This window comes from Haemaphysalis longicornis, unplaced genomic scaffold (assembly GCF_048455015.1).
Source record: "Haemaphysalis longicornis isolate Haplotype H1 unplaced genomic scaffold, Haemaphysalis longicornis Haplotype H1 scaffold_7, whole genome shotgun sequence".
Taxonomy (NCBI): domain Eukaryota; kingdom Metazoa; phylum Arthropoda; class Arachnida; order Ixodida; family Ixodidae; genus Haemaphysalis; species Haemaphysalis longicornis.
In genome coordinates, this window is record NW_027526422.1 from 135,363,125 (window position 1) to 135,435,213 (window position 72,089).

The 72,089-nt window shown below is 46.7% G+C and overlaps 2 protein-coding genes across 2 annotated transcripts in view; one reads left to right on the plus strand and one right to left on the minus strand.

Moving 5' to 3' along the window:
• The first annotated feature begins 2,225 nt into the window (after window positions 1-2,225).
• LOC144146549 (uncharacterized) lies at window positions 2,226-37,413 on the plus strand. The gene is made up of 5 exons (XM_077678493.1): window positions 2,226-2,317; window positions 3,466-4,155; window positions 33,612-33,653; window positions 35,799-36,501; window positions 37,284-37,413. Coding segments are annotated over exons 1-5 (1,440 nt in total). The 5' UTR covers window positions 2,226-2,314; the 3' UTR covers window positions 37,286-37,413.
• Window positions 37,414-72,057: 34,644 nt separating this feature from the next.
• LOC144147033 (uncharacterized) overlaps window positions 72,058-72,089 on the minus strand; it is a 3,204-nt gene continuing 3,172 nt past the window's right edge. Inside the window, exon 3 of the mRNA XM_077679061.1 lies at window positions 72,058-72,089. This exon is cut by the window's right edge and continues 104 nt beyond it. The gene's annotated coding sequence lies outside the window, so the exon portion shown is untranslated.

Sequence of the window (72,089 nt, forward strand, 5' to 3'; positions counted from 1 at the left end):
ACCCGCCTTAGTGGCTCGGTGGCTAAGGCGTTGTGCTGCTGAGTCCAAGGACGCGCGTTCGATTACTACTGCGATGGCTGCTTTTTTTCTGATGAAGGCGAAATGCCCTTGTCCGGAGGTGTAGCTTAGACTTGTTAAAATCCACAATCAATCAATCAATCAATCAATCAATCAATCAATCAATCAATCAATCAATCAATCAATCAATCAATCAATCAATCAATCAATCAATCAATCAATCAATCAATCAATCAAGTGTGGAGTGTGTGAAGGTGTTTCAAGACGATAGAGTGACAGACGCGAAAAGCAAAACCGCCCGTGTGTTCGAAATTTCGGCCGACGTTAAAGGTCCCCAGGTGGTCAAAATTAATCCGGAGCCATCCACCATGGTCTGCTGCATCAGCTGTGCAGCGTGGGCATGTAAGACCCCCCCATCATCATCAAACACGGCAGAACGATTTGCTTCTAAAGGCGATATAAAGAACGACGGTCATGGGCTACTTGAACGCGAAAATTCTGATCTACCCGCCTCGGTGGTTCAGTGGCTAAGGCGCTGTGGTGCCGAGCCCAAAAACCCGGGTTCTATCTCCGGCCGCGGCGGCCGCTTTTCCAGTAAAGAAGAAAAATGCCAGTGTGTTCAAGATTTCGACGTACGTTAAAAATCCCCTTGTGGTCAAAATAAAGCGGGAGCCGTCCACATTAGCATCGTTGCGTCATACCTTACAATTAATCGATCAACGAAATAAATAAAAATTCTGGTTTGTCGTTCTGTCTCTCCTTTCTGGATTCAGCCTCCGCGCAACAGTCAAAGCAATTTTTAAACGCGACGCTCATCTAAGGAAGACGTCTCAAAACTACAAAATATGGCAGCATACTTCGTAATTGTTAAAATTTAAAAGCAAAAAGAAAACATTGGACATATTTGAAGCAATACATAAATACATAATTAGTACTAGCTCTTTGATTTCAGTGGAAATAGGCGTGAGGGGATTTTTCCAATAAAAAACACAAAAAGACGTCCACAACATCATTTTAAACACAACATACAAAAAAAGAGTCAGGCTGAACCCTGAAGCTCATGGCTCAAGCACCAAGCCAAAAAGTTAACAATTTCCAACTGATGGAGCACCAGCAGTGGGCACTCGGAAAATTTTGAGTTCAATTCAGTAAATCTCTATTGCGTTTATTATGGCCCGACCGACACAGCAGGGGAAAAGCGTTAAGGGGGGCTTTAGATAGGAGATGCAGTTGTGTGGCAGGGGCTGCACAAACAACCTTCTTCTGTAGCCCCTGACCCCACCCCTGCTTTAGCCCCTATCGCTTGCTATACCCGCTAAATGTGCTATAGATGGCAGCATATACGGGCGAAATTTCGGTCTGGGTTACGTTTCCTCTAGCCAAGTACTAATTTGAGAGATCCAGAAGACGGCTAAATTATAAAACATTCACTACAGAACCAAAGAAGGATTCTTTTATGAACGTAATTATTATCTGTGTTTTTAAGGTGCTTTCACAAGATGATAACCAGAAAACTGTCGTCACAAGTGCGGACCCGTGTCACTACGATCTTTCAGAAACGCGGCATGGACACATTGTACTATTTTATTAAAGATCGTTGCCTCTCTCACTCTTTCAAATTTTGGCATGATATGTATCAAGAGGATAGAGAAACCCAAATAAAAGGAAATAGCAGTTTTGCAACATCTAGATAGTTAAGGGTATACCGGTGAGAGGATACACAGGTACAAATATATCTAAACCGGACCCGGCTCTTAACAAGTCACCCAAATTTGGAAAAAAGGCAGATAATACAACGGGAAGGAGTGTAACACTAGTAATCGTAGGTTTGACATTTTTCCCAGCTAAAGTACAACCAAGAAATGCTTGTGCCGACAACTGAAAATTGTTCCACCAGAACCCCGCACTACGACGTTTTTTGAAAATTTACAGCAGCCCCACGACAAAATGAATTCTCGTCAGGAACATCGGGCATCGCGAAGGATAATGGCACTCACGTTTACAGTGCCCAGGTTTGGATAGATCTCCTCTTCTTTCTTGCGCAACTGCTGAAGCCTTGCTTTCGGCAGTGTAGTTCCTTATTATCATGCAGAAGGCTAGCGGCAGTGCTCATAGGAACTTCAGATCTCGCCCCCCCCCCCCCTACATTTGCACATGATATAGTCTTCATCTTTCATCGGTCTCTCTAAATACATTACTCGTCTATCGCTTCATCGCGACGGACGTTTTTCTGGTATAAAAGAGGCCCAGAATTGCACGGGAATCAGCAGTTGGACTAACGACCACTGAGAAGACCATGGTAAGCAGCTTTTTTCGGCTCTCACAGAAGCTCTCCTCTTACCGCGTGTTTCGATAATATCTCATTTGGTAGTGCGCCCTCAGTGCCCCGTTTAACCCTGGGAGTATGGCATAGTTTGAAACTAGGTATAAAAACCGGAGGACAATTTTATGAACGTGCTTGCGTGCTTAGTAAAAGTATCGAATTTATTGCTAGGCACATCCCAAAGGATTTGAATTTGCAATGACTAGTTCAAAGCGAAGTGACCCGCTTAGGTATCGCAGCACGATAACATTATTCCTTGATATATAAGAGAAAGCCTAATGATCTGATTACATCATGGCAGTAATATACCTGGAAAAGTGTAATGTAAGCGATTTTATCCTTGTGGCCATCGCTCCCCTTACAGATTTGATGGTTCGGATCTACTTTTCTCGACTCTTTTGTGTAACATAAAGTAAATGTTTTTAACTAAATAAAAATTGACACGCATTCACCGAAATGCAAATTTCTCCCAGCGGATTTGGATGAAGTTCTTGTTCAAGCTAGTCTGAACTGCAGTGTGAAGAAGGAATGTTTCTAATGCGGCTCTCTGAAATGTTTTCTTGTAAAATTGCCTGGAATGTGGACTATCTTACTTCAAGAGCACTTTTCTTATTATTCTGAACAAAGCCAGCGTGCCTTAGGTTATCAAATATATTTAGGGGATATTCATGTAAAAAAAATGGAAGGTCCAGAGGCCATTCGGAAACCAATGAAACAAAAATAAGCCACGTAAAGTAGTCAGCTCATACCAGCCCCATGCACAGTGACAATATGACATTTATGATATGACAATGAAAATGATTCTGTTAGCGCAGAATATTGTATTACGTTCCAGTAAGCGTTCTTGCAAAATGGTCAAACAAACCATTTTGATGTATAGAACTGCCACACAAAACCATACTGCGTTAGTCACGAAAACGCATCGGACATCTCGAAGACTCCATTGCTACTGTTCCGGCTGCTCAATTGAGTTTTGTGGCAAAGACAAGAGTAGTGCTTGCCTCCTGCCGACAGAAAGCGCTAAAATATGCATAGTAGAGCTGTTCGAGACACATTAAGAATCATCAAGTGATTTGACAAAAAGGATGTACTCTCAAATCACCATTTGCTATATCGCTCTGCAGATCCGCGCCTGCATTGTCCTGGCTCTGGCCACCAGCGCTTTCGCTGGCTACACCGGCTTTGGTGGTTACGGCCTTGGCTACGGCCTCGGCTATGGCCTGGGCTACTCTGGCCTTGGATACAGTGGCTACGGTCTTTCCCACTACGGCCTTGCCCACGGCATCGGATACTCTGGCCTTGGCCTGGGCTACAGCTACGCCCCAGCTGTCGCCAAGACTGTCTCCACCTACCACGCTGCTCCAGCCGTGACCACCGTCCACCACGCCCCAGCTGTGGCCACCGTCGCTCACGCTGCCCCCGTCGCCACCTATGCCGTGGCCCCAGTTGCCACCTATGCTGCTGCTCCAGTTGCCACTTACCACGCAGCTCCCGCCGTGACCCGCGTTGCCACCTACCACGCCGCCCCAGTCGCCACCTACGCTGCCGTCCACGCTGCCCCAGCTGTCGCCACCACCACCGTCCACCACGCTCCAGCAGTGGCCACCGTTGCCCACGCTGCCCCAGTCGTCGCTTCCTATGGCGTCGCTCACGCTGCTCCAGTCTACGGCTACGGTGTCGGCACCCTCGGCTATGGTGTTGGCCACTACGGTTTCGGCTACGGTCTGGGATCCTACGGCCTGAACTACGGTTATGGTCTTGGCTCTCCCTTCGACTACACCACCCTCCTCCGCAAGAAGAAGTGTAAGTATTTGGCGAGATGATTCTTTATCAACTAGAAACACGATTTAAAGGAGTGGAATAGATGAGTATTTCAACGAGGTGTCAAAGAGCGGTTTTTGTGGGATATAGAATGGGAGGAAATAACTGCGCTGCATGATGAAGTGAGCTATTCCTATCTGCAGCGTGACATGATCAGCGGTCGGTTATTTTCACATTGGCCCAGTTCAATTCATTTGGAGGCTTTTTGGTGAAAAAGGAATATTTGGGTCACACAGGGTTTATTCATTCTTAGCGTCCCAAATTGAAATATTGCCTTTCTTTGCAGTATACAGTGATATCTGTCAACATCTATATTCATCACATTTGAAGTAGTAGGTGGTGTGTGCTGTTAACAACCGATGCACAGAGCTATTGCAATTTTTTGGGGGGTTGCGGCCTTTATTGCTTGTAACATTGTTCGAGTTCTCAACGTTTATTTTTTATCTTTCCAGAAATTCCTCCAAGAATTTCCGCTACATCCATCGTCGTAACCTAGTACATCTAACAAATTTAGGAAGAGCATCGTCTTCGGCGTTCTTTCCGGAACACGGGATTGATGCCACAATAAATTATGAAACGATTGCCCTTGTTCTGTGCTTGGTGATTTCACTTCCCGGAAGGGCACCACTAGAAAGACTTGAAAGAAATTGCCCTGCTGATTTGCGGTAATGCTGAATATTTACGTTTTGGTAATATAATATGGTATATAATGAGTGTGCTGGAGCGTTGTACTCCACTCATCCTTCAGTGAGAGCATGTGATCGCCGTTTTGTGGCCGTTCAACCAGAATAGTATGTGCAAAGTCTTTTGGTGTTCCCTGGTCTCGCGTGCAGGTGTTCGCACATGACCCAACCTCCGCACAAAAGGTGCACTTTTCGTGTGCCTTGCTGTATTAAGCGAATGTAGAGAAGATAAATTTAATTGTGACCATAAACTTTGCCTCAGGTGATGAGATGTCCACGTGAAGTCTTTTTAACGAGTTTTCTTTGATTCGATAGAATATCTTCTATTGTATTTTTTCGTCACTCCTCCATCATTTGCTTATTGGTTTGGGGTTATGAAAGTCTAGTCCTCATTGGCATGGCTGTCTATATAAAATAGACTAGCATTGTAGCTGGTGTAGCGGGCATGATATAGGCGATGTTACCCTACCCTTACCTACCCTTCCCGCATTGTTGCAGCAGTGTTAAGAAAACCTGCTACTAGGGAGCTCTGGAGGGATCCCGGGAAAGGGACTCTTCTAATGATCAGACCGATTGATGCGGTGGTTGTGCGCGAGCTGGGCGACCTAGGCAGAGACCAGTTTATGATGAGGAATGGGTTTATTTCACGCCCTCCTCCAGCAATTCTCCTAAATACACATCGCTCCTAGGCCCTCACCTCCACTCTAAACCCCTCCCCACTTCCTCTTGCCCCTTCCACCGTTGGCAGATTTGCATGCTGGGAAAGGTTGCCGTGACTGCACACACAGGAGGGATCGTTACAGGGGGTGTAGGAGAACTCGTCACAAGTGAACTCGTCACAGCCAACTCGTCCTAGGTGAACTCGTCATGAGCCATCTCGCACTAGGGAAACTCGTATCCTAGGGGAACTGTACACTTGCCCATCTCGTAGAAATTTCCGTTTTTCGTCAGTGATGTTCAAATGAAAAGAATACGGGAATTCATTTCTCTACGTGAGTGTAAACATTCTTACACCCTTTTTGACCTAACGTTTCCCTGATGGCCTTGAAGGCTTCGTTCAGGTAATTGCATCAGGACACTAGAAATATTAGATTTCGTTTGCTTTTTTCTGTTTTTTTAAATTCTATATTACTACTTCCAGGTAATCAGGTGACAGAGCTGTATTGCATAGACCATTGCAATTTGGTTCTGTATTATCGGTTTTTATTATTTTGATTTTTTTTGTGTCTTCACCAGACATGATTGTCAGGTTTTGCCAACAGAGGTAATTGGTAATTTCGTTTTCTGATTCCTGTTACATTGATGTATATACGCACCGATCCCACAGATTCCAGCATGCTTTGGTTGTGCGCGCGCCCTCCGAAACATGAAAACATCATTTCGTGTAGCTCCACTAACGAGTGGTTCGACAACAAAAGCACAGAAATTCAAGATAGGACAAAAAAGGCGACCCCTGACTCCTCACAACCCAAAAGAGTTTAGTGCGACAATTTCTTTAGCAGGAGAAGGGAAAATGAAAAAGATAAAGCAGAACTTCGGTTAAAACCAAAAAGCCAGTTTCAACCATCACCTGCAAACAAACGAACAGATAGGACAACCCACGAACTACGAATAGGTCAAGCTGGTACCAATTATCAGTGTTGAAGCCACTGACTCACCCCCCCCCTTCCCCCTTGCGCTTCTCCTCAGCATTCGCCAAAACAGGAACTGCGAGACGAAATTTCCGAGAGCGATAAGATAGGTGCTACCAGTTTCTCTAGTACGGGATCACCTAGACCCAGATGCCCGCTTTGACCTAGGACCGGTTTTCCTAGTACGAGTTGGCTGCGACGAGTGGGCCTGTTCCTCGTTATAGGACAAGGAATAGGGATACCTCAAGTACAGACGTAGCTGAATAGCTATAAATACATGAAAAGAAATTTTGCATACATAAATTGCAGCAGCGGGCCAATATTGCCCGTCTGCATTTAATGGTACAGGAGAAAGGCAGCATCGCCTCCCATGACGGAAACGTATACACATGATAAAGTTCACCATAAGCAGCTGTTTTTCTTCAAAATATGCGACTTTCATCCGCAGTGAGCATAGATAATGTTTTGGGAGAGATTGCCCTACGCCATTAGAAAATTTCCAAATGTACAACACTGCACCCCTAACACGCAAAAATTGAAAGACCGGTGCTGGGATAGGCGTGCTAGGGCCCTGTTGTGACTTGGATTGTCTAGTCCCACCGCTGCCATCAGTTGTTGGGACTCCAGCAATAGGCCATCGATCTTGGTAGCGTGACTGGTGACCGGACACGTTGATCAAGAGACTGATGTTTGCTGATGAAGGAGTATAACTTTATACACGTATATACATGTTGAGTGCATATTCAGATGCTGTGCTCAAACAGCAAGTGCAACTCTAACACCAACCCCAAGAGTAACCGGACAGCAACACTCGGTGGCTCACAACACCGCCTTTTTGTTAAAGCAAAAGTCCCTAGAGTTCTCCTAGGGAATTCAACTCCTAAATGTCTGGTCCAATCACAGACCCAAAATCTCACGCACCGCTGCACCGACGTCGCGCGAAGAAGCCGTTCTGGTTTTTTGCCCTCGCGACCACGAGGGAGAGGATGCGATGGCGCCACCGGTACGAGAAGACCCTGTTTTCCCAATACCAGGCGCGCCTTGGGGCTTGAACACGATGCTCACCGGTTACAGATTTCATGGTCCGCTCTTCCGAAGACGCCTCTGCTGTTTCACCAGACTCGCCCGGGCCGGGATGGCTCAGTAAGTCACGTGCCCGGACACACCTGCTCGTTTCCGCTAAACTCACTTATAGGTGAAGAGGAACGGTTCACGCAGGTCACAGGTAAACTGGTCAGGAATGCCAACTCGTCACAGGGCATTTCGTACAAGGAATTCTCGTATCACCGGAATATTCCGTCACATGGAAAACTCCCATTACCACCTTGTTTTGTAAAGTTAAAGCGATGTTTCCGCCTGCTATACGTCGCCCATTTAATATCGAATTTTTGGACTGGAAATTTTGGAATTTAATATCAAATGTTTGGACTGTAAAAAGGCTGAACACAATGTTCCCAAAAGTACGGCAACAGGACCGGATGAAATCCCAACAGAGATTATCAATCATTTGGGAGCAGCGGGAAAGGCGCATTTGTATACAGCCATCGAGCGCGCTTTAAAATCAGAGAGGATTCCCACGCCATGGCGCGAAAGCAGAATGAGTTTGATTTATAAAGGCAAGGGAGAGAAGGACATGGCGAGCTTATACAGGCCAATTACAGTCACGTCAGTGCTCTATAGATTAGCTATACATGCCATCAAAGCCGAGTTGTTTAAGTGGGTGGAAAGTAACGGTATTTGGAAAACCGCAAAATGTATTTCGGGAGCGTAGGCGCTTAAAAGACAATATTTTCGTATTAACCCAGACCATCGAAATTTCGGCACCACAGGGCAGGCCAACATGGCTGCGGTTTCTGGACACAAAGGGAGCCTATGACAACGTAGATAGGGGATTGCTGTGGCATAGACTGGAAGAAGGGGGGATTAGGTCAATTTGTAGGGCTGCTAAGGGCAATATATGAGGATAACAAGGTGCATATTACATGGAAAGGGCGTACAGGCACAGAGCCCGTGTACATTCGAAGAGGTTTAAAACAGGGGTACCCCTTTTCGCCATTGCTGTTCACACTTTACATTAGAGGAATGGAAAGATGATTGGAGGAGAGTGGATAAGGCTTTGACTTGTCGTACCGAAGCAATGGAGAGTTGGTGGAGCAAGGGATTTCGGGATTGATGTACTCGGACGATATAGTGTTGCTGGCAGATAACGCGGAAGACCTTCAAAAACCTGCCGACATTTGTGGTGAAGAGGCAACGTACCCAGGCCAACATTTTAACCCACAGAAATCTGGAGTCATGGTGTTTAACGAGGAAGCCCATACAACACCATTCAGGTTTCAACAGGAAGCCATACCTTTAGTAAATAAGTACAGATATTTGGGGATCTGGCTTAATGAAGGAAAAGGCTGCCTGAATGTCCATGAAGAGCACCTCAAACTGAAAAGGAGATGAAATGCAGCAGTAATGAAACATAGAGCACTTTGGGGATACAATAAGTACGAGGTAGTGCGAGGCATCTGGAAAGGGGTAATGGTGCCGGCGCTCACGTTCTCTAATGCCGTATTATGCTCAGTCAGATATCCTGTCGGGATTGGAGGTTAACCAAAAGGTAGTCGGCAGATTAGCACTGGGAGCTCACAGTAAGACTACAAATGAGGCGGTACAAGGCGATATGGGTTGGGCTTCATTTGAGGCGAGGGAAGCACAAAGTAACATACGTTTTGAGGACCGGCTTAGACATTTAGATGAGAAGAACTGGGCAGCCAGAGTGCACAGGTACCTGTACCTTAAAAGTGGGGACACCCAATGGCGGAAGCGGACGCGAAAGCTGGCGACACATATAACTGGACCGCGGCAAATAAACAATGAGGGGCAGTTAAAAAGCAAGTGAAAGAAATAGAGACGCTCATGTGTAAAGAGGGGATGGAGGAGAAGGGATCGCTGGGAATCTACAAAGCAAGCAAACAAGAGATCCGGGAAGAGAACTTTTATGACAACAATAAAGGTAGTGCGTTGCTCTTTGAGGCGCGGGCTGGCTGCTTGAGAACTCGAACTTACATGAGAAAATATTCGTCACCGGATGAGACATGTGTGGGATGTAGCAGGGATAAAGAAACAATCGACCACATAGTAATAGAATGCCAAAAGATTCAGCCGGATAGAACTGGGGGGAAAGTCTTACTTCCTGAGGCACTGTGCTTCGAAGTTGATGGAAGCATTAACTGGTCAGCAGTAGGTATTACTATACTCCGTTTCATACAACAGGTGCAACAATGTCAAAGTTAGCGCTCTTGTTTGCGCTCTGTGCTTCCGCGACCAAAAGTAGTGGGTTGCTTGCGGTGAGCCAGAAACAATACGTGCTACGTCGGCAACCTTAAAGCATAAATATTTATCATCAGCTTGACAAAAAACGCTCGCGTTGCCGGACAAACGATCGAAATATGCGAGTTTGTATTTTATGTTTGTCGCTTTCGTATCAGGTTTTCGCTCTCCGCGCAACCTTGAACGCCGTTTTTTGTTTACTCTTTGAGGCAGCGTTGAAAAAATGGCGTCAAGACCTCGGGCTTCGACCACGCCTCCTGTATGCATTTTTTCGAGGGTTTGCGCATCAAAGTTGACAAAGAACGCCAAGCGAGTAATTGCAAATGTGTACGCCCGTACCAGGATGCGTTTCCCGGCGAAATGTGTGCAGGAAGTAGTGAGTGTTGTGAGCGAGAACCCCGGAGTATCTCCCCGTACCGTGGCGAAATTGAAGGCGGAGTGTCTGCATGGGAATTTGGTGTCTCCAAAGAGAAGACCTCGCGACGTAACGATATCAAGCACGCGAACCGTCAAGCATGACAGCTTCACAGTCCCTGCCATCCGTCTGAAAGTGCAGAGCATGTACACCAAAATGGAGATCCCGACACTGGACAGTGTGCGAAAGGATGTCCACGAAGATGACGACTTGCCGAACTTGACGAAAACCACCTTGTGGAGGTTAATGAAGGACATGGGCTTCACATATGATAAGAGAATACGGAATCTTGGCATAATTGTCTGGCGCCGCAGGTACCTGCGGGCGATCAAGGAATTCCGAAGACAGGGCAGGGGGGAATCGTTGATGAACTTCCCAGGAATGTGTGACCTGTCAGTGGCGGCTGTCTTCACGAGAGTCAACTGGCAGAGCTGGAGCGAGGACACCTTTCTATGCAGCCTGCTAGCGCTGCTTCATGCTGAGCCGATTCCCCGAGAAGGTTTTGTTACCGCGACATAGCAAACTGTGTTTCCTCGTCGTGTGGTTTTGTTTGTGGGGTTTAACGTCATCAAGCGACCGGTGCTATGAAAGACACTACGTTGTAGTGCTGTCCTGTTCGGTCGTGAAGTGTATACAGCCGGAACAGTCATATAACTTTTGCAAAAACTGGGTGGAACGAAAGGAAGGAAGGAACGAAGTGCGAAAGGAACGAAACGAAGAAGTCGGAACCTACGAAGAAATCGACCAGATGTGCTCTCCTATAAATAAAGTTTGTTTTTTAAACCGCGAAAGTCAGCCTCCTCTTGCAATATTTGTGTATGACACACAATCCGTACTGCCCCTGTATGCATTTATGTATGGCAACAAATCTCCAACTCATGAGCTAGTACTGGTTTTGTCACAGCATTAACCTATGACATAGACGTGTCCTTAACACAGAAAAACAGGCCATATCAAGGTTCGGTAAGTAAAAACAATTGACCTATCCATGATTCTCTTGTGAATAAGGGCCTAGCTCAAAGAGCTCTCTTTTCAATCACAACAGAAAATATAACTCTCGTTTCCGGGGTGAAACATTGTAGTGAAGAAATAAATAAATCACGCACAAGAATTCTCAAAATTGTTGAATATATGTATTAGAACTGGAAAGGGGACAATAAATTTAAAATATGTATTATGCGTTTCTGTGCCAGAAATCAATATTCTAAGGTACAGAAATCTGTTTTCTGGTCTTTCCCATGAATACCAAATGGTACGTTATTCGCACCAAGTGCGTCGGGCTACTACACAGTGCAGTGCCAAAGTCGGTTCCAAATTGTCTCGGCAAAAACGGAACCCGTTGCTCTGCTGGCGGCCCGGTATAATCGCTGAGTGTTTTAAGAGAGGCACAGAAAGAAGTGGATCATCAGGGCAACGGCGAAAACGAAAGTTGAAAGTGAGCACCTGTTGGTAATTCACCCTTGTTGGAGCAGCTGTGTTGGAGCAGCAATGAATTAACGTATTTTTCTTACACAAACTTCTCGCTGGAATCAACGAGGTAAACTGACAATGCTGCAGAATCGCGACAAAATCGCCATTGCTGGTCAAACATCGGTGCAAGCTTGTTTCGGCCAGCACAAATGAGCACGGTATGCATCCAATGAACCCATACGTGCAGTTCATTTCCGCATGAGCGTAGTGTTTAAGTTACCGGGAATGAAATAAGATTTAGAATCGAACTCGCAGAAGATGCTACAGAAAATAAAAAAGAAACGTCGGAACGCGGTTTCGAACCCATGTACTTAAAGATTCAGCGTCTTTTCTACAGAGCGACACGTTAGACCACACGGCTACAAAACCGAGCGGAGCGATACACCTTCTTTCTTTGCGGACTACTTGTATAGCCTTCCCAGCGTTGCACTTAATGTATGAAACGGAGTATAAGCAGCAGCTAGAGTATTTGTGGAAAAAAAGCAGGGAAGTCGATAAAATGTCATCCCAGCCAGGGGCCGCGGCAGGACAAGATTAAAAAGAAATCCGAGTTGAGGGACCAAATTTAAATTCAAACTACTAAGATAGGCTAGACGGCGCACGCCGTCACCCCGATTCAAAGGGGAGGCCTTTAATCATCATCATCATCATCATCATCATCATCATGTAGGCGAGCGAGTGTGCTTTCAAAGTTTTTGACGTAGGAAGTTAGGTGAATATGCCGTCATACCGAGCTAATTATATTAAAGTGATTATTACATTCAACTTTGCATTAAATAGCACGCATAAAAAGTAAACTAAAGCTCAGTGGATATGACGTGGTGCTGTTGAGCCCAAGGAGGCGGGTTCGATTCCCGGCCATGGCGGCCGCTTTTCTGATGGAGGTGAAAAGCGAAAACGCCCGTGTGTACGAGATTTCGGCGCAGGCACATTAAAGATCCCCAAGAGGTCAAAATGAATTGGGTACCCTCGACTACGTCGCCTCATCACCTGTGGAGCGTGGGTGGGTTAAAGACCCACAATCAATCAAATCAACAAATAAACAATTTCAAACGTAATGCAATGCGCGATGGAGTGTCCTTTAGTGTCTGCATAGAAGGGTCTGCATAGGGTTCTGTCAGGAGTTTCGCACTGAAGAAACTTGACATACTGACAACCACCGCAATGAAATCTATCAGGCTCCAGGTTAAAAAAAGTAAAAACGTAGAGCTGGCAAGGACAGCAAGAATTAGCCGTGTCAAGGCCTCATGGATCAAAACTCGCCGAAAAATTTTGAGGCGGTGAATTTTGCGCAGATACACTGAAGATGACTCCCCCTTAAAGCAGCGACTCAAGAAGTCGGCATGGGAGTTTAATTTACCGCTTTTGTAACGCATAAAAGAGGTCGGGCAAGGCCCGCGTCAAGAAAGCTCACCTCTTCCATTCTCCTACTCAAAACATCAAACTCTGTCGTTTTATCCCAAAACCCTGCCCACAAAAGGGACTTCACCATTTGATAGTGAAGATCAAGGAGGTCCTTGGTGAGAATGGCCTATAGATTAACCAATACTATTAGCTACCTTGACCAACAAATTAGGCGGGCGCAAAATAGTCACGTGTCCCGTCTTTCCTACACTAATACGGAAACTCGAAGGTGACCCGCAAACACAAAGATAACACACCAAAATGAGCCAGCTAAATGCCAAGATACCGCAGGACATCGGCCCAGGGCGGCCCGTCTTTTGATCCCCTACACTACCTCCAGCCCCCGTCCGCTGCTGGAATTCTGACAGCGGTAATCTCGGTCGTCACGTGTCATTGTCTCCCCCTCTTCCGGATTCCCAAACGGGGTACAGGAAATCCTCCTTCAAAAGCTAACATAGCTGTTAGCTTTTCATAACAGCTATGTTATCTGTTAACCCGATTTCGTACAACTTCTTTCCGGGCCTGCTAGTGGGTTGAACGCAAAAGCGAGGTGTACAAACGAAAGCTTCCGCGGATTCTCCTCGCGCACAAGTAAGCCCGGCTGACGTGAAAACACACCACACAGGCAAACAGTATATACGGTGTCTGGAAAGTTTATCGAACGCCGTTTTATCGACGGACCTTTTATCGAAGCCGTTTTAGCGAAAGTGTTTTCCCGGCCTTTTCCTGTAACAAAATTTGCAGTACGTTTTTAGTTCCCTCTTCGCTATGTAATTTGCCAATCTTGTCTACACAGTGAGCCTATTTAACAGAATCTGTAGTAATTGCATTAGTTATCTTTTATATCCTGCGTGCTTTTTTGTGATTCGCGAAATTTGTCTCCAGAGTTTTTTTATTCTGTTTATTGCGCAGGTGGTACTGCCATAACGAGTCTCTTTGTGCTTCCAGTCCCCCCTCTGATCCGAAGTATATCACGGCATGGTGGCGTATAGACCAGAATTCCTCGTTATGCTTCGTACTTTTTTTGTATTTACCGCTTTTGTGTCGACACACAATCTAGGTATTTCACCGCGTGTGTTCTACATCAGAAAGACACTTGGCGCTTGTGGATACACTGTCAAAAACAAAACCGGAACGCTAGCAAAAATCCCTACCGATCTCTGAATTCGTAATTCTTAATGGGCACTGAGTTCAGGTGCTAAGAGGTTACCAAACCTTGTCCTACTGTTCTCGATGCCTTGTTCAGAACTAACGAGAAAAATGTTAGTTACAAAATTGGTCACCATACTACAGGCTGGTTGGTTTGCATCTCTTCCCTCCTCGTTGCACACCAGCATGTCTGGGGTTTTAGGCCATACTCTTCTTCCCTTTTATCGAAGGCATAAAAAAACTGTAAGACCAAAATAGTAATCACCAAAAAATAAAGAAATTGGTTGATTCTAGGTTTTAACGCGCCGACGCAACGCAGGCGATGAGGCGCGCCGTAGTGGAGGGCTCCGGATTAGTTATGACCACCTGGGGACCTTTAACGGGCTCCGAAATCTCGTACACACGGGCGTTTTTGCTTTTGCCTCCGTCAGAGAAGCGGCCGCCGCGGCCGGGAATCGAACCCGCGACCTCGTGCTCATTAGCCCAACGCTTTCGCCACTGAGAAAATAAATTGTGAAAGTCTATTCAATACAGCGCTGTCACCCGATTATCTGGAAATTGAAATTAATATTTAAAAAAATTGAGAACGAGCAATCAAAATCGAATATGGACCGTCAATTAGCTCAACAAAGCACAAAAAATCAACAAAATGCGCTGTCTCGTCTGGTGTCTTCCTCCAAGGCCACCAAGCAAATGTAAGGTTGATGAATCGAAGGAGGGGCGCAAGAGTGTTGACGCATTAGCAGAGAATATAATGAAATGCTGTATTTTTTAGTTCAACATGAATAACTAAAAAATAAATTGTGATTAGATGGGAAATTGTCCAGTTTTCTTAGGTTACGAGTTTAAATAGTGCGAGATGACCTATGACGACTTGTCCTACTTGACGAGTTCACGTATGAGGATTTGGCTGCGACGGGTTCTCTTGTGACGAGTTCTCCTAAACTCCACCACCTCTGTTAGGCCCTCACTTTCACTGTCGGAACCCCGCCTGTTCCATTCATGTAGCACTAATCTTTCCCAAGTTTTTGGTACGATATTTCTCCAGGTGCAAACAATGTGACCACATCGTCCAAGTAGGAGTCGCATGCAAACCACGTGGCTAGAAAAATTGGGGGAGAACAAGACTTTGGATCACGTAATGATGAAGCATGATGCAAGGGATATATTTGGCAACACCAACCTAAATACAGCGATACACATCTAAGGAATATTGCGCACGGGGTTAGCGTCGCTACTATAGTGGCAAATTCTGTGATATAAACAAGGGGGACGTATTCAGGCTCGAGTGCAATCAATGAAGACGAAAAAATAAGGAATTCTAATTAAACAAATGTGATCAAAAGCACGGAAAAAACGCGTCAATATGCACAGGCAGGTTTTTGTATGTAATGCACGACACAGACAATGTACAATTAAGCTATCTGCAGATTAGGTTAGTGCGATGGCCAATTCCACAAAATAAACCCAGAAAATTACAATGAAAGCCGCAAAACCAAACTTTCGAACAAACGAACGTAGGTGGTTCGATAAAACGGCATTCCATTAAACGGCGTTCAACAAGACGGGTTAATTTTTTTCAATTTCACATTTTTGTTTCCATGTCATCGTGTGACGACGCTGTATAGAGTAGACCATTACGATTTCTCTATTTTTGCTGTTTACTGTTTTGATCATACCGTTCTTGTTGCCTTATGATAAAAAGGAAAAAAAGTATGGGCTGAAAACCCAAGACATGATGGGGTGCAACGAGGGGGGCAGGGATGAAAACTAACCAACCCATAGTATGGTGACTATTTTCGTGCCTAACTTTTCTCGTTAGTTCTAAGCAAGGAATCAAGGACAGCATGACAAGGTTTGGTAACGTTTTAGCAACTAAACTTAGTGCCCATTAAGAATTAGGAATGCAGAAATCGGGCGAGGCTTTTTTTAGCATTCCAGTTAGGTTGCTGACGTTGGACGCACAAGCACCAAGAAGTTCCTTTCTTATGTAGAAAATACGCGGCGAAATAATTAGATTGTGTGTCGAAATAGAAGCGGTGTATACAAAAAAATGCGAAGCATATCGAGGCATTCTAGTCAATACGCCACAATGCCGTGATATGCTTCGGATCAGAGGGTGGACTAGAGACACAAGTAGATTCGTTATGGCAGTACCACCTGCGCAAGGAAGATTAAACAAAAATGTGGGGACAAATTTCGTGCATCACAAAGAAAAAAAGAACGCACGCGGGAAATGAAAGACAACGAGTACGAAGACTACAAATTATGTTAAATAAGATTTGCAAATTACATCGCGAGGAGGAAACTAAAAAAAACATACGGCAAATTTTGTTACGCAGAAAGGCCGGGAAAAACACTTTCGATAAAACCGCTTCAACGTAACACCCTTCGATAAAACGGCGTTCAGTAATACAGCGTTCGATAAGCTGTCCGGACACCCATAACGTGTAACATTCCCAAGCGTACTGTAATCTTAAAACGATAAAGAAAACATCAACAAACTTTAACAGCCTTCAAAAAGTCGAAAGGTTTCTGCAAACTGAAACACAAAGGCGACCTCGCTTTATAACTGCACACGTGAGTAACACTTCCTTTTGACACTGAAAGACTACCAGACCCACGACGGGTACAAACACTAATAAAGGCAACTGAAAGGATCCGCTCGGCGATCCTTTCGGCGCGCAATCGCATAGCGCTTGCCGCCCTTCCCAAATTTGAAAACTCTACTTTTTCCCCGATGTAAATTTTCTCCTAACGCTTCCTGCTATCCCCTCCTTTATATCCCCTCTCCTCCCCCCCACGGGCCTCATAAAGTTTCGGCACCCCACGCCAGACAGTTTCGGGTCCTTTAATTCCCCCTGTTCCTCCGAACCCCCCTAAAAATTTACACCATCTTCCCGCGAGGGGAACCATGGGTAGATGCGACGCATCGTGGGTTTCCGTTGCGTTTCCGTTATGTTAGCATGTCCATTGTTGTTATGGAGTTCAGGATCGGCAGCTCGGCGGTTACGGATGGCAGTCGCTTCACGTTGCCGGAGTTGGGGTTAGGCAGTTCGGCGTTGACGCTTTGCAGCCGCTTCATGTTGCCGGGGTTCGGGTTCGGCAGCTCGGCGTTGACGGATGGCAGTAGCTTCTCGTTCTCTACGTTCACGATCGGCAGCTCGGCGTTGCCGTTTACGTTCCGCATCGCGAGCTCTTCTCTTCGCAGCTTTGTCTTCGCTGAATTCGACGGCTTTGCTGATGATAGCATTTCTGGTATCGGGTTGGCCGGTGCTTGTTACGGTTGCGCCGACCATCGCGATAGCAGGCCAGCGGCGCGGTGGAACGGTGGCGGAACGACTGAAGGACTGAAGGGAGCGGCGCAGTTACCGCGTTTATATGTAGCGGAATGAGAGTGTTTAACCGAGCGTTAACGCGCGCTGACACACAGCTGGCACGGCGACGGGAGCGAGCGCCAGTGAGCGCTAAACGTAGATGGCGCTGCGATGAGAGAGCGGCGTTAGCGCGCAGCTGGCGTGGCGAGGAGAATGGGGGAGAGACGTGCGGACTACGCCGACAACGGCGGACAAGGCGAGTTAAAGAGATGCGTCGCATCTAAAAACCTCATCGTATCGCATCGCAAATGAAGTGATAATGTAAACTATACAGGCACGCCAGCGTGAACAGACCGGTGACCGGAGACGTTCACGTACGCCATGGCGGGGTCAAGGCTGGGAGAAGATTCCATGCAGCCCCCCGCTGACCCCGCTGACCCGCCCCCGAGACGACCTTTCTTTCCCGTCGAAGCGCACGAGACGGAATTAGTTTTTGACACATACTAAAGGTAGCTTAAATAAGTGACTGTGAGACGTTTTTGCAGGGCGCGGACTTACACAAGCAAGTGGAGTAGACTTACCAAAAACACCACAGAAGTGCCTCAAACGGCTGTGCAGAGGCATCCGCGTATCATGCCTATAAACGAGTCTACGCCACACACTCCCGCGTACCTGTCATGAAGCCACAGCAAAAAGCGCCGCAGAAGTCGCGAAGCACACCGCCGCCTTCCACACGGAGCGCCGTCTGGTAGCTGCATCTTTTCTTGAATTGAAAGTCCGTTTGTTTCGCGGCGTCGGCGGGTAACGCGCTTTCTTCGCTGCATTTCGATATTGACTTGAAGGGGCAAAGTCGTTGCTTTGGTCAAGCTGAAATTATGTTGCGCAAAAGAGACTCATTTTGAGCTGCGGTAAAGCTGAAATTCTTCTCTGAGGAGCGTGATGCACGGTCCGTAAAACTACAATTGGCACTGCGAGCGCATCCGCCATACCTTCAAGAGTTACCAAAAAGCTCCTGTTCTTTTCATAGTAACACTTAGCTGGCTAAACACAGCTAAGTGTTACTACGTTTCTTTCAGTAAAATTAAAAAAAAATTGTCGATTCTTCCTACCATATTGGTACTGAAACTCTAAAAAAAGTATCTGAAGTTAAATATCTTGGCGTCACACTCAGTGCGGATCTGACTTTCAATCATCACATTGATAACACCGTAAAGAAAGCAGTTAGTGTACTAAACTTACTCCATCGTAACCTTCGCAATGCTCCTTCATCTGTGAAAAAAGCCGCTTATTTTTCGCTGGTCAGACCCATCCTAGAATATGCGAGTGTCGCATGGGACCCTCACCAAGAGTATTTAATACAAAAACTTGAAGCAATACAGAATCGCGGAGCCAGGTTTATTCTCAGTAATTACACTTGGGGGGCAAGTGTCACAGAAATGAAATCATCAATAGGCCTAGAACCTCTCAGGGAGCGACGTAGAAAGCATAGATTAAAACTCCTCTATTGTATATATAACAATTTAACAGGAATAATGAAGGAAAAATATTTGCAAACCCCCCACTATGTATCCCAAAGACGTGACCACATTAACAAAATACGAGAGATAAAACGCAGGACCAATTATAAAAAGTTTTCTTTTTTCCCTTTCACTATATCTCAGTGGAATGAATTGGCAGCCGACATCGTTTCGAAAGTGTTGAGACGTTCACTCGCGTGCTTAGTGAATTGTGATTCTTCAGTTGTATAAATATTATGCTGTTTTGTGCTCTCTTTTAGGTATTGCACTGTTTACTCGCGTGCTTAGTGAAGTGCGATGCTGTCGTTGTATAAATATTATTTTAAGTGCGCATGCACTTCTTAAGCGAGCCTGAAGCGTCCGCCGCCGTCCGCATAGCAACAGCTGCGGGTGCGCGCGCTCCTCGTCTTCCTTGGCAACGGGGGGAGATGGGCGCGCGCTGCCTGGCCGCTGACATGGCACATACCCACGTGGGGGATTGGCCAGGAATCTCCTCGTCTTCTTTGGCAACGGGGGGAGATGGGCGCGCGCTGCCTGGCCGCTGACATGGCACATACCCACGTGGGGGATTGGCCAGGAATCTTCTCGTCTTCTTTGGCAACGGGGGGAGATGGGCGCGCGCTGCCTGGCCGCTGACATGGCACATACCCACGTGGGGGATTGGCCAGGAATCTCCTGGTCTTCCTTGGCAACGGGGGGAGATGGGCGCGCGCTGCCTGGCCGCTGACATGGCACATACCCACGTGGGGGATTGGCCAGGAATCGGGCGTGAGAAAGGCTAATGCACCCCGCGCTGCCTGGCCGCTGACATGGCACATACCCACGTGGGGGATTGGCCAGGAATCTTCTCGTCTTCTTTGGCAACGGGGGGAGATGGGCGCGCGCTGCCTGGCCGCTGACATGGCACATACCCACGTGGGGGATTGGCCAGGAATCTCCTGGTCTTCCTTGGCAACGGGGGGAGATGGGCGCGCGCTGCCTGGCCGCTGACATGGCACATACCCACGTGGGGGATTGGCCAGGAATCGGGCGTGAGAAAGGCTAATGCACCCCGCGCTGCCTGGCCGCTGACATGGCACATACCCACTTGGGGGATTGGCCAGGAATCTCCTCGTCTTTTTTGGCAACGGGGGGAGATGGGCGCGCGCTGCCTGGCCGCTGACATGGCACATACCCACGTGGGGGATTGGCCAGGAATCGGGCGTGAGAAGGGCTAATGCACCCGCTTAAAGTAGTACTGACACGAAATTTCAAAGCTGAGATCCGCTCTAGCAATCAAGTACAACGACAACACAAATAGGTGTCTGTGAATAAATGCATCTTTCTTTCTTTGTAGTTGTGTGTGTGTGTGTGATCTCTCTTTCGCGAACATTACCGAACCGCGCAAATTCAACTCATGCATTCGCACTTTCACATTCTTCCCCTCGGGGAAATGCGGGGAATTTTTTGTTGTGTGCTCCCTTTTAGTTATTATATATTGACAAACAGTGACTGTGCTAGTGACTTTATTGCCATCTGTACTATGAGACCCACTCCCCTGCTGTAATGCCTTGGCGCTGCAGGGTAATGTGTAAATAAATAAAATAAATAAAGACGATAGTCTTTCTTGGGCTACTTAAACACAGACATTTTGGTCTGCCTGTCTGTATGTATGGGTGTCTGTCTGTCCGTCTGTCTGTCTGTGACTCGATTCAGCCACCAGGCCAAAGCCAAACAATGCCTGCGCAATAGTCTTATATAGTCACAGCTAAATCTACCCGTCTATGTCCGGTGTAATGTTCATACTTGACAACATTGTTGAAGAAGAACAAGACATTACGCAAATATGAGACAACAAATCAATATAGAAGTTATATTTGCAGTATTCCTTTATAAAAAATGAAACATGATTGAATTTTGCGAAATTAAATACTTCATCAACTGCAGAAAAAGAATTCACTCCGCCGTCGCCTGCTGTCTCCCGCGCCACTATAGCCTCTGGTGCCATTTTAAGAAATCAACCGGCAACAGTTACGCAAGGTTCCACTAGATAGGTTTCACGTTCTGCTTGCAACGCACGTGGAGTAGGGAAACGCGGTTCTATAAACGTTGAAGTAGGGCGCCTAGATTAACGCTCGTCTTCGCCGTACGGCAGCATTCGCATCGAGACACCCGGTTTGGAGCAGTGGAACGCGGGAAATTTAAAATGATTTAGGCAAACATTTGGCGTCTTTACTTTGGGAGGAGCGCGACGCAAGAGGAAAAACATGAGAGGTGAGCGGGAAAGCGAAGGGAGGCATCTACTTCGCAAAAGCCGATAACGACTATCGTCTTTTGACGGCATTTGCAACGAAAGGAGCAGATACGCGGCAAATTTTTGTTGCTGCAGAGTTCGGTACTAGCGTTCTCTCGAAAGTTGTATCGCAGAAACGTACGTTCCTGAAAATCCTCTAAGAACCACGGGAATCTCGACGCCTATGGGAAGCACTCACCCTGGCGAACGCAGATAATCACACCATCAAAACACCAATTATTTTTTAATAATTACCGGCGCACCAATCTTGTAGGATTTCGTTGCCTGCTCTCGCCACAACAACCGGCCGTTTTATCAATGTCCCTGAATAATTAAAAAATGAACGAAAGAAACCGCAGGAACACGTAGGGAGCCTCTCCATCCTGACGTTTCGGATCCTAATTCTGAATTTTGTATTCGTAACTTTTTCCTCCTTTCCTGCTTTCCCTTTTTATGTTTTGTGGTCAGCCCCTCTTCCTGAAATTATGAAGTAGTTGTACTTCACTGACAGAGCAGAAAGCGCGTGAGTGTAGGGAACCTCCAATTATTTCAGGTTGTGTCATTTAGGCACACTGAGAAGTTATGCATGCATTATAACTTCGATTCAACTTTGCCGACCTTTCAAGCGGCCCTGCATCACGATTGTTAAAGGCACCTTGGCCAAATTTACTGTGAACGTGCAGTACGTACCACCAAATAAACTTGGACTTCACTAGTAGCCCCGCGAAATGCGTTGTTAATTAGAAACGTTTAAAACGGCTCCTCCAGCGGCGACGCCCAACCTGCCGGCGGATCCCTCAAAGAGCCATGAAGCGGAAGTGACATCGCGGCTGGCTCTGTGCTTTTTCCTACGGCTAGCCAAGAGAACCGGTGGAGCTCCGCAGGGCGCGTCCCTCTTAGGGCTGCGGCGAAGGCTAGGCGTTGCGCGCAGGTTCGTCCCCGCCTGTCGGCCGCGTGCGGCCGCTCGCTCGCCCGCTGCGCTGGCTGGTACGTCGCTACAGACAGGACGTCGCTACAGCCAGGCCCTAGAATTTGCACGGCGACGGCGCTGCCGTTCGCGGGGCGCACCCGTCTGCGTTGTAGTCGACACAGAAGAACCACAGCTGAATTTTTAAAGCACATTGCACACTTTGGGGAACTGTGTTTAACTTTTTCATTTTGACATTGCCGGCGAAAGAGACCATACTTTGGCTGTAGGTGGAACTCTTCAAAAAGAAAACTAGCACAGTGGAACCCCGATAATACGACTTTCAATGGACCGCCAGAAAGTGTCGTATGAGCGGTGTGCGGGTAAATGCCAGCCTCCCAGGCAGCATCGGACTGTTCGGGCTAACTCAAGCCGGTATACTTTGGACGGTGATTTTCTGTACGGCATTTTTCCGGCAGCCGTGTTTGGCCCGTGTCCAAATGTGCGCTTTTGGCCGTATACGGCCGTACTCCCATGGCTGTCCAACGGCCAGTGTATGTCGACCAGTCGACCGGCGTACGTTCGTACGGCCACATTCCAGCCGTTGGTCTCCGCCCATTCCAAAGCCACCCGTGCGCGGCCGAAGTACGGCCAGCGGAAGACAGCGGAGATGCGGTCGTCGGACTCAAGCCAGACTAAAGCTGCTGGAAGTTCGGCCATGCTACGGGCATTAAAGTTTAGCCACAGTACGTTAACTGTACTGAGGCCAGTGGATGACCACTGCATTCAGAGCAAGCAGATGACTCAGTCGCGCTGTGCAGCAGCACAAACTCACCATTTTGGGTCCACTGCACCCACATCAAATTGAGCCCGCGCTCCACAACCAGCCGTCCCGCCTTCAGCGCAGCCTTGCTTAATTATAAACGCCAGTTGACTACAAAATTTGTGTATTAAACAGTGCTCACAAATGGCTGTTCCTTTAATTGGTGTGCCTTTTTTCCTGTCGGATACAGAAAATATTTATTTCTCTGCAGAGCTAAAACAGATGCTCATATCCAGGTCCTCATATCTTCTATGGGACGGCTTACCTGTAATAAACGGGGATGGAGCGAAGGTGGGGGGAAGGGGGTGGGGGTAGGCGGAAGGCGCATAATTTAGAGGGTCGAATTTCCCAAAGATAAAAGTGCCACTTTTAGCCAATTTCTTTTAGGCGAGCCTTCCAGAACACTTTCATGATCTGACGAAATCAACTATTTTTGCAGCAGTTGCTTGACCAGTTTTGTGGTAAATAAAACCGGCGCGAATGCCTTTACGAAGCGTTTTGGTACTCCGCAAAACACTCAGGAGCATTCAATATAATTTCCTTCACACTAAAAGAATGTCCAGTTTTTGCCCATTTTTTTTTTAATAGAAATTTTCTACTCGATCAATTTTTCTGATGATCTTTCACAGGGGTGATCCAAGGAGAGATCGAACACGTTATTCCGTTTACAATTTATTTATCATGTTGTATTCATGAGTGACATGCACACCACTTAATAGTCCAAAAGAACTTAATTTTCCTCTCATGTCGTACTATGTTAAAAAAATTTCAGACGCGTTGCGAAGGACGTCCTGCTTCAGGTGGCTGCAGTTGTATCCCTCTGTGTTCAAGCAAGGAAACGTGTAAGGCTAGAGTTCTATAATTTGTTTCAAAGCAACAACATAGAAATGGTAGTATTCATACAGCAAGGCTTGACCACTGCAACGAATAAAACAATAAATATTTCATTGGCCGAGTTTGAATCCGTAAGGTTCTTAATCCGTCGGAGGCGAACTTGCAGCTCAAGTTAATTTGTTTATTTGTTTTATATTTATTTATATGATACCTGCTTCGCCTTGCCACACATTACAGCAGGGATATACATAACACAAAGCATCAAATTTTAGACTAAACAAAATAATTCTACAAAGCGCGGTGAAGATCGTCAACATGAATAGTGGACACAATCATACGTGGAAGATAATTACACTCTCGTATTGATCTAAGTTAAACGAATCGCGCAAGGCTTCACCTTTAAAGAAAAGTTATTAATTTGGTTGGTTCCACTTTGGGATATGTACAATGGCGCATAAGTATACTTCGACTCTTCTATTCCAGTTTCTGAATGATAGACATTACGAGAAAATTTCAACCTGAGCTTTCGTCTGTGATGTTTCAGGTTTTACCATTTAAGTTCACTTTTACGTTCTCTCATGCTATGTTGGCAGTGCCAATTACCTAATACGAATCGCAATGCTCTATTCTGTATGTTTTTCAGTAGCTCTTTGGTGTAGAGATCCCAGAAAACACATGCGTACTCCAAAACTGAGCGCACATCAGTGAAATACGGTGGTTCTTCTAAGTTTGGTTGAGATTGGCTGAAATTTTGTCTCAGAAAGACAAAAACACGTGCAGCAGTAACGGTTATGTTGTGAACGTTCCTATTTAACCTTTAAGCACTCGTTAAATAAACTTCTAGTTATTTGTATTTCTCGGCCGTTCTTTAAGCAGCGTAATTTACGGTATACGTACTCAATTGGAACGAATCTTTTCTTGTAAAAGTGACGTTAACACACTTTTTAACATTCAACGACTCTTCTAAATCAGCACAACAGGATGTTATTAAATTCGAATCATGTTGCAGGTATTTAGAATCACGTTCATTCGCCATAATCACATGTAAACTACACGGTCATTCGCAAATATTTTCAACAAAGATTTGCAGCTCAAGTTAATTTGTTTATTTGTTTTATTATTTATTTATATGATACCTGCTTCGCCTTGCCACACATTACAGCAGGGATATACATAACACAAAGCATCAAACTCAGCCTCATTTATATATAACGGAAACAACAGAGGGCCCGCAACCGAGCCTTGGGGAATTCCTGAGGTCAAGAGAACATATCCAGACGAACAACCATTGAGAGCGACCGACTGCTGTCTTAGAGAGACATACTGGGCCATCCATGCAATAACCGATTCATTAAGTTTATTGCCCGCAATGTACTAACAAGAAGGTGATACGGAACACCGTCAAATGCTTTTTTGCAGTCCAAGAAAATATAGTAAACTACTTTAAGCTTGTCTATTGCTAGATCCAAATCGTGCGTGAATTTACCAAGCTGCGTTCAGCAAAAAAAACCTGACAAAATCTGTGTTGGCTAGGATGCTGGCGATTGCGCTGAACCAACTGAGTCATATCCCAAGTGTAGCTAAGCTCGCCTTCAAACACAGCAACAAAATTAACATCCAGGCTTCGTCATTCACAAGGCTCTGTTGTCATCGCAGATATAAAATAACAATTTTTTCGAAATAGGCAATCATAAAATCCCATGAAGTAACATAGTGCAGGCCACGAAGTTGAGCCTACCAATGCACGAGCTCAGCCTCTTCTACGTTTATCAGCAACAAAATATTACAACATTGTTATTCGCAGTAATATTGTAAAAAGAATAGCCGCAAACTTGCGCTTTTGCGCCCCTTGCCTTTCTTACTGGGCAGTCCTTGACATGCTCCGGTTGAGCTTCTGCGTGGTGAACCACCGACATCTCGGGTCGGACATCTCTGCCGGGTCGATGCCACCAATGCTCTTCATTTCTTGGGGGAGCGAATATCCTCGAGCTTATGCGTCGAGAAAGCCGGCGGGTGAGGCGTGGTAGCGGCTATGACTGGCGAGGCTTAGCTCAACCGTCTGTGTGGCACATTCTTCTTGTGGCAATAAATGACATTCCGATGGCCTAAAAGGTTCCCTGGTAATGTCCAGTGAGTCCTTGCACCTTTCCCGTTCACCTAGAACACTCATTACAGTTTGACAAACAAAGTTCGTTCATTTAAAACGTAGAAACACTGAGCGGATGAAAAAAACGTGTCCGCGTTGTTCGGCTCCCTAACGGCTTTCTCTTCACCCTGGGAAAAAACGGTCCTATTTCGGTCGGTCTCCTTCCAACCAATAGTGCATGAGCGCCAACGCCCAGATCCATGCCGTTATGCGGCCGTACGGCGCTTACCGAACGAATGACGTATAACCTGAGACCTTACGTAGGCTGGTCTCCTCTTGAACACCGGTTGCCAAATATTCTTCGGTCTTTCGCTTTCCGTAACTCGGCCAAGGACCGCTAACCGAATAAAAAATGTACATTCTGGGGCCGTACGTCGGCGGGTCTCTTTTATAACACCGGTTGCCAAACGAAAACGAATATTCTGCCCCCGGACGCGTGCTTCACCGTTGAAAGAGTGAATTCGCGGCAGCCGCGCTCCGGCTGGTCTCCTTTCGAACACCGACTGCCACAAGAATACAAATATTCTGTGGCTGGTCGCTTGCCGTGCTTCGGCTGAACACTGCTTTCCGAAGGAAAAATGGATGCACTAAGGGCGCCGTACTTCAGCCGTTCTTTTTCTCAATATCGGCAGCCGAAAGTGAACTGAATATCTGGCAGCCGGTATCTGCCGTTGTGCGTCTAAACACGGGCGGCCGGAGAAATACCGAGGCGCTGCATGACGAATGTTGGCTGTTCAACGTATGATCAGTGGCTGCCAGAACCTGGATGCTGGCCGGACATGCCAGAAAGCGGCCATAGACGGGGCGGTCTTGTTACACACTTTCTGTGCCGCCTGGGCTAGTGACGATCTCACGCGACAGGTGGGGTATGAACTTAATTAAACTACTAAATTTGGCGCGTTCTCGCGTGATTTGCGAAACGTTAGCTGAAATCCCAAGTTGAAACGTAGCAACGCCTATGTTGCGCCCCCCTCCCCTCCATGCGCAGGCGCTAGCCCACCAGTGATGTGCCGCGCACTAAGCCACACCTGTGCCGCCTGGCGCTATTTTTAACCCACCAGACCTGCGCCTTGCGCGTGCGAGATAAGGCCGCCATGTCGAGCAAATTAAGAGGTGAACAGGGGAGTGTAAAACTGCCAAGGCCAAGTGAAACGAACAATAGCACAAGGCGGAGATGGAAAAAATGGCATTCGCGCAGAGGGTGGAGACACCCTTTGAAGGGCCCCGTGCGTGCTATTTTATTTCAAATTTCACATTTCGTTCGGACAAACGTTGCCTAGGATGAGAAGGCTAAAGGCAACAAGCTGCCTGACGAGGGCACTGACACCCAGTGTACATTGCACAGGAGCGATAAGCAGCGAAATGACCGGTTCACTGGCGAGAAAATTAACATAAGCATGATATTTCCAGCGGTACGAAGCAAGCTAGCAATTCATTATACAATAAATAGCGACAAATAACGAGGCAGTAAAACAATGACGCATGCAGATGTGTTTTGCATACAGTTTAGCAGATAATTATAACATTTCTACTAATGTTTTACACATAAGTCATACAAGTTTAACAACACACACACGCATTTATTAGAACAAAAAGAAAAGGTACAAGAGCACATAAGTGAACCATATATTTGTAACCGGAAAACGCTGCACGGTCCGCTTTTCTAAATTAATTTGGTCGAAGTGCTCAACACATATCAGTGTTCATTTCGTTGAAGACCCTTCAACGCGAAATAGATTATTCAAACTTTGCGAGTAAACCGTGTTGCGGCGAGAATTATAGCGCGGTCTTGCTACAGAGGCTGGCTGTGGCGGCCAGCGATTGACCCAAAACGGTGGTGCCAACGTATACGTTCCTCCGGCCTTGCGACGGACGCGCGTGAATTGGCACTGTACCAAAGGAGCGGAGTGACAGCGCGGCTCTGAAAGACACTGATAAGCAGACAGCAGAGATATAGAGAGAAATAGCGTCGTGAAAGGAAGAAGCTTACATCGAGTGGTAGGGGGGGGGGGGCACCGACTGTTCGGTCATCGCCGTGGGATTGGGTCCTATGTGTTTTCGCGTTCGTCGATGGCTCGATGGAAGCTTCAAATTCCCGGTCCGCCTGCCACCTGAACTCTGACTCTTCGCGGTTGGCGCGTTGGCGTACTGCTGCCGTTGGGGCCGTCAAAGGTTAACTCCCGCTCACGAGTTCTCGCCTGCTTGTTGCGTCTGTTCAGCAAGGAGTCGGGCCCGCATGCAGACCTTCGCTCATCAAGCAGCGTCAAACGGGGGTTAAGAATGAAGAATGTCGGCACGAGGCGGTGAAGCGGTGTAAAAAATGGGGAAAGTGCTGGTTAATCTGCTCCAGGATCCGTCGCTTTAAGCGGACCGTATGCACCCGGGCGTCATATCATCGGGGTTTTTAATGCATTGTTTCTATGGGGAGTTTGCCGGGACCGAAGTGATCCGTCGTAAGAAGCGGGTCGTCGTAAGTCCGAGGGACGTATCAGCGGGGATCCACTGTACAACTGAGTGAGATCGTGTTCATTGGGAAGATTTGCTTTTGCAAGCCGATGTGAGCAGTTAAGTGTTGTGCAGCAAGGATTCCCACAGAAGCAGCACACACATTGTACAGGCACAGTGAGCTATCTAAATTTTAAGTGAAGATCTTTGAAGCAGGGAAAGTGCATTTATGTTTCTTCGTTTTGCGGCGGAATCAATGGGGCGTGACTTCTAAGTGTCGCCTGTGATTTGCAGTGGTGGTCAAAAAACTCTCGCTATTGCACTTCAGCTAATGCTCTCGCCCCGAGGAAACGTGTGATCAGCGAGAACACAACATATTTTGAAGCACGCTGTATGATTGCAAAACTGCAGCCGTTACCGCGGAACTTGGACTTAGCACAAAATGGCCTGATGGCTTCCGGCGGGACATTGCTGGGCGAGACGGGTGCAAGGTACTGCTTTTATGTGAAGGCACATTGCCAATTAAATTTTGGCTTTTGAAATGAAGACGTTTTCTGCCGGTACTCAAACTTTTGTGTGCGGGTAAAGTTCAGCTTAAAGAAAAAACAACACAAATGTATATTTATTGCTTCACAGGGCGCAGTAGAAGCTTCCCAAGGGGCTTATTTCTTTGCAACTTTGAGGTTGAAGCAGGTATTAAAGAGACACTGAAGGGAATTTCATTCTACTTTTATTTGCGTTGCCTAGAATGGCTCAAATAAACACACGTTTCCTCGTTGATCCAGTCGATAAAGCGATAATTATTTTTAAAGCCTCAAAAAAGAAAAATACCGCGCGACATTCGCTGCACCTGGGACAACAAACAGCAGTGATACGTATTTCCCTTGCGATGTAGTAGGACGATGTCCAAGATTAACCAGTTTCGGGTTCTGCCCCGCGCAACAACAGGCTTGACATCCGACGTTATCGTTGGTTGGGAATTCGAGATACCTCAGAAGTCGGCACACCGCGCATCTACCATGTTGTCGACCATAGAATGGGTCAGATAATCCTGCCAGCACCGCTTAAAATCGTAGCGTTCAGTAGCCTAGGCATGCGCAGTGGCTGAAGGCCCTTCACGACACCGGAGACGTTCACCTGAGAGTCGCTTTGTCCCCACCTTTGGAGATTTCCTGGCTCGCCCCTGTGTCGTAAGAAGTGTGTTCGCACCAGGCCGACAGTCGGTTGATTCGGCACTGTGCCATCAAGCAGTCGGTGCTTATTCAACACAACACCAACAATTGAACTCACCAGCGCGTCAGTGACAGCCTGCACGCATTCTATTATTTCGCTCGTGGAGCAATGAAACTTGCAGCGCACAATGACGTATGCCGTATAGAAAACATTACCTAAGTACGAAAAAATGAACCAAGAAATGTCCCATCAAGGATTAGAACTTAATATTTGCGACACACTGCAACTAGGTCGCGGGTTCGATTCCCGGCCGCGGCGGCTGCTTTTCTGATGGAGGCGAAAAGCAAAAACGCCCGTGTGTACGAGATTTCGGCACACGTTAAAGATCCCCAGGTGGTCAAAATTAATCCGGAGCCCTCCACTACGGCGCGCCTCATCGCCTGCGTTGCGTCGGCGCGTTAAACCCTACAATCACTCAATCAAAATCAATCACACTGCACCTAGTGCTTGCGACCACTAGCTCAGCCATATCCATAGCCTCACTGTAGGAGACGGAAACATAAAGAATATATCATAGTCTGTTTATCTTTGCTTTCAGCATTCCATCAGCTTAGATGACAATTTCTTTCCTCAGGCTTGTGCAGTGAGAGTTGCCCAAATTTCCATTGATAGATTATCGCGAGTGACTTCGTTCCTTAGGCACAAAAAGCGATTGCAATGTGTGGACCTGCTGCTGGCCGCTGCGCTAGTTCACCCTGCCGAAAAAGTGCTTCCCGTACCTCGCTTTTACGCTTTACAATAGAAGTTTCGGTTGATTTTAATTCTTTGTGACGTACATTATCTTCACTTACTCTTCTCCCGCCTTTGATTCACATAGAGGTTTTACTAGGGTACAAGTTGCACAGACATATGCAGCTTAGCGCTATCGCGAAGCGAATACAGCGAGGCGTCGCATGTGTGCTTGTGTGAAGCTACTTTGACTTCATCGACTTTACTAATCTTTATGCAGTCTACAAACTAAAAAAACCAGAGCCACATTCTTATGGTCACATTATATTGTAGGGGCGTCGACAGAGTCAGTAGGCCGTCCGCTGGCGGCCAGCCAATTGAATCTGGTTCTGTTCTCGACTTCATAAATTTACCGTGAATTCGCCATTTTTTTCTGCGTAAGCAAAACGTAAGCAATCTGTGACGTGTGCACAGATATAACGACATTAGCTCTAGTTTACCGGTTATCTTAAAAAGATAACAATTAAGCCTATAGATATTGCGCATACAAAATATGAAAACACTTGGAATGTATTATAAAAATTAGGAAAGCAGCCGAGGCTCGCAAGAGAAACACATTTCTTGAGGTTAGAATTGGAGTCAACCCTACAAGGCCATCAGGCAACGTTCATCCAAAAGCGAGCGAAAGGCGTATGTTATGCTAAAGAGCACCACACAATGTTTTTTGCCGTACTTATTCATTTCTTTCAATCGGTTTTAGTAACATAGTAGAGCTTCCTGCTTTGATGCAAGCATATTGTTGCGTTATCACCTACCAAGCTGTCCCCACCGCCAAGAGATCGTCTGCTCAATGTTGCAAATTTATGGCGTCTTTACAGATAGAAAGACGGCGGTGACCATTCGTTGTATGACACGGTAAGGACAGGGGAACGCTTCACTTGGTAACGGCGGAGCGTAGTCATGCCACCGGTTCACTCATTCGTCAAGCTCGAACTCAATCAGCCCAGTACTGAATAAAACAGTTAAATTTCTTCGTTATTTTTACCTTGAATCCGATCAAGTGACCCTCAGCTTACTAAGAGGAGTGTAAACAAATGCCATGCGTTTGGTTCTTTGTAATGGAGAGGCTTGTACTGGCCTGTTCTGTTGGTGTTACGCCAAACAAATAATGGCTATTATACTGACAAACATAAAAACAAGACTGGACGTTATTTGTATGGTCCGTTATCTCTGACTCGGAAACAGTCAGAACCATTATTTCTTTCGCTACAAAACAGTTCGTGCGAACCTGCGCCTGGTGGAAATTTACGGGACTTCCCGGCGCCTAATGTTGGCGAATTTTTTTTGCCCTCTTTGACGGCGACGGCACGCGCCATTTGCAAGCTGTTCTGTAACATCCCGTGACTTTCACGCACGCTGAAGTTGCCAATGTGTAGCGTAAGCATTCCCGCCAACTGTTTATATGCGGTCACGTCTTTTCAGCCGGTTACCAGGAAGGCGTGGCCTACAATCCATATTGTTGCTGAATAGCAATGGCTGGCCTACGTTGTCATGTCTGCTGCTTTTCCTCTCGATTTTCATTACAGGTCAGGCATTTTGCGCTCTCAGTAAGAAGAAATAAGGTGTACATAAAAACTGGGGCTTGTAAATGTCATGAAACGTCACAATGACGAAGGTACTCACACCCGATTAGTCAGGCAAAGCACGGGACCAAAACTGAAAGCCAATCAGACAAGGCGTCTGGAGAATCCACAGTTCACGGAAAATTCCTGGAATCAGTAATAGGACCCTCTGTTTCGGGATAGGTGTGCCGCACAGTTTGCGCAGCCAAGCCAAGCATGCAAGAGTAGGCGTCATACAAAACGTTATAGGAAATCGGCGACGAAAATGCAAAGAGGAAAACAAGCCCTTTTAAATGAATTTTTCCGCTAAATAAAATAGCATAACAATGCACCCAGACAGGTCAAAGCGTGGCCTATGTACTACAGATTTCAATTGGCGCAATTATTCTCACAATGTTTACAAATAACTTCTGTGTCCCTTTAAAGAAACACAAGGAGTCTTGACAAATAAGCCGCGTGACAAGTAAATGCAAGGAAGCGGCCGTGCCAAGGTCAACGCGCACGCACAAGAGAAAATGAAAGGCTGCCAACGCCCCTGGCTACAAGGCGAGGTTACACGCCTCGCCTCCTGATGGAACTGTTTATATCCCGTTAAAAATAAATGTAGAATACGTGTTGGTGCAGCCGTGTATTCTTGACCAGAGGGTATCTGTGTAGTCGATGGTTGTACGGAATGATGTCTAGTCGGCAAATGATAAAAATGACGAAACACACGTCATTGACCGAGCCAAAAATAAAAATAACCATGGCGTTTCGGTAACGCTGCATGCGGCTTTCGCGCAATTCCGTTGCGAACAAGGAAACAGTTGCGCTTCCGCAACGTCATTTTTTTGTTTTTGACTTGGGCAGCGTCCTGTTTTCCATATTTTCTATAAGGGTGGCATTCTAATGACGCCGCCGATTACTCATGATACGAGGGTTAACCATCGGCTAATTCTGGCTGCCGACTGGCGGAGTGAAATGCCACCATTTCAGACATATATGTATGCTGTCCACACTTGCATCAGGAAAACGGGGTGTGCTTTCAGCGAGTCGTTGAAATCACTGCACACGTTCTTTATCTTTTCGCTGGAGTTTCACAACACACTAGGTACCGAAAAAAAAAAATCAAAACTGAACAAAGCGTCGGTACGTGAGCCTACGACCGATATATTTCATACTTTCTCCCAACCCAACTCGCACAAATCAATATTCCCTCTGCAGACACAAAAGTGTGGCCCAAAGAACGCACACTCTTAAAAGCTCGTTAATTCTTAAAGCAGCCTCTGGGAACAATAAATTCTTTTCAAGACTGCCGTGTCTCACGAGTGATGATGGCATTCACGTATAGAGTGCACAGTGCCAAGGTGAGGTAGACCTGTATGTGTCCTTGCTCAACCGAAACATTCATATCTGCGGGGTGTATTGCCCTGTTTTACCATGCGGGAAGCTTTCGACAGCGCGCAACTGAATTTCTAATTGTTCCCCTCAATGATCGAAAACCACCTAATTCTTCTCTCATCGCTCTCTCTCCCTTTCGAGGCGTTCTTCTCCTATCGTTTCATTTCAATGGGCCTTTTTCGTATAAAAAGAGGGCGGACTGGTCCGGCAGTCACCAGTTGGACCACCGGCAGTTGGACCACCGAAGACGATGGTAAGCGTCTCTCATGTGGCCTCGGCCAGAGCCTTCGATGTTATGGTGCCTGCTCAAGATACCGTAATTGGGGTTGCCGACATCGGCGTGTTGTAAATTGCTGTATCTATTAGATAGAACTAAATTATGTAGAGCAACACAACGAAAATGTTCGTAAATGGGCTCTGAGCTTTTTCTAGGCCTATTCAAATTGATTGAAGTGAGTTTAGAGCAATTTAGAGACATGTGGTCCGGTTCCATCTTGTCGTAACATAACAATTTTTGTGCCTATAACAGCCAAAAAAATATAATCGCAATCCTCATTTGAGACTCTATAGAGGGCATAGCGCGATTTTATGAGTCCAACCAGCCGTCCTGTCGCCGATGCATTGCAGCGATTATATATAGTGGAAGCTCAACTAGCAGTTATTCTCGGTGAGATTAATTTGCAAGCTAGTTTCAAAATGGCCGGCAAAAAGTAGTTCTACACATGGGCTGGCTTCATACGGTTTAAATAAAAAAAAAGCTATTGCCAGCTACCTCACCGTAATATAGTAGTTTCGATATTGTAAACAAATCCAGAATGTTTTCAAACATACTCAAAAATTCAAAGCAATCTCCAAGTGATAACACTTCATCAAACAAAAATTTCGTAAGTGATTACGAGATGGTATTTTGGCGACTACAGAAACTCATTACTCGCCGACGCAATGTTCCAGATTTGTATCTAGGTTATGATGGCACAAATTAATTGGCTAACCGTGAAAGCCGGGCTAACTTTTCGTGATTACACTTAAATATTTTCGTAGCAGGGAAACTTGCTGCAGTTCTCTGCGATCATCATAACATGTTCCAAGTCGAGTGCGCTTACCCTCTCGCGAAGCCTCCACTAATAGCGCTTCTGTGTTGAAATGGCGCCAAATTAAGAGGACTTCCAGCAGCAGTCGTGCACAGAGCTGTCAGCGACATCTCTTCAATCATCCAATAAGTGAAAATTGTAGTGTAGCTTGGAAACGGAATAGCGACCCACAAGTTAATTTTTTACTATGCACCTGTCTCCCGCTCATCCGCTATAGATGGTATTCACAACAGTTTAGGGGGCAATTCCTTCTGTTGGCAACACTGAAAACTGTCATGACAGTGCCCACCATGTCTGCGCATACTTCCGCCTCTCACAAAAAAAAAGTCCTAGAATTCGTCGTCGGCACTGTTCTCCCCCATCCACGGCCGTGACATTGTGTGGTGATTCTCTACTTAATTGCCCTAGAGAGCTGCGCATCACCACCGGACAATGGGGCAGCGGTTGCCAGAAGAAACACGATGAGCGAAATGCCTACGCTGCAGCGCAGGTGACGGCGAATGCAGATATTAGAGTGTTTTAGCTAACTGTTTTCGACGGTCCGCTCCGGTATCGGCGGCACGCTCAGCGCAACCGGAGCCAATGCCGTTCGTGGCCAAGCGAGCCACGCATGCGCAATGGCGCTCCCGCTTGCTATCACAGCGGAGCGGACCGTCAAAAACGGTCAGCTAATACTCGCTATTGACACTGATGCGCCCGAAGCCTGCCCATGGCAGAGTCGTTCAATACAAAGCCAAATAATGCTTCCGGCGAAATTGTGAGGTTCCCGCGCATGCTGATGAGATACGGAGCCTACGTAACAGCGTAGCAACGAGCGCATTGGTAGGTTGGAGTCTAGCGACATCTCTAGGCGAGTGGCCGTAAGGCCGAGGTGGAAGCATTTGGCGATAGCTGGGAAATGTGTGGCCGATACAAAAAAACGGCAGGTGCCACAGAGCTGCCGTATTTTACATCTGCTTGGCAGCTGCAGCTGGCAATCACTTCACTCGTGATTTACGACATGTAGGCTGCAGGACACTGGGCGAAACAGTTGTTAACGTCGAGGTAAGGTTTCTGAGCGCTGTGGGATGGCCTCATGCGTTGCTAAGACGACACATATGGTTGCCAGCATGCGCACCGCACCAGTGAATACAACCTGCAGCAACCGATTGGGCAACACGGTCTGCGGTTTCAGCAGGCTTCCTGTTGGTTTAAGTATTGACGCTATGAAAAGCTCTCACAGCAGCTGTTCAAATTAAGTTAAAAAGTGCATGTGCTTTGCACGAAGGGTGTTTCCTCAATTAATATTTTGTTATCTTGCTTTACAGATCCGCGCCTGCATTGTCCTTGCTCTGGCCACCAGCGCCTTCGCTGGCTACACCGGCTTCGGTGGTTACGGCCTCGGCTACGGCCTCGGCTACGCCGGATACGGCCTGTCCCACTACGGCCTTGCCCATGGGATCGGCTACTCTGGTCTCGGACTCGGCTACAGCTATGCTCCTGTCGCCAGCTACGCCGTCGCTGCCCCAGCTGTAACTAAGACTGTGTCCACCTACCACGCTGCTCCAGCCGTGACCACCGTCCACCACGCCCCAGCTGTGGCCACCGTTGCTCACGCTGCCCCCGTCGCCACCTATGCCGTTGCCCCAGTTGCCACCTATGCTGCTGCCCCAGTTGCCACCTACCACGCTGCCCCAGTCGCCACCTACCACGCTGCTCCCGCGGTGACCCGCGTTGCCACTTACCACGCCGCCCCAGTCGCCACCTACGCCGCTGTGCACGCCGCCCCAGCTGTCGCCACCACCACTGTCCACCATGCCCCAGCTGTGGCCACCGTTGCCCACGCTGCCCCAGTCGTCGCCTCCTATGGCGTCACCCACGCTGCTCCAGTCTACGGCTACGGTGTCGGCACCCTCGGCTACGGTGTTGGCCACTACGGTTTCGGCTATGGTCTGGGATCCTACGGCCTGAACTATGGTTACGGCCTTGGCTCTCCCTTCAACTACGCCACCCTGCTCCGCAAGAAGAAGTGTAAGTACTTGACAAAACGTTTTTTCATTAAGCAGAGACCCTTATCACACTTCAGAGCTAAGAAAATAGCTACGTGGATTGGAGAACCAACTCGTGTGGAAGACATTCTGGTTCAAATTAAGCAAAGAAGATACGAATGGACGGGCACGTCATGCCCATAAGAGACAACACGTGGACCATTCGTTTAACGGAGTGGCTGCAGATAGACTGTAATAATAATGGGGTTGGGCAAGGACTCGATAGAGAAATGAAATACGGAGGTTCCGAGGCAAAGAGTGGGCTGGGCTGGTGCACAATAGGCGTGGCTCGCGACATTTCAGGCAGAACTCCGTCCTGTATTGGAGACAACCAGGCCGTCGCTGCTGCTGCTGCTGATGATGATACACCCAAAAGGTGAAGAAATGAATCATTGGGCTGTATACTTGAGTGAAAGAATCTTGACTATGACATAACATGATGATTGCTTCGTTACTTTAATGAATCGGGATAGAGGACGGCCTTAATTATCAACGTGCAATACTGAGCAAAATTTGAAAAAATGGTATAATGGATTTGGGGGGATTATTTGCAATATCAGGGTTGTAAAAATATGCCTTTGGAATGAATCACGCATTGGTAGGGGTATCGGTACGGTGTAAATTATTACGGGACATAACTTGCGCTTTGGTGTGAGCACAACGTTAGTAGGATTTTTACGTAAAGATGTTGTTTTCAAGGAGGAGGCGATGTATTGTGTCATAGAGTTCGAATTCTCACCCTTCATCATTGCTGCCTCGTTTCAGAAACGTGCCGAAGAAGCGCCACCGCATCTATCGTCTAGGACATCTAACAAATTTAGTCAGCGCATTGTCTGGTGTGTTCTCGCGAAAACACTGGATAAATGCGCCAATAAAATACAAAATCATTCCCCTTCCTACGTGTTTCAAGACTTTTTGGTTGTTTCACACGATCCAATGGTGTTAGTACTCAGAAAAAATTTAATGCCCTTCTATTCTGTGAATAAGGATGACTAGTGGAGCTGGGATGAAAACGCCCGAAGCAAACACATAGTCAAAGCTCCTGTGATGATATAGTTGTCGTTGCGGGTAATTTCTGCATTTTTTCAAGATACATACATTAGATTGAGATGTACATTTTATTTACTAGAAATTTAGTCTGCCGCAAGGTTACAGTTTGTTGAGGCGACTTTGAAATTGAAATTTGTTTATTGTGAAGCTTCCACAGGTACAAAATAGAAACAACAACGTCTGGGTCTTTTGTCTATGCGACTCTTTGCGACGTTGTCTAAGGACTTTTGTCTTTCTGACTCAAATTGGACGCTTGGCTTCCGCTTCCCACTCTCGAAACTCGGGATTTGGGCGTTGTAGGTACCTTGCGTTCGATGGCGAGCTCCATCAGCCATTCTCGCGTGTAGAGTGGATGAGGCGACAGGACACGCGCTGGAGATATAGCGCTGCTTCTCCAGCGCGCGCTCTGATTGGGCCGCTTCTATGTCGTTGAGAATGGGGCATCCTCTGGCGGTGGGTTAGGAAACCTGGCCGTGCGTGACACGGCAGTACAGATGACACGGCTCTAAATAATGTCAATGAGGCCGTGCTTATGTCAAGGTCGCGTGGTGCAGGCAGCTGGGCGACATAATATCGTATGCAAGCCTTAAACTGGAGTGCTGTGCCCCACTCATGCCAGTGACAGTGAAATAGTGTGTGTACAGTCCTTCCGTATGCATGCTCTGTGCGATTACGTGTGTTCATAAATAAACAAAATACAGCAGCAGGAGCACCACTTGGCCGAGGTTGACATCCATTAATTCCACAGGGAATGTCAAACGTATGTTTTACGCAATGCTGATTCCGATAGCTTCAGGGACAACGTGAATCGATCACTATAAGGTAACACCTAAGCTCTTACATTTTGTCCATATCTGTGACGGCCCAGCGCAAATCTTGAGTGATGACACCGATTGTTGGCATCTTAACTGTGAGAACATCAGTATCTCATTGAGTGCGTTCTTCAGCAAAGTGAAGGAAAGAACGCACGAATGCTACGTTTTATAGTCAAAACATATCCCTGCCAACCCCGGGATGCGTTCATTGCTAATTTTTACTGGCACGAAGATACATTTAGCATAAGGGTGTTACTAAACTTTGGTTCGTTGAAGATCGTGGTTGGTGTCGCCGTGGATGGGTGAAAGTAGCCGGTGACGCTGACGCAGGCGGTAGATGATGAAGAAAAAGTCTATTTACACTTATTTACAGAGCAGACGATGAAGCATAACATAAGACAAGGAAAACTGGATTAAAATTAAAAGGCGCCGCAGCGCACAAAGAGTGGTATCGCGGCGCGATCCCTGATGGGGGCCCGGAAACCAAAAAGGGTGCCAAACCGCCGCACGGTTGGCGAGAAGTTCGTGGGGCTGTGGCGCCCAGAAACCACCACGGGAGCAAGTCTTGGTGCGACCGCTATGGGCCGCAGCTCCGAACAAACTCGTCTAAGCATGCGCGAGCAGGGCGCGAGCAATGCCGCCTCCCCCACAGCAGCGCACATGCCAATAAGGGTTTTGACCTCCGCTCCCTCCCTGCCCGTCCCCGAAGGTCAAGATGAAAGGAAAGCCTCCCCCGACGCCGCATAAAAGCCGCCGGCGAGGCCCAACAAAGGGTTGCGACTCGCTGGCGTCGGCGGAGGCCGCCCAACATTCCTCCACCGGATGGGGAGACCCAGCAAGGCCACGAGAAGGGAGGGGGGGTCATCGTCAAGACAGGGGTCATCGGCGCAGTCATCATTACAGTGTTCATGAAGGCGAACGATGTACAGACAAACAAACAACTTTCGAACTACTAGTCGTTTTAGACTAGTAGTTCGACTATAACCACTGCTTAGCGTAACAAAAACTTTTGGGAATGACGGAGAAAAGCAGGTACTAACTTAGAATTTTCTACGAGTGGGGCGACGAGTAGAAGCAGCCCAATGTGACATTACTATGCAAGGATACTAATGCAAATGTTAAGGACACCCAACGTTCACGATAAAGGCGCGCGGCCCTACAAAAAAATATGGAATAAAGTTCATCTAACAGATACGACGGTCATATACACCAATCATAACTTGGTAAAAAAGAAACTTAATCAAATGGGCTTGCCAGCTGAACGAGTCCATGGGCAAGTTCACAAGTGGGGACCGCTTTGTGAGCTCGGGCTCAGGAGAGGCAACTGTTTGGCCACAACCTCCAGGCACAGGTGACAGTAGCCAGCGGCAACACGGGGAAGTGGCATGGAGCGGTTAGTTGAATATTTCCACAGAAAAGATTTTCTCTCGCCAAAAGTGTAAGCGACACACGAGCAGTCAAGAAAACCTCGGAAGCAAAGGGGAGGATGTGGTAGGTAATTGAAACAGATAAAGAATTTGGAAAGAAAGAAAGAAAGTTGAGGAAAAATGCCCGCCGGGTGGGATCCGAACCCACGACCTCCAGAATACCGGTCTGGTGCGATAACCACTACGCTACCAGCGGGGCTATTTTCCCCCTCCACTTTCTGGGGTATTTATGTCAATGTAATTTTTTCCTGTCCTTGGGGTTGTAGCCAGCGCCACTCCGACTTCTCCGGCTGGTCCGTAGAACTCCCAGAGGTCCGCACTAAAACGAAGGCGGTGAACCGCACAAGTTTACAAGTTTTTTCGTAAATTTGACATCCACGCCAGGACTATGGTTCCAACAGACCTCCCAAGAGCGAATGCGGGAACGCAGGTGTGGTGGTACGACTGTGGCGGATTCACTCCCAATAAAGCTGTCGTACTGATGGGTAGGAAGGGCAGTTGGGTGTAGGGCAAGTTGGACGCTAGAGGATGCCATGTATGTAGTTGTTGGGACTTCCTCTTTGTCATCCCTTGTAGCAGACGACGCTAATCTTTATCATTTCATGCTGCTTTTCACGAGCAGCCGCATGCTCTCGTGGCTGCGTCGGCTCGCTCCACTTCTTCTTCTAGATTCCATTAAAGCCTCATCCTCTTCAGACGTGTCGCTCCGCTTTCTGAGTATCGCGCCGCAGCTGGAGGACCCAGAGGTCCAACACATGGTGCCGAAAACCCGGGACTTCTAGACGACGCCAAGCCCATCGACGCACGGAGCCGCGAAAGCTCAGAAAAAGACGCGGCGCCTGCGATCTTGGCGAGTTCCCAGCTGCGTGCGACCGAATGGAACGACAGCTTCGACGACGACGCAGCCTACGGGCGCAACTTGATGGCCTTCTAACGGAAGCGGAAGGCCACATAAGTGGAAACAGAGGGGCGACGGCAGGAGCGGTGAGTGTACTGCTCGAACGAATCAATGCATTTTATGGCCAGATAGAGAAGTTGGACGAGGCGATCTTTGAAGAGACACCGGAGGACCTAGTAGACAGCGAGACGACAGACGCGGGACAATACCGCGACAAGGTTGTAAGCGCTACCGCGAACCTTCGTCTCAAGCTGCAAGAATCTCGGTCTTCAACGCCACGTCCGACGACCGTCCACCCATCACCGACTGGCAAATGCAAGCTTCCTCAGCTAGAGCTCCTCAAATTTGACGGGAACCGCAGATCGTGGCAGCGATTCTGGACGCAGTTTTCGGCAGCCATCCACAACAACGACGAGCTCAGCACGGCTGACAAGTTCAACTACTTGAGCAGCCTCGTGACTGGAGCAGCTGCATCGGCCATATCTGGACTGCAAGCGACCGAAGAGTACTACAAGGACGCCATCGAAATATTGAAGAAGCGCTTCGGAGATGACCGCATCATTGTGCAAGATCATCTGCGAGGCCTCCTGGACCTGAAGCCGGTGTCATCGTCATCCGACGTCCTACAACTGAGGCACCTTTACGATCGGGTCCAGGTTCATATCCGAAGCCTCAAGGCGCTTGGCACGAGCTCCACGACCTACTGCACCACGCTGCGTGAAATCCTTTTAAGGGTACTACCGACAGACATGGTCCTGCGGTTCCATGAGGGGCGCAAGACGCCATTTTCCCCAGATGGCGCTTCATCGAACCAACACGGCGACTCATCCCGTTTAACGGCCTCCCCCGACCAGGAGCTTCAAGTGCTTCTGGAATTCGTCGACCATCAGCTTATGTGTCGAGAGGCTGTTGCTGAACGCGCGGAAGAGAAACTTCATCGCACCCCAGAGAAAGAAGCACGAAAACGAAACCACCCCTGTGATGTTCCCACGGCAGCTGCTCTACAAAGCTCAGTGAACCCGCCGAAGCAGTGCTTCTTTTGCCGCTCTGGAGCACACTCTTCCGAAGCCTGTGATGCCGAAGAACTCAGCCTTTCGTGCAACAAGGAGATGCTCGCCAAAGCTGGATGATGCTTCCGTTGTCTGAAGAAGGGTCACTTGGCGAGAGATTGCAGAAGCCAGCTAAAATGTGGCAAGTGCACGAGAAGGCACGCAAGATCCGTGTGTCCTGCAGACAGCACTAACAACGACATGGAGAACGTGACGTCTCCACCGGTCAACCTGGTCGCGAAACAAGCAGGCTCCGTCGTGCTGCTGCAGACACTCTCAGCCACAATAGCAGGCGCGAAAACGTCAGGACGCTACCGAGTTCTGTTCGATGGAGGAAGCCAGCGGAGCTTCATTACTGCCAGTGCTTCTGAAAAACTCGGTTGCAAACCGCTGGGCGAGGAAACGTTGACCGTAGGTGTGTTCGGAGGTCATCACACACTGAAAACGATGAAGAAGGTGCGAGTTCTCCTTTTCGCTGCAGACAACAAACGTCTAATCAGCATCGAAGCCCTGGAGGTGGACACGATTTGCAGCGAAAACATCCCTGTACCAGAAACAAGAGTTCTGAGGGAGATGAATAATATGCACATCGATACGAAGGCTCTTTCGGTACGAGGAGTGGAGGACAAACAGATTGCGGTCCTTATCGGGTCAGATTATTATTGGGAGCTAGTGACCGATACCGTCAGACCTGTGCAGGGAAAGCTGAATGCGGTGAAGACTAAATTAGGATGGACTGTACAAGGCCCTTTGCCTGTTTTTTCCGACTTCGTCCAGTGTTCCAGTGCTGTTGTGCTTCGGTCGTCCGTTGAAGACCAAGTGGTCTCCAAACTTGTGACTCCTTTAAGGGATCATGAGAGCATCGGAGTCAAGGCCGAAGACAAACGAGCGACGGGCAGCGATTTGGAGCTGGATAAGTCAGAGCTCAACAAGTGGACATCTCCACAACCAGACCATCCGCTACCCTACTTAGGCTCGTGGAAAATGACTAGGGCGCCTTTTGGAGCTACTTCGAGTCCTGTGCTCATGACGGCTACCTTGAAGCACCAACTTCAACTCACCGAAAATCACTACCCACTGGCAGACCGACCACCGCAATACTTGATGGGTACATGCGATTCGCTCATAGGAGCCGACACTAATGAAGGAACGATGGAGAACAAGGAAAGAGAGACCGTACAAGAAGCTTCCACGAGCATTTGTAAGCGGGCCGGCAACAACCCTGTTGCCACCTTAGAACAAGGAATGACTCCTCCGGAAAAAACCTTCTGCTCGCCTTCTGGAATCCTTAGAGTGCTGGGACCTCGTTGTAACGCGCTTGAATACCTTGTCCAAGCCCCAGAACCTCCAGCACTCCCGCGAGGAGTCAAAGAAAACTGGAAATTTTCGAGAGCGAATGTGTATAAAGCCAACTGAACTCAACAGGCACAAACGTAAAACGAGGAGACTACAAGCCAGCAGACATCATAACGCGCCCAGAGTGAAGTGTCAAGAGAAAATGTTAGGCCTGCAGACGCGGAACGCCAGAACAGCAGCTGAAAAGCAAACAACTTCACGAAGGAAAACCCAAAAAGCAGTATGCAAAACGCCGCATTCACTAACGATTCGACACCTGCAAACAAAAGTTTCCGTTTACAGCGGACTTCCTTGGTCCAGAAACCCTTGTCGCTCCGAACTCCACGAGGTGAGCCTGGCTTGCAAAACGCTGGGGACTCATTCTAAGGTGCAACAAGATCGACGGTATGAACACCGATGGCGGAGAAAGCGCTCTGTAAATGCTAGAGGGTCTATGCTTGGAAATTTCACCTGGAGCCAAGAAAAACGCAGACTTATTGGAGCAAGACAGTATGCTACTCGTCAAAACCGAGCATCCAATACAACTGTGTAGTTTCGGAAAGAAAAGATTTCATCGGCGGACAGGCACGATGGCTTCTTCAGGTCCAGCACCCTACGTTGGCTCTACCCTGTGGAAGCCACTTATCCTCATCTGTCGGCGGGGGAGACTGTTGGGACTTCCTCTTTGTCATCCCTTGTAGCAGACGACGCTAATCTTTATCATTTCATGCTGCTTTTCACGAGCAGCCGCATGCTCTCGTGGCTGCGTCGGCTCGCTCCACTTCTTCTTCTAGATTCCATTAAAGCCTCATCCTCTTCAGACGTGTCGCTCCGCTTTCTGAGTATCGCGCCGCAGCTGGAGGACCCAGAGGTCCAACAGTAGTGGATACGGAATGGAGTGATAAAATAGGTTTGTGCTTTCCTTACTCCAGATTCGGCTTAACGGGAGAGGCTGAAGTGGGAAACCGGGAAACACTGCCTTCTAGCGTGTAGCGCACAGAGATGCTGTCGGCGTGTCTGGTGTTGTGAAATATTTTGTGTGCCAGGGTGGTACACATTTGGCAACAACATGGACGGACCCGGGAGAGAGTACTCGGGTACGCGTGTGCTCGAGCATTGCAGTCAATGATGGCGTGACCTGGGACCAATGCCAGCGTTATCTTGTGGGGATGGTGGGCGCGAAGGGCGCCGTTTAGGGTGTCCGAAGTATGCGGGTGTGTGATGTATCGAGAAATATTCCGTAGTTCCTCCTGCGAGTCACTAAACACGAAAATTGGGGTGGCAGGGGTTTCAACTTTGACAGAGTATTCGACGGCGGCGGCTATGGAGAATTCTTCCAGGGTTGTACAAGTTGGGGCGTTTTTGAAGTGGGAAATGGTGGCTACGGATCGGGTAGGGCTCTTGAGGGCGATAGCACCATCTCTACAAGTGGTGTCAAAACTGGCGTCCGTGAAGTAGATTGCCGCACCATTCTGTTTAAGCCAACTAATGCGCCTATTCATTGGTTTTGTGGGTTGTTGCCTGAAGTTTGCAGAGGAGGGCGAAGGGCGGGCCGACAGCAGTGCACGCCGCCAGCACTGTACATCGGCACTGCCTTGCGTGTAGACGGAGCAATTCGTGAGCTTTAGGCTAGTGTTTTATGCCCGCTCAGATCCCAAGCCGACCGGCAGTGCGAATGCGCATAAGCCCTCCGCTTAGCCACAAGCAGGCTATAGGAGCGGCAAACACGTTCCGCTAACATGCACCACAGTCGGAGCGGGGAGCGTCGCTGCAGTTCGCCCTCAATGAATGGGCTCGATGGACAAGTCCTCGGTTGCACGTACATCAACTCAAGTTTACTCTTATACAATTGTACCCAGGTACCCCCTGCCTTCAACCAGAGCCTACATTCATTAAAAGTAAGCTGTAGGTACTTGCTGTCTTCCCTTGGAGAAAAAAAACTTTTGTTTATTACTTTTATTACGCTGAACAAGCCAGAGATATGGCTGTGCAAGTTCAAAAGGCCCGCCTCAGCCTTAGCCCAGGGCTCAGCCCAGCGGGGTAAGTCTGAGCTGAGTAGACCCTAAAGACGCTCAGCTAAAACACTGTTATAAATTTCATTTGTTCTAACCGAGTATCCAAGCTTACTGAACTTCATCATAGGAATGGGGCATCATCAGCCCAGTGTTACCCACCGAAGAGCTGTCAAAGGCGGGATTCATGTGGCGATGCTTTACGAAGGTCTTCGAGGAAAGGTGGTGGAGGGAGGGGAAGGGAGCTTAACGTCGTGGGAAGGGGGCAACGTACTAGCTTCTGCGCACGTATCTGTAGGCGAGGTGTCAGTGCCTATTCGAGGTCAAATGTGTTTTTTACAGTAAATTAAACATTCATTCGTTTTTACAAAAACAAAATAAATCAACCAGAACTCGGTTAAAAAACTGGGTTGAAAAGAGCAGGGGAAATAGATGAAGAGAGAGAAATTTTACTGAACTGAAGAAACACGGCCTAATGGTATTGCTTCGGGCAAGTTATTCTATGCGTGGGAATGGAAAGGGCAAGAAAGAGCGTGGACAGAGAATGTGAGAGGTGAGGATGGTGGAGAAATAAAAGATGAGAGAATGGATATATAGAAAACATGCATTATTTATACAGTTCATGTGTTAGATGTGTGCAAAAACCATGGAACGAAAACAAATTTTCCCCCCACTGTAATGTCGAACACGGGGAATAGCTGCATCGACGCCACTCTTTCCGCATGTACCTGGATGGCTTACCCCACCCAACGTGAAGCACGCAAAATCAGAACAACTAATGAATCTGTGAGCATCTGCCGACTAGTAGCAGGGTACAGCCACGCTTATGACTTAATTGTATGTTGGTATTACCCCAATGCTGCTGGCATACGTGGCCGGTGGTATTACCCCTTTGCGTCGCACTTTTCAGCTTTTAAATACCGTAGTCTTCCCTGGGCTATTGAAACCACAAATTTTTTGTCTGTCTTTTTTTGTGTGTGTCTGTGTGTCTGTTTGTCTGTCTGTATATCTGTCTGTTCATCGATTCAGCCATCCTGTCAAAAGTTAAAAGCATTCTTTAACAAGAAGTTGCTATAGCCAAAACGTTTCCGAACCACACAGTTATGGAAACATAATTTGTACTTGTCGATATTCACCAGAAATAAAAATCTTTCACATATTTAGGCAAGACATCAATGTTTAGCGTCTCTGGCAATATTCGTCCAACTGAAAAGAAATATGTGCTTGATATGTCCGATTGCAAATAAAAAAACTGGCGCAGCTTGGACTAGTGGTGCAAGGGTGGAGAAACAGAAGAGGTGGCGGCCCTTCTTCCTTCGTCGGAGACCCGGCTGTTGCACCTCAGATGGACTTCCGAACTTGCCGCTCAAAGTTCTCCATGACTGGAAGGTCGGGATAATTTTGTCCGCAGGCTTCGACATCTCTCCCAAAGTGGACCGTGTTACATGGCTAGAAACCGCAGAAACAAGCTTCCCGAGCTCGGCGTCTGTAGCGCGAACTCGGCGTCTGTGCTCCACACTTCAAAAGAGAATGCATGTGAACTGTCGAGGAGAACACCATGCGAGGGAACACGCCACGAAGATGATTGCAAAGAAGCCGGATACATAACGCGAGTGCCCCATGCATGGATTCAGCCCAGAGGAAGCGTTTTTTCCCCTGGTTCCTCCATTATTGTTTTATGCAGTGGTGGTCTTTTATTTGTTTTCTGTACTGCTCAATTTTGGGCTTTGGTTATCGCATTTTTCGGTCTTTTAATATTTATATTTCCAACCTCCCAAACCCATGTGTGCCTTTTGTATTCCCCTCGTGTTATGAGGCGGCCTTGGAAGGCGACATGGAATAGTATTTTTTTGCACGCTTTGGGCACTTAAAATTGCTGTAAGGTTTCTTTTTCGCTTTTAAATTAACCCATTTGGCTTCTATACGGGTGAAAATTCCTGTACGACATTTTTTCCTTGTAGTTGTTGCGCACTGCGTGCCAACACAACCGTTTTGGCTGCACATGTTATTGATTCCCGTCGTTGCCAACCCCGTACCCTCGGGCCTTTGGGGTGGCCCAATTTTCGGGTTGTAGGGTTCACGGTTTAAAGGGCCCTGGTTCGATTTCCGGAACCTCCCACAGATTTTTTCTGAGGTGCGCTCTCCCAACATCTGCCCGCGGGCTCTTTGCCGTCTCCCCACTTTCGCTCACACTTTTTGGTCTACCATTTGCACCCTTACCACTTCGCCGATGATGATAGTTTTCTGAAAACGCTGAAAGGCGGAACTAAACGTTAAACAGCTCTGCTGCTGAAAAGATGCGAAGAAAACAATATTTTGACCCAAAGGAACAAAAAAAGCTCACAAGAGACAGGACCTTGTAGCAGTGTTTACAGTTCAACAGCATCAAAAGGGTCCAGTAGGCGGCGTGAGCAGCCGAACTACGGAAAATTTAACTGAATATAGCGAACCACCTCCGTGTTTATTGTGCGAGATTGAAAGGAAGGGATAGCATATGAGAAGTGCGCGAAGGGGACAAGGGGAGTGTTTACATGGCCGATGCGGGAGGAGATTGTCGTCTTACGACGGCATTTGCATCAAAGTGAGCAGATACGGGGCCAATTTCTTTGGCAGCTGTGGTCATTGCCATGTTTGGCTGTTCTTCAGTGGTCTTGTGACCCTCTGTGTTAGGCCTAAATAGGCGTAGGTGTTAGGGCTTCCGGAGACGCACGCGCACAAGTCATATCGAGCAGACATTCTCGGCGAACCAAAAGTAAGAATCATCCATGGCGAATGGCTTCGCAATATAGAATAACCATATGTCTCGTAACAAAGGAGCAACCTTAACGCACATCTTTTCGAATTTCTGCCCGAGGAAGCGCGAGGATAGAGCAGGGGATGAATCTCGAATACTGATCCAGCAAGCACAACGTTCGGTCTGTTTGGGTTTACACATCCCTACGCTTCAGCTTTTTGCTATGTGCTGCCTTGGTTATCTCATTCTCCACCTGCACAAACACGTCGCCCGATAAAGCGCATATAAGTGTTTCAGGCGATCGTAGATGTGCTCTTTCACCGAGACGTTTCTTACTAAAAGATCTTTTTTTTATATGAATTGGCGGTGCAAGCTATGGCCACTTCACACCAGTTCGCAGAGTACCGCAATGATCCGTTATTTCACCCCTAATTTCTAATATAATGATGTTGCCGCTTGCCTGGCATCTGTGCTTCATACCGGACCTGCATTTCCTCGTCTATGCGGGCGACATAATGGTATGGACCCACCACCCAGACCTGCGTCGCCAAAACGCTCGCCTTCAACAAGCCTTGACAGACACGCAGACATGGTGTCAATACGCTTGGCTGACAGTTTCAGCGGACAAAACAGCCGTTCTGCCTGGGGCCAGTGCCTGGGGGCGTCACAAACTAGCGATTTCGCATCTCATACTCCAACTTTCCGGCCAACCCGTACGCACTACACATCTCTTCAAGTGCTGGAGTTGGAAATTTTTTCGTCTGGGTCGGCTGCCATGTGTCGTCGGTCTGCTCGACAAAAAGCAGACCAGATGCTTCACCCGATTTGACGCATCTCACAGAGGTCTGGTGGCTCCTGCTCCAAGATGCCTCAGCTTCTGGTGAGGTCAGTACTGCAACCTCGACTGGTTTTCAGGCGTAATTCTATTACATGACTCAGACAAAGTGCGCCCGACTTGAGGCTATTAACACAGCCGCAATGCGCACAATCACCTGCCTTCCTGCAATGACCCTGATACCATAGCTCTAAGCTGAGGCTCAGCTAAACACGCTTGACGAGCTAGTCGAACAACGTCGCTCAGCCCGTATACAGAAACGTACTTTTGTGGCGGAAGCAGCGGCCTTAGCTAGTTTAATGGGCTGTTTCCTACCTGCTTCAACAGATCGCCCTCTAACCACCCGCCATGGCTGTATCACCACGTTACCGACAATCGACCACTGACTTCACTGCACACTCGATCTGCCGGAAAAGCATATGCGAGAGGATCACTACTGATGGTTGCGACCCAGTGCGAGGTGGTAGAGGCCTTCGAGGACGCTTGGGCCCAAGATGGCGTTTTATCTACTGTGATACAGTGTCCCGTCTACCCTGACGCCTCTCAAACTTGCCTCTACTAAACCACCCCCCCTGCCATCTCTACTGGCAGAACTTGCAGCCATTTGGGATGGCCTACACGCAATAACAGCGCGCCCCAGTCGGTTTCATCCTACGTGTTTATACGGACTCACGGCGGCGATACGGGAGTTACGCCGAGTATCTAACAATTGTACCATTTCCAGGGACATTCACACCCTACTAGACACGTACCCCTGCCCTATTCAGGATGTTATGGGCTCGGCGGAATACGCTCCTCGCTCACATTGCAGCGGATAGGGCTTGTCACCCTAAGTATATTCGTCGGCCACTTCCAATCTTAACAACCGGTCCAATATAAAACTCTCCAACTGAAGGATGACCTACGTCTCGCCACACGTGGCTTCATCCCATCATGTGGAACGGACCTCCCCAGTAGACTTGCTCGCTGGGAAGAGCTTTTGCTGCGTAGACTTCGTGTTGGAGTGGCGCTTTCACATGCTGGGACCCAGGCGTGGCCACCACGCTACCATGCCCCGTTCGATGACACCTGCCCCTTCTGCACAGCTCCCGCCGAACAAGCTGATGCGGACCGTCTAATATGGAGGTGTCCTTCACGGGACTCAGCCAGAAAGCGCCCTTTGAGTGCCACAGCACTCCATCCTGGAATACCCCCCCACCTACAGCGATGGCTACCGGACCCCACCACCATTCCCGTCTTGACTTCCTTCCAGAAACAGATGCCAATCTCTACCTATAAATAGGTTATTTTATGGCAACGGACATTCTATCGCAAGTAAAAAAGTAATCGGGACCGTATTCGTTTCTACATCAATCGAACTGCCGGATAGAGTCACCATCAGGGGTTCATTCAGTTTTTGATTGGTCCACTAAGTTTGAGATGCCAGTGCATTCTGCCAAACCAGGTTCGAAAAAAACTACGTTCCGTTGTAAGCGTGTGAATATACAGACGCACGTAAAATATCTTCCTCTAATTTACAACTTCCTACAAACAACAAAATAATGAAGTGTCACGCCATATTTTCGTAAGACCGGGCGAGTTACCGCAGTGCTGCTGCCTTTATCGGTGGCCTATGAAGATTGAATAGAACCTGGAAGTTTGCAGACATTCGTGGAGGTAAAAGCGTAGAGAGAAATATGTAGTGCCGGTTTGGAAGCACGTCTTTCCCTAGCAGCGCTGCATGGCTCACGCATTGTATTTATTCTGCGAAGGAAATGGTATAAAGAACCAACGCTGAGCCTCGCAGTACGACATTCTGTTGGCACCTGTCAACGGCGCATGACGTTAAAAGTTAAAGGGGCCATGCATACAAAATTCAAGTTTGTTTTATACGAAACATTTCGTATTTTATAGAGCCCTATGCGCTTGTCCGGCAGGAAGCGATGCTTTATTCACTGAAAAATTATTCAATTTAGGTTAAAATTTTGATTCTCCCGCCAAATCCTGTTTCGTGACATCTGCCTTGACGTCACATGGAAACGTCGTCAAGCAAACTTCAGGTGCGCATTGGAGTCTGTAGCGCACTGCGGAGGCTTGTTTGCCGTAGGTACTTTAAGATGGCGCCACCATACCACTCCGGGCCACTATTCGCCTTTTCTGTGTTTTTCACCGTATTTGCAAGGGGATTGTTTTTGTTACGGCAGCTAGTAATAGTTTGGGGAACATGGGGTATGTTCGACAAATCGGGGCACGTAAGATAATGTCCCTTGAGCTAATCGGCCTATGTTTTCGGAGACAACACCAAGGCGCCGCACTGCTGTGCAATAAAACAAGCACAGTTCACGCAGTACCAACAGCAGTACGCACTGGTAATTCTCTGTTTACGTGCACTTCCGTAAATTCCATTATTTCACCCCACAATTCTTACTGCTACAAAATGAATATGCATTACACATAAACGAAAATAGCTCGTTCTGCAAGCCTAAACACAGCCTAACTTGCGTTTGCTTTTGCCGGCTTAGCCAACCTCACGGCTGTGCATATGACGTCATAGGTTGTAGTGCGGGAAATAAGCTAGTGAGTCGCATGGCCGTTCCCCTTTTTCCTGATAACGTAACTTCTTTGAATGAAATTTACGTTAATGGTGGGGACAGTATTGGTGAGGACAGTTAACGAGGCAATCTTTGGAATGAACCAAACTTGTGTTATCTCTGCATGGCATCATTAGGTATCCTATAGCTGCCGGGAACATTGCGCTTCGCCGAACTTTTTGTCGAGTCCACGAAGACGCGGGTTCGATTCCCGGCCACGGCGGCCAGTTTTCTGATGGAGACGAAAAGAAGAAACACTTGTGTGTACGAGATTTTTTAGCACGATGAAGATCCCCGAACGTAAAAATTTATCCGGCGCACCTCATCATCTACGTTGCCGCGGTGCATTAAACCCCAGAATCAACCAAATCATACTATCCTTGTCGAGCCTCATTCATTCCTAAACCTTATCACTGGGCGACTAAAAACACTGCCATTCGTGAGTGAGCAGAAGCTATATTTCGGAACTGACGCAAGACTATAGTGTAGAGACATAGCGCACACAGTGTGTTGTATTTTAGTGTACTAAGGGTTCTGTTCGAAAAAATTGTGTCTAAAGGTCAGCGGTGTACTAGATATCAGTTTACTAAGAGTTCGATTTTGTTTTGTTGAGTGGTAGGTTTTGTGACAAGGTGTGCACGTTCGCAAGTGCGGCCAGATGTGGTGCTTGAAATAGGCACGCAAAACGCTTGGTGCTAAAATGTCATATTTTTGCTTTACAGTCCATAATCGAATTCAAGTCATCGCCAAATATTCGCAATAGGAGTTACTGAGAAGCACCATAAAATCGTTCGCTCTTGCGTAGCTTTGGCAGCACGGGGAAATGCAGGATCGAATAAACTGCATGCACCATGCCGAAATAGTCTGGGTTTGTTAAACACTTAAGTAACAAAAGGGTAGAGCGCTAACACATGAGAAAAAGTGACACCCTAGAATGACGTACTTCTAATTACTTATGGAAATCTACTCACGCTTTTTTATGCATGCGTCAATTGTGGGGAACTTTGAAAAGTAATATCAAACATTGTGCAAGGAGATGACAACAGCCCGTAGGACGAACAAATGTACTATGGCGTGAATTGAAACAATTAATTGCAATAAAAACAAGCTATGCTAATTGTCTACATACCTAAACTGAGTCGCGATAAGGCATGTTTTTAACGTGCCTCTACAGGGATGCAAAGCTACAAGGCATCACTTTATCAAATATTGAATGTGAGGGCATGCTTATGTAGTTGCTGCCTGCCTTCCCGATAAAGGGGAGCCTCTGTGATGCCCCTCGTAGTCGGGTTTAGGCATTTCTAAGAAAAGCCGTAAGATTCAAGCGCCGTAACTACAGCCATTGCTGCGGTCTTCCAAGTGTCCATCCATATAGCTGCTAACTGCTAAGATGTTTTTTTTTCTCACCCAATCACACAAGGAAGTTCCTGCTTAGCGAGCACACCCTCCGCTGAAGCTTAATCGCATACTGTATATCATGGCCTTTGGACACGTTCTGTGTAGCGTGTGTCGTGCTACTTGCAGCGTGGTTCCGGCTTCTTTTCTTCATGCCCTCTATAAATCATAGCGTATACGGGCCAAAGCACGCAATGCCCACGTTCACTGGCTGCGACTTTGTTGAGATTAAGCAGCACACTGCGCATGGAGAACATTCGATGCGCTTGAATTTCTAAATTCCCTCTTGCCTTCTTCACCTATCGTAAATTCGTTAACCAATGTTAGACTTGTAGCTTTTCAGGCGATTCAGAAAAATTTGATACCATCTCCCTCATGACTTAAGGAGCCAAAGGTTTTGTCAATACGTTTCCTAAAGGAAGGCTTTCTAGGATGCCTTAGAAACGTTTCAAGCGATACAAAAGAGTAGCATTAACGTTTTCTTCTCAGGAGAGCACATGCTTTATTCCAGACTAAGAGGAACTGTGTTACAGGAAGGTACATGTCAGGACTTGTAAGGAATTCTCCGCAACACAAGCTCAGCCATGTGAATTTACAGTTCGACCGGCCTAATGTAGCATTCGGCTTCAGTCGGAAAAAAAAAAAAATTACCGCGGCACCGAAAATGCGCTAGTTCAACTTCTGGCTACGGTGCAGTAACGTTCCGTGCGGCGAATTTCCCCTTTTTCGGAGAATTTGGGGCTCCGATTTTGCCGAAGATTAAAAAGGGGAATCTGTAGCAGATACAGGGAATTTTAAGTGTCGTGGAGTAAAGGAAAACTAATGCCACTAAACCACACCTAGCAAAATTTACTACTTTGTTTTCTTTTGCAAAGTTTCCTTAACACTGTCGAATGTATGCTCAAATATCCCCAGTCATTGAAATATCCCCAGCCTCCAAGGCCGCTTCCAATTCAGTTCATAAAACAGGAAGGAACGTGCAGGAAAGAATAGTCCATAAGAAAGAGCTAGTCAAGCGGGCAGCGGGGGCGGCTGAAGGGCTGATGCCTGTTCGCATATAATCATGCGCAATATATACAAAAAAGTTTATTTGGGTGCGCCTTAGTCAGCGTGCTGACAACAAATGACGGCGCCAGAAGACACGGCACTGAGCTAAAATTACCTCCAGTCCCGACAATGTCTCGTTCTTTTTCATACGGGAAGTTATAACTCAGAGCTTTAGCATGTAAAGTAAGCATGCTAAAAACACAAAATGCCTCTTGACGTGCTGCTGAGTGGCAAATGTATTGAAATTCAGTTCACGCTGAAGTTCTGCATCTTTGAACGGCGTCGGTGTCTGGAAGGCTACGTAAAGTAGACATAGATGGTGCTGGCCAACACGCAAATCCAAACGGGAAACGACGTAAAAATACATGGAACCGGCACGATGCTTTGCATCCTCATCAGGGTTCCCCACGGGAAGATGGTGTAATTTTTTGACATCCTGGCTAAACTCCTATGCATTTTGAAGGTCAAACGAGGTTTACAAAGGAGTCTCCAAAAAAAACTCAATAGTAACTTACGGCGAAATGATTGCACCCCCCCCCCCATTACTGTGCACGAAGTACGAGGCGCCATTCAATACCTTCGAACCTGCTATGCCTCAGGTCCAGACGGCATTACTAAAAAAATGTTACGGAACCTAGACAACAAGTCTTTCGATATCCCTACGCCGTACACGAACGTGTGCTGTGAACGTGGCCAAATCCCGAACTACCAAAAAACCGCGAGGGCATTATGATTCCCAAACCAAGCAAGAAGCTACAGTTTGAACATTTAAGGGCCGTATCTCTCACATCATGTGTCAGGAAACTTATGGAACACGTGATTATCAGCAGCGTCACTAAACGCATGAACAAAAAAAACGGCTTATTTCCATGAACGTGAAATCATAGGCGGAGCGCACCGCTCAGCACTAGACACAAGAGCTATACTCTGGCTTGATGTAACCACAGCCTTTGACAACATACTCAGCCACCATTCAGTAAAAAGCAATGTGTGGTTTGGCGGCTTCTCCAAACAAACTCGTACTCAAACCCTGTCACATACGCTCTTTTTTCACACAGTTTTCAGACAGACGTAACGGATATAGGGAGCCATCCGGTGTAGCGCATATATTTTGAGCATGTCCTCAGTCGACTTCTCACAAAATTACTTGTGATGAGCAGTAGTAGACCGTACTGCTCATCTCAGACCCGGCGGATCTACTTTGGACCATTCAATTAGCTGAAGGCGTTGATAGGACCCAATGGCTCCGAAATTGCGTTTCCTAGTCAGTGTAAGCCGGCACTTCCGCTGCGATGCGGAACTTTAATAAACGTGACCATTGGCTCCGCTATACAACCAAGCGATCCTAAAAGTAATAAACAACCCTTGATTGCAAAAATATTGCGGGAAACGGTTCTTAGACAGCATTGTTCCACGAAAAGGAATTCGATTCCCGGCCACAGTGGCTCCTTTTTAGAGGGAGACTGAAAGCCAAAACACCCGTGTGTCGAGATTTGGGCGGTCGTTAAACATCCTTACGTACGCGGAAAAATAAATCCAGAGCCCTGTACTACAGTGCGCCTTGTAGACCAGGTATTGCTTTGTACCTGAAAACCCCTAAGTTACAACAAATCAGTGAAAAATTCTGTCTCTGAAAAAAAAAACACGTGGAGTTGCTGGGGCTCGAACCCACCTTGTGAGCGTTTAAAGACATGACGTCACCCTCTAGGCCACAGGGGCTGAGTAGTCGCCTCGTTTAAGCAGGTACTTGAGACGGAGTCTGAAATAACTGCGGAAAGTAACGGGGGAAGTTCAAAGTTTACCATCACACGGCGCTGGATGTAACAGAAAGTACCCGGCCTGCACTCACCTGGAAATGAATGGCAGCGAGTCGACCGGGAGCTTCTCGCGGCTTGTGTCATTGTCAATAGAGAGTTTCAGTATAGCGTTGCCGTATTTGCGTTATCGTCTACCGTGTTTGCGGGAGTCGACTGCGCATGCGCGAGAGTTACCGCGAATGATAACTTACCGGCACAGGCTTTACCGTAACAAGCGAGCTTCTTGAGAAAACGAAGTGTACCTTCGCGTATCGATTACAGAAAATGCCGTGCGCTCGGCGCTTGATGCTCGGGTACAGCCCATAAAGGTATTCATAGTTGATGTTGTTTATTACGTTGTTTTTATATTTAAATTATGCTGAGGAGCGCGACAAATGACCGTTTTTCTTAGATGGGTGAGCAAAATGGCCGCCCCTGCTTTGGCTAAGTCTCGCCCGCCTCAAATAGTTCAGACAAGTTTCTCATCTCGCAAAGTGTTTTTAGGCTTCCAAAATTGTGCTGGGCAAGGTAGCGTAGGTTACCGAGTAATTATTACAACTTATTTTGCTCGTTTCTTATCGAAATATTTTGCGCTAGCATAAATTAGTTTACTTTGATTTCAATTCTACTCAGTAGATGGCACCACCTACATGTTTTCTTTTTAAGGCTCTACAGGTGATGGCTACCGTATTCTCAAAGCAACTAATTTTATTGTGAACGCTTCATCAGGCTACTTTAAACGAAAGCAAATAGATAGGAGCAACAAAAGTCTGCGTAATATGCTTTGCGACTAATTCATCATGCGTCGCTACCTGCACAACTGCGACCGGAATGCGCAAATCGTCAACGGAAACGTGTCCTACCATTTCCAGCGGCAAACGGCAGCTCCGGCGTCCGGTAAGACGACGAACGGTAACTCAAACACGGTAAATATATTTTATAACTCTCTATTGTCACTGTCGCTTACACCACAGTGGTATGTTGTTAACCCTGTATTCAACTTTGACGTGTGGTTCCCTTAACGTTGAGCCTAACGACCTGCAAAGCACTGTCTAAATCATTGTACGCCCATGTTTCTTTACTGGCTGATGATGTGGACCGCAAAGTGTACCGTTAGGGCTAAGAATGGGTGCTCCACACCCAAAGGGAAGGTCATGCCACCACATACTCGTCGTCGGAGCCTCATGACAACCGTTCAATCGGCCGAGAGCGTCTGATGTGTACTACCAATGTCACTGGCTAGTCCAGCTGAGTGGGATGCTCTTAGGCCGCCGCTGCCAAATGGTGTTTTGACGACGGATCTTGCAACCAGTGCGAATTTCGACATTTTTATGCTAAGTATCTCTTGAGAGGGCCCTGCTTTAGGCAACTCCACCAAGTAGTGTGCGAGTGGTGCTTATACATTGAAATAAAAGCTTTTTCGGTGATATGGCGACAGTAAAAGCTTATTTTGTTCGCAAATAATGTGAATATTGTGTTCTCCGTTCTGCAGAAGGCAGCTAAGAGTTGTGGAACGACCCCAAAAAAGGAGCGGAACTTATAATTCCTTAAGCACACAACACGCTATATCCAATTGATTGATTGTAGGGTTTAACGCACCGACGCAAAAAAGGCGATGAGGCGCGCCGTAGTGGAGGGCTCCGGGTTAATTTTGACCACCTGGGTATCTTTAACGTGTGCCGAAATCCCGTACACACGGGCGTCTTTGCTCTTCGCCTCCATCAGAAAAGTGGCCGCCGTGGCCGGGAATCGAACACGCGACCTCCAGCCTAGCAGCGCAACGCCGTAGCCACTGAGCCACCGCGGCTGGTGCGCGTTATATCTACTTTGCTGGGACGGTTTTTACCGTGTCCACCCAAGTTGCCGCAGGGATATATTTCCCAAACGGGCCGTTGCCTGAAGGATAAACACTGAGTCGACGCGCATTGGCAGTTAGTAGCAGCATGGGTTGGCACTTGGCTGACCACTGGAAGCTTACGCAGAAGCTGCAAGACCTCCAAGGTTCAGCTAAGGGGGCAAGATACCAAGCAAAAGCAGACATTATTGAGCCTTTTTTAACCATAAAAACGGTCTGTAACGGGGCAGGCAATGCCTCACTATCACTAAGTGATAAACGTATCCCTTGTTGGGGGGTACACCTTTAATGGGACCCTGCAACACTTTTGATAAACGCTTTCACTCTTACCTTCGCGTCAGGAACCAATGCGAAAACTACAGTTATCGGCATCACGAAGCGGCACTGCGTGATTTGCTCGTCGCACCAGCTACGCCTTCCGTTTCTGCTTTGTTTTTGTGGCTGTACTTTTTAAGTTGAATCGGAAAGCGTTCGTTGCTGCAACTGAAGGAAAATCGGCCAATGGCCACTACATGGACTCAGTGACGTAATTCAGGCCGTTAAAGAACGTCAAGACCAGAAAAGAGAAAGAAATCTTTTGAGCGAGATTATAAGTTATCTGATGGGCATAGAGCAGTAAGTTTTGGCTCAGGTACTTTGCGACCCCCTAATTTAAGTACTGGGTGTGCTGGGTGACTACGATCTGCAAGCATTTAAGATTGTAAAAAAGACTGAAAAAGTGTTGCAGCTGTGGTCTTCACATGTTTGTATCTCGGTTTGCGTTTGTAAGCACTAATGTCGGCCCACGGTCCTGTCTTGACTCTACTGGTTATCATTGTTTCGTTTTTGTGGTTCTGTCTGTTCCAGGCTGTTATTATTAAGACCGGGGGATGTTGGTATTCGTTTTTACAGTCATAATAAGTATGAATGCATGCTTTGGTTATATGATGCATACAAAAATCAGCGTGGTTACGTTCGCATAAACAGTACGGTTTGCTCCCGTAAATACAGGAGCCTTACGTCGTCCTTGTCTGTTTGCATTGGGCTCGTTCGAACAAACTCTTTCAGCTGCATTGTTATCCAAACTGCATGTCTTCAACACTAGGTCTGAGGGGAGAAATTATGAATTCCAGTTGGAAGCAAAAATTGGCTTGGTTAGTGCACATTATAACTGTTCACACTCCTTCATGAATTGTTCGCGCTGCTTTGAGACCTCATATTGTTAGTACAATTGGGAATAAATATTTTGAATCCCAGGTACGGGACAGGTACTAAAAGTTGGTACTTAAACACGCGCTCTGCGAGATATCAATACAACTTTTATAACTGAAGGGTGGGCATCTTTAGCTTAATTTGAGCCGCTAGCACAGCAAAGGGTTTTTTTTATGCAAAAAAACACTTGAACTGCAGGGCACTGGATAAAAAACGAAGCCAAAGAGACGTTTCTGGCGATTCCATGTCAAAGAGCACAACCGATACGCTGTGAATGGAACGGGATCGAGAACGCAAGGCTAGCCGAGTTTTCCTACGCCGGATTGAGCTGCGTGAACACCCTTGAGATACAAGAAGGATACAGAACACCCAAGAGTTGCCCTGGGGGGTGCGGAATTCGGTTAACGGCCGCAGCTTGCTGCGGGAAAGGCCCTGAATGTGGTGGGGCCGTGCGCAGACTACCGGCCTTCTATTGATCGTAGTGCTGAGGCAAGTGATGCGGACTGCTTAGACTGTTTACTGGCGCTCAGCATCGGGCAAGCATACCAATGTTTGAATTTCACAATATCCGTCTCGCAACACGCATCTCGGACTGGCGTGCACAAGCGTCTGGAGGAAACGTCGCAGATTCGCAACATTTCATCCTTTAAAATATTTTTCCTCGAAGTGTACTTTGCATAAGAGTAACCAGAAAAAAAATATTCCTGTTGCGGAAACTCATTGTACATAGCTGATTTTTTTACGTCTGTACTGCTCGTGACATTCCTACATATGCTATATGAAATTGCTAGCAAAGCGCAGATCGGTTCCTTCCTTTTAAATCATAATCAACGAAATTTTTATAGGATGTTAAAAGGCGCCAAGAGGGACAAATTCATCAACATGAGTCGAAGGGAACTTTTTTAGGTACCTTATTACCACTGTTACCATTTCTTCAGGAAAAAATATATCCTATTTTTGTATTTTTAGTGTATACTTTTTTAAAGGGCATTAGGTCTGGTAGCTATCCGGTTAGAAAAACATCCTACACAGAATTACGGGCCATTGTAAGCACCAGTATGGGTACAAAAAAAACTATAATTCTTGCGGGAGAACCTGGGCGTGGTAGCACAGTGTCATCCCGTTTTTTTTAGTTGGAGCGTAAAGCATAAGATAAGACCGGTAAGTAGAACTTACAAAGTGGGCCTGCCAAACTCACCGAGAAGTATAGAGAGGCAGCGCCTCACTGTTAATAAAATTGTGACCAAAACATCTAAGCGACGTTTGTTTACAAATTGTAGAAGCTACTTCAGACGTGATAATGAACCGGATGTTAATATTCGGATGGGCCGGGGAAACCGAACAGAGAAGAAAGAGCTTCTTGTGTCAACGAAACACTCGGGCTTTGTGTAGGCGCCGGGAAATAATCCTAACCTGTTTCGCCAAATAGAAGTCAAATAATTGATGCCAACAGGAAGCACCTAACTGGGGAGAGGTTCAGCACGCGGAAAGCGGTGGTGTCACACTAGTACTCCCACCCGGTAAATCACTGTGGTGAATGTTCTTTACTGCAGAATGGTTAGAAGCTTTCTCTGTGTTAAAATGCAACGCAGAAATGTCTTCTATAGAGTAACGTTTTAGCGAATCTGGCGAAAAATACAACAAATATTTGGCCCGATTGTCAAAGACTAGTGTCCCGTACATCGAATTAACCGTAGGCAGCACATAGTAGATATGTGCGGCAATATAGCGAGATTTTTAGATGCGAAGCAGCTTATTGTCGAGCCTGTTCCCTCCGCCATTGTGTGGGCGCCTTTGTGCGGCATCCACACTCCCACTGCGCATGCCTGGCAAGGCACAGCTGATGATGGTTGTGGCCGGATGCCCCTAGAGATTGGCCAATCAAAGAATCCATCACGAGATAGCTTCGCGTTCAACCACCGTCGTTATCTTCCCGTAGGGGAACCCTGAGTACCACACCCCCTCTGCGCCTGCCTGGCCAGGCACCGCTGATGATGATTGTGGCAGGATGCCGCTAGAGATTGGCCAACCAAAGAATCCATAACGCGATAGCTTCGCGTTGAACAACCACTATCGACATCTTCCCGTAGGGGAATCCTGAGTAGTTTGCGAGGCATTCCTCCTCTCCTTTCCGGGATTGCGCAACGAATGGAAACACCTGCGGCTCCCGCGCGAGATAATGCGAAGCAGCTTAAGGTAAGAGACGCGACGGTAGCCGATGCATACTCCGCTGAGGGCGCCACTGTAGCTCCGCGGTATAAATGACGCGCGCGCACGCTCCGCTCCCCTCATTCTCCTCCCGCAGTGCCGCGATCGAACTGAAAACTAATGGGAACTTGAGTCGACCCCGTGGCTGCTTCGCATACTACTCAGGGTTCTCCTACGGGAAGATGGTGAATTTTTTTTATTAGTGCTACACCATGTAAGGAGCCACCAGTCTAAAAGCCAGTATTCTGTTTGAAAAATTATTCAAACCTTGTAATTTCAATTAGCTGCCCATAGGCAAATCAGACAGACAGAGTGAGTGAGGGAGTAAGTGAGTGATTGAGTGAGTGATTCATAATTAGTGAGTGTAGTGAGTGAGTGACGCCTGCTGAGTCAACTTCGCTTGCCCTAAAGTTGGCTACATCGTGCTGCCTTATAAACATGGAAAGTCACCACATAGAACTGAGATCTGGGGCTCATAAAAACTCCAGCAGCAAACTAGACGCATATCAAAATTTAATGTCCTCTTGCAGGGATGGTGTAACTGTGAAAGCATGTGCGACTCCTAGCTGCGGGATAAAACCAACAAAAACTTCGCCCACTCGAAGTTCTGGTTTCAGTCATTCTCAATAAAATTTGCTACGTTTGGAAGCACAGCTTCCGTATACACAAAGGCTATCAGGTAGGTGTGACTTTGAAGAACCCAGCGGTGTTTGGGCTAACGGTATCCAGCCACAGTGGGCAACGGTCCACGGCTTTGATTAGACTCTTCACCCCAGGTCAAAGAAAAAAGGAGGCATGATGCCTGCTGCATTATTGCAGCCCCATGGTTCTTCGTTCCTCGTTCTTCTGGAAGAAGCCAACTTAGCTGAGCCGGTACTCCAACGCAGATAAAATCTGTCGTTTGGTTCACTAAAGATGAATGCGACCCCTAATACTTCGTGGCATATTTTGAAAGGTGGTTGCTATAACTCAATGCGTTTATAAAACCAATTATTGTAACTCTTACGTGCCTCCACCGCTGGAAGAGCAGATTCCTGTTGATCCCAGAGCACTGCTCAGGGCTTCCGCGTAAAGGAGTCTAAAAATTAACGAAAACCTTGGGAAAGAGTTATTGATAAGATGAAAGAGCAATATTCGAAAGTTTATGGCAATGACTCAGAGCCACGATTAAGCTAATGAACGGAACGAATGGCCGACGTAATTAGCATTCGAATTGTATTGTCTGTCCTCCGTAATTTAACAAGACACTGCAATAAACTAAACTAAAAGTCAACAATGATCGAAGCTGTGTGACTGAACACCGGAAATAAGTACGTTAATTGTGCTAATGAGGCCATGGGAAAGATTCCTTATTATGGAGAAAAAACATATGGGCCCGCACGACGAACTCTGATTTAGACAACACGAGCCATAGGAATGCTCGTCTAAATTAAGATCGCCAAATGGGATTCACTGCCGCACGCGTGCTTACTGCCGCTACAAAAATTTGGCAATAGAGAAGCAGCGTCAATATGATGTGAAGTCATAAACGAAACATGACATATATAGAAGTGGAATAATGTATAAGCTCTACGATAATACGTTCATTTGAAAAATCATTTCCACAAACCAAATGGGATTTTTGAAGAGACGTATCCTCATTGGTTACGCACTAGACCTATTTTTCTGAAAAAATGAAAATTTAGCGGAGCTTCCCAGAATTGTTAATACACACGCATTTATTACAGGCACCAAATTTTCGAAGTCGCTGTTTGTTCCACCCTTATACATTTATTTCGTTGCGCAATAAAATTAACTGAAAATTCCGACCTTCTCAGAGTCCCTTTTGCTCGTCTTAGTTCTTTTGCTGTTGAGAAGATATTAATAACAAATTACTGATTACGATTAATTTTGTATCACAGGTACTCCTAAGTGTCTGTGCAGGCTTTAGGCGCCTAACTTTATGTTAAAACGCTATCCAGGTTAACTTTCCTGCCTTTCTTTTACATTCTTCCTTCCTACTATCCTAGATTTCACATTAATTATCATCCTTTCTTTCTTCTCTTTCTTTACTTTTAGGGGCAGACGACGGAACGTTTGATTTATGAAGTCCGTGCTTTTCTTTTACCCTTTTTTATTTCTAATTCGAATCCATTGTATTAGGCGAGCATGGGTCTTTGCTTCGAATAAAAAGCAGTTTATATTCTTAGAGAATGTTCCTATTGTCACATTAATTCCAAAGCAAAATGCCTGTAAGGACCACCATTTCACTACTTTTGAAATCTACACTCGTAAGCGGGAGGTTTGACATGCGCTGCAAAACTTTCCCGACTAGAAAGCTCGTGTCAAGACTCTTAAGCAAGAATTATGGACGTTTTCAAATACTTGCTTGACGTTCCTAGTGTGAAAAATCATCACGCTTACATTTCTTTCGCCAGGCGCTGCTGTGACGTTCGCATTGCTTTCTGTTATTTCCGCACATCCTTTCATCTTAGCCACACAAGATATTTTAAGAGCTCAACCTTTATATTTGACAAAACAGAAAGTTTCAAAAGTGAGCGGGCGAGCTCTGTTGCTGGTGCTTGTCCGACGTGTTTGAATTCGAAGCCCTCTAAATTACAAGTAGAAGTGTCATGGCCAAGTAGATCTGTACCACAGTGCTTCACATTAGGAAGGCAAGAATGGGAAGTGTGCTGGGATGAGCAAACGCAAGAGCCTTTTATTACATGTCTTACATTTGACGGATGTACATTTTCTAGCTGAGATGAATCTCTACATACAAACATTATTTCTGGGCGTCATCGTGGAGGGAACCACGCTTGTCAATGTACTCGAAGCGGAAAACCAATGAGTGGGTAGGAACCATGGGAACTGTCGAACGTGTTGCGGAAATATTGCACCCAGCTTTGGCCTGTGCTTTTCATTGCACCAAATGGATGGCAAGCGACGCCTAATTTGTTTTGGCTTCATTTTGTTGAAGAGTTAAGCCTCAAATGAATATAACCAAATCCAAAACCCCGGGCTGATGCCCTACTCGAAGCGGAAAACCTATGAGTGGGTAGGAATCATGAGAACTGTCGAGCGTGTTGCGGAAATATTGCCCCCAGCATTGGCCTGTGCTTTTCATTGCGCCAAAGTGAGGGCAAGCGACGCCAATTTTTTTTTCGGCTTCATTTTGTTGAGGAGTTAAGCCTCAAATGACTACTACCAAATCCGAAAGCCCGGGCTGATGCCCTACCGAGCAGGTCGCCCACTTTCTGTACGATTTTTTAAGGGTGGTGGCAAATAGCTCGAGGTCTCTCCACGATGATTTGACCGTGCAACGCTCTTCTGTACAGTTTATAGTACCTATGAAAGCACGCCGGGACGAGCCATTTTAGTCCTATTTCCTACACAGGCGCTATGCTTTATTCCCCAAGCTGAACGTGTTTTTTTAGCAACTGGAGTCCGGTTTACTTATTTCTATTCTACGTCCGTGGGCGTTACTCTCGAAGAGGGCGCTTCCTCTTCGAGTATTTAAACATGCACGCATGGCACATTACGTATTACGCATTCACAGGGAAGATGCTGCGAAGCCAATATAGCCACTAACGTATTGATATCACTTTAATTGCAGCCAGGGAAGCCCTCGGTAATATAAGAATAGCAATAACGTTTGTTTACCTCATAAGAAGCACCGTGTAAGAGCGATAGCCAGAATATTCAGTATGCTGTGTGGCGATGCCCTGCGTCAGCCACAGTTTCAAAGGCAGGAATTGTCCCATGACGTGGAACTGCGAATTTTAGGGCGAATACGAAACAGTACACGCCCGTGGTAGCTCACAGGCTGAGGCTGGGGCTGGCCAGGACGACGATTAGGGTTATATCCCGAATGCCCCGGCCGATTTTATGATGCCGGCTGCGGTTGCTCAGGGGCTAAGGCATTGTGCTGCTGATTCCATGGAGGCGGGTTCGATACCCGGCTGCGGTAGCCGCTTTCTGATGAAGGCGAAAAGCGAAAATGCCCGTGTGCGCGAGATATGGGTGCACTTTAAAGATTCCCAGGTGGTGAAAATAAATCCGAAGCCCTCCACTACGTACTGCGCCGCGCCTCATCATGTGTGTAGCGTGGTGCGTTAAATCAATCAATCAATCAATCAATCAATCAATCAATCAATCAATCAATCAATCAATCAATCAATCAATCAATCAATCAATCAATCAATCAATCAATCAATCAATCAATCAATCAATGTTACGATGGGGGCGAAGCGCAATAAGCCTGTGTATCGAGATTTCACTATCGAGGAGAGATCTACGTGGTTTCAATAACTCCCCAGCTCTATAGTCAAAAGTATCATTGTACGAGATGCCGCTTATGCATTAAAACCCTGAAATTTGTAACCCCAAGCAAGGAAGAGACGGAACAGAAATATTTAACAAGCATTCTATAGCCCTTCACCGGATCAGAAAGAGCACCTGTTAGGCTTCCTGTGACGTTATCAAAAACATATCATCAGATAGTTCAATAAAGGGACTATGCAACGCTTCCCATAAATACTTTCCCCTTTGCTTCGCCTCTAAAAGCGCTGCAAAAGCTACAGTTACCGCCAGGTTGGAGCGGCACTGCATGGATTGCTCGTCGCAGACGATGCGCCTTCGGTTTCTGCTTTGCTCTTGTGGCTTTCTTTTTAAAGTGGCTATCGGATGGGTTCATCGCTGTAGCTGAAAGAAAGCCGGCCAATAGCCGCTACACCGCTGTAATGGCGGAATTCCGGCTGTCGGAGGACGCCAAGACCAGCAAAGAAAGAAAAATCTTAAGCAAGGTAATAAGGTGTATGAGGGGCATAAAGTTGTCCTTTTTGGCTCAGCTACTTTGCGACTCCCTAATTTAAGTACTGGATGTGTTCAGTGAATACGTTCTGCGAGCCTGTAAGATTTCAAAAAAGTTGAACTAAGTGTGGCAGGCTTTAAAATGGCAGGTCATACCAAGATTATGTGCCTGTGTTCCGTAGTGCGCGTGATGACATTACGAGGTATACATCATTAATAAATTGCTTTATGTTCTAAACGTTGTAATCAATTCTTGATAAATACTTTAACGGTACTCTTTGAGGAAGGTAGAAAACCTAAGCAAGTGTGCGTTTGTAAATACACGGTATTATTTATCACGGGCAGCAATATAAAGAATGCCTTTCACACTGTTGTTAAGTGTGATTTCATCATCGTCGGCTTAATCAAGTCGTCTACAGCCCAAAGACATCTCCCATTGACCTACAGCCTCTGCTTTCCAGCGCTTCCCGAGTGACGCCTTCCCCACCGAACATTTTTCTTTCGTCTCTCCATAAGGAAATGGTTTTAAGCTTCTTCTAGTGGTGTCTCAGGGTAGCCACTCTCTTGCGATTTCGTATCAGTGCTTGGCCAGCTCAAGTCTGTTTAGTTCTCCTCATTGGAACTATGATATGTTACCCTGAAGTTTGTTCCCTCATCGAGGACTCAAGTTTTTTTTCTGTAAGGGTGACTCCTAACATGTTTTATTTCGCAACCTGTTCCGCAGACCCAACGTTTTGGATTAGTTGTTTAAACAGCAGCCAAGTCTCAAATGCAGAACGCATTGGTTGCGTAGTAATATTTTTTGAGGTAGGGGTAGGGTACCTAGCATTATTTAGGGTGCTTCCGAAATCCATTTGAGCCCACACCTATTGCGCGCCGGGTTTATTTCTTGTGATTGGGATCAGTGGTGACAACCTGCCCAAGACAGACATGTTTGTCTGCTTCTTACAGCACTTTCTTTACCTAATGCAAACAGGGTGCTTTCAACCCACGTATTTATATTTGCATAGATTTATTCACATTTGTTTTTAGCCATAGGGCCACGCTTCGGGATTGCGGTTCTTGGTAAATTTGTACTACTGGTCTCCAAACGCACTTAACAAGACCGTGTCATGTGTAAGCATCACGTTACTCAAGTATTCTTCGGTTATTTGAAAACCTGCTTTTTCCGAGTCAAGCCGCCTGAATACCCCTTTTAGACATGCTGTGAACAATTGTACAAGTTGCTATCCCGCTGGCTTACTCCCTGTCGAATGGAGATCTTGCCACTTTTCTTGTGAATTATTGCCTCGCCCGTACATTTTTTATATGCATCGTATAAGAGTCTTCTGTAAGCCCCATTAATTATCTTCTCTCGCAACGCTTTCAGCACTTCTGAGGTGTCTACAAAGTGAACAGCTTTTTATGGTGTATGAATATTTTGTGAAGGTTGTTATTCTACTCCGCGGATTTTTGTAATTATTGATCAGGTCCACGTGATTCTTTAATAAGTATTCTCTTCTAACACAGCCTATTGCCTCCGTGGTTTAAAATGCAGGCTGTCGCTTATCCGGTTAGTTAAAACCGCGCTGAACAGCTTTTATGCCATCTAGATTACGCTGATGGGACTGTGATTTATAGACTCTTTGGTATGTATTTTTTTGTGAATCAGAATTCTGTTGGAATTTGTCAAGCTGCTGGAATCTTCAAAGAGTTTAGCCAACATGAGTGTTTTGGCAAGCATATGAAGCACAATATATCGTGTCTCTATGAAGGGACCTATGAGTACGCCGATATCACCGACAGTATTTTTATTTTCACGTGCCCCCGAGTGCCCTTCCTACTTCCTCTGTAATTAGTAGGGGCACCTCTCAAGGTAAAATTGGAGGGTGTGCGACTGCAAAGCAAGATTCGACCCAACGATCACAGGATCTAATGTGGAGGTATGAAACTGAACACGCAGTCGGAGCAGGCATTCAGCTGATTAAAATAACACTTTAGAACCATTTAACGCTCTTAACAAGAGAAAAAGAGGTCAGTGCAGACTTACTGAAAATATAACGACTGTAATACGAGCAAGAAGTTGCTGTAGGAGAGTGAAAATAGAGGAAACTAGTCCGATAACTCAGAAAATCAAGGAACTTGGTGAGAAACGCAGGAGCATCAAATTGACGAAGAGATTTAATCAAATTGAATTGTGGGAGCTGTCAAAATTGATTAATAGAAGGAAAGGTAGTTACATTCGTGCCAGCAACATGGCAGTTATTGAGGAAGTGCTGTATAGCTGTGGAAGCTCAAAAGCAGCAAACCAGTAGCCTGCTCTTGGCACAGTTGTAATGTAGTACCCAGGCAGAGACAAACATGGTAAAATTATGGAAAGCATCAACGAGACTGTAAAAATTGCAGAACGATTACATACCATAGTGTGTGCTAGTAACGCCAGGTCAGGTGACGCTGCTCAGCTAGCAGTTGTACTTAGGCTGCTTTTCATGTTCCGGAGAAAGTGAACCAATAGAATATGCCATCACAAAGAACAATGTAGCCAAAAACTTCGTTCAATAACTTCCTAATTTATATCGGCGGACCTACCCTCATATTTAGGTTTAACAATCAACGCTCCGTAAGTTAAAGAGATAGCCCATGTATGCATACCAGGACCCAGGCCCGTTAGTGAATTCCCCAGAAATATTACTGCATGTGCTCACATTACAGGGTGAGAAAAACAACTCATGCATTCGGACACGCGGAGATAAGCAGGACCCCTATTTGGCGCTACAGTATGCTATTTACGAAAATATATTTTCAAACACCTCTGCTTTGAACCAATAAATCTGGTCAACAGAACCTTCTTTATGGTCTGAAAGCTCGGCATAGTGACTGGCGTTGCTAAACACAGGGAGCGTGTCGTCTGAGTACTGGAATGCGTCATCGATTTCGTTATGATAACAAGGCAATTAGGATGACTGTTAAGGAAACGGAGGAGAAAACACAGTCTTGAGGAACACCGCTAGAAAATCCAGCCACGGGCTTCGCTCATGCCCAAGTGAGGACATTTGAATACCTGTACGCATGGCAGATAAACATGTCCCCTCTAACGGATATTATATGCGTTATTACGCATAATTTTAGCATTCACAGTATCTTAAGGAATTTGCGAATCACGAGGGAGACCACATGCTAGTTTTTCTTTATAAAAGAACCATGCAGTACGTCATAGAGCTTTTCGAGAAGACCCCGCAAAAACAAACCTGTACTGATTAAATTCAATAAATCTTGTTTGGTGTGAACAGATTTCAGAGGGAATATAAATGAGATTACAGCATTTGTGGATTGCATACAATAGTAAAAATACGACCGTAGTTTGAAGTGCTATGATCAGTAATCCTTAACACCGTGAAAAGCGCGAAAAGCACGCATTTGTTTTACAGAAGATGGTAGCCCACCAGAACCGTTGAGGCTATTACACTAAAAGAACAGGGGATGCTTTAGCACGGAAAGGTTTCTAGTTATCTCGCCGATACAAATCTTATCTAATGCAAACCTTTCGTTATTCTTCAGGCTTCATACAATAGTAACGAGTTTAGCTCTAGTTGCTACGAAGAAAAGCAGAAGATGATTGACAGACACTTCGCACGACGGGACACCAGTAAGCACACAAGAGCAGTCATCACGAACAGTTAAGGTTTCACGTAAAGTTAAGGTAGAGTCATTATCCAAGGTCAGAGATGGGCTATAGGTTTAGATCATATGTGCCTATAGGTTTAGATCAAATTTAACAGTATTATGATGAAATGTTACGAAGCGTTTAATTTAAAAGTGCCCCTATGACGCACGCATAAGCCCAGGGTCTGTTGCTTGCTGCGGATGAATTGAAGCAAACATTAGGGCTGGTTGAAATGGGCATCATCTCAAGCAATTAGTGCGTAGCTTTTTTAGATAGCTGCCAATGTTTTAGGTGTCAGCTATTGACCTTACGCTTTCCGCTGCTTGAATTATTCGGTCCTTTCACTATTTTACGAATTATTGTTTGTTGTCTGAATAAAGTACTGTTCGATTGATTGATTGTAGGGTTTAACGCACCGACGCAACGCAGGCGATGAGGCGCGCCGTAGTGGAGGGCTCCGGATTAATTTTGACCACCTGGGGATCTTTAACGTGCGCCGAAATCTCGAACACACGGGCGTTTTTGCTTTTCGCCTACATCAGAAAAGCGGCCGCCGCGGTCGGGAATCGAACCCGCGACTTCGTGCTCAGCAGCGCAACGCCTTAGCCACTGAGCCACCGCGGCGGGTATAAAGTACTGTTCGCCGGCTGCTGTGCTATTAAGAACCTCTATGTAACGACGGCGTTGCGGTGGTTGACCTCGATGTAACAAACTCGATAAGCTGATCAGTCAATATTTTCTGACCTTTACGAAAAAATTCGCTGGCGAAAAGCATTAACTTACCGAATATTAGCACAACTTTAAGAAGCCAGAAGCTACGAAAACGTCTAGAACCGCGAAAAACAAAATTAGTCATGATGGTGATGATAAACGGAGCCCGGCTAGCGCCATCCGATAGCTAACGCAGCACCCACTTGAGGTTTGCTCGTGTAGCATGACACCATGTCGTAAGGGTAGCTACATTTCACTTGTTCTTCGGGCGCGCCGCAAACGACCATGCGTTCTCACGTCTGAGTGCGGTGTCGGTTCGCCACGCAAGTTTTGAGGTGCTAGGCATGCCTGTCGGCGTATAGCTGCGCGTCTGCAATGCTATCTGTGATGTTGGTTCGTCGGTGATGAGTTTTGTTTTCTTCCGCCAAAAAGGGAAACCTTTTCTGTTTTCAAAACAAGCAAATGAATTTCATTGCCGCGTGGTACAGTATCCCAGCTAGCACCCTCTCATGAATTTTGAATGCGGAAGTGAGCATCAAGTTTGTGAAAAGGCGCCCGTTTCAGCATAAGTTCGGTTTTTTGAACACGTTTGGAACCAACACGTTTTGAAAGGAACAGTTAAAATTCAGTTACGCTTGTGATAACGGGGTAAGTGACCTTACCTCCTTGGAACGCCGTGTGGTGCCCAATCTCGTGCGAAAGCAGCAGGCGCAAGTCACGCACTTTTCCGCTGTGAAATAAATTCGTGAAGGGCGATCTAACCATCACTGATGTCTAGAATTCTGGCTTCGTTTCTGCTTCATTCACGTGAGCCATAACAAGAAAGCTACATGTAACGAAAACCTGGATGGGACGAAAAATTGTGAGATTTTGTCAACTTCCTGACATCCAGATTTAACTGTATACACGACTACCAGAATACCAGAGCGATTCCGCCCATGGTGCCGTGAACCACTACTCTTATAAATAGCCATGAACTCGCCCATTTGGGCTCCGCTTTTTTGAAAAGGGAGGCATATTTCTTAGCGGCGGACACAGGATCAGTTATAACGAGAAACGCGAAAACAAAACCAGATAAAACTCATTCAAAGAAAACTCATCTGCAGAAGACAACATATTACAAGCACAAATGGTTGTTAAAAAGTGCTGTACTTCAAAGATGTTTTCCGTGGCTGTTGCACTGGCGACACCTGTTGCCATATCCTTTCCTGATAGATCCCTTCAATTCTGCTGTACCGGGGCCAATTGCGTAATGGTTCAGTACCGGGGATTAAAAATGCTACGGAGTAATGGGGAATCTGAAAAAATCAGGCTTAGTAGCTTTTGAAAAGGGTTCCGTAAAACGCGAAATGGTATGGCAGGCGCATTCCTACACACACACACACACACACACACACACACACACAAACACCCACCCACCCACCCACCCACCCACACACACCAACACACACACACACACACACACACACACACACAACACACACACACACACACACACATACACACGCGTGCGCGCACACGCGCGCACACACACACATACACACACACACACATACAGGGCTGCCTTATGAAAGTATGAAATTGAGATGCATCTTAATTATGCATGTTCATCTTTGTGTGGAGGGGGTGTTCCGTTATTAGTGAGGAGGGAGTAATGATTATTGCTTGTAATGATGGCAATGCATCATTGTGCAAGTAAGTATGTAAGGTTGAAAAGCCAACTTTGTAGCCAGCCATACGATGTTGTCTAGTATGAGATCCTTACGCTAAACAACGTGTATTTTTTCACTATAAGGGAGATAGTTGTGGCACTTGCGCAGTGCATATTAATACCTCCATTGGTTCTCAATGCATTTCAATCTCAGCCGGTGCCATACCACACATACAGCATCGCGATCTGACGAAGAGAATAATTTTTGACCTTTTGAAGTAACTAGGAACGTTCGAGCTCGTGTTTTGTGCGTTGAGGCATATTCGACACGACACGAAAAACAGAATTATAGCCTAATACACGCATGGTGGTTACAATGCACGAAACCCAAATTTCCCCCTTTGCATCCCGTCATCAAGATGGTGGTCGCCAACGCAGTGTTTGAGTATCAACGTAGTGGCTGCGGCCATTGTCACCACACAGCCCTCGAAAAGCAAATAGAGCAAGGATCATGGACAAGAAACAATTGAGTTTTTTCGTATTTTATTGTACCATCTC

Excerpts from the sequence above, each read along its gene's own strand:
- LOC144146549 (XM_077678493.1), top strand. Across the intron at positions 4,156-33,611 it reads AGAAGAAGTGTAAGTATTTG|TCACCAGTTGGACCACCGGC; the intron begins GCGAGATGATTC and ends CTGGTCCGGCAG. Across the intron at positions 33,654-35,798 it reads TTGGACCACCGAAGACGATG|ATCCGCGCCTGCATTGTCCT; the intron begins GTAAGCGTCTCT and ends CTTGCTTTACAG.